The following is a 72089-nucleotide window of genomic DNA, read 5'->3' as shown; positions in this document are numbered from 1 at the left end:
ATACAGAACAGAGAGTCGAAATCAACTCAGACGTAACAAGATAAAATGACTAAGTCCAGAAAGATTCAAAAATCCATTACAACACCAACAAAACCTACAAAGGGGATAACCAATTCAAACCAAGAGAGTACATCATAAGATGGAGATCGATATACCAAACCAATTAAACATCATCCCGACACTACAAAGAAACTCACTCACGAAAACACAACAATCAAAATTCATAATAAGAACATAAACACATTCTACACTAGGCCCTAAAGGTTACCAACAACATCATCCTTCATACAACAAGTACAAGAAGTGTGGTACAGGCCAAATCTTACGGCTAAACACAAACATAGACTCAATCTCTATTACCAATAGTTCATTTTACAAAATAAAATCATGGTAATGCTCAAGCTCAAAATCCATTATTTAACACACAACAATCATCTTTCCACAAGAATGAAGAAGACAATCTTTTTGAAGTCGAAATGCATAAGAAAGAGTTATATTCTCCAACCTGGACAATAGAAGAGTGGTCTATGAAAGTTGCAAAAGAGAAAACGCATGACAAGTTTGAAGAAGCTAACAATCCAAATCAGCCAATCTCCTATGCAATCCACAACTACAATGCAAACCAAGATCCAACACTTCAATCTTCGAGAAATGCAGAAAGACCCATTGAAAACCATAATTCCAATCAAATATCTAGCCAAGCAACCTCCCAAAAATATCAGAATTCCATATTAATAAAAATTAATCCAAAAACCATAGCTCATCTCAACCAATTAGAAATAATCAAAAATATAATAAACCTTAACAACCATATCAAAAATTGAGGTCAAATAGTATTTAAATAATATTAACCTCCAAATCACACTCCCACAACAAATAACAAAATAGGGTAGCTAAACTAAATAATAAAACAAACGGGTAAAAGGGTAAACAATAAATAAATAATCAGTAAACCAATAAATGAAAAAATCAAATACTATGAATAATATAAAGAGCTCAATTAATATAATTCACAAAATAAACATTAATATATATTATAATAACCCTCAATAATTAAATACACATTTATATTTAAATATTAAGAACAACCATTAATTTTAATATAATATTAATAAACTATGTAAATCAATTAATTAATAATTTAATAACCACAACTCCACAAAGCAACCCGACATAGGTTTCACATAAAATGCCACATACGCCTACAAGGCAATTCTAACCAAGGCACAAGACTAACGAGGTACAAACTAAGCCTAGAATATGTGATAGGGTTGTTGGCATTATGTGAACTGGTATGAGGACATAATGACATTGTGTGTTGTCATTGATGTCAATGTGATGAAGAGAAGAGAACCGGTATAACACTGTGAACCGGAATTTGTGCCAAAGTGAAGCGGTGTGTTTGTTCAAGGTGAACCGGCATATGGTTATGGGAACCAGCACATGGAAGTGTTGTATGACTACCAGTTGGTAGTCTCAACTACAGGGTTTTCGGTTGGAGTGCTTCAAGCCTGTGTGCCTCAACCGGTGACTTTGTGTGATGAGTTAGCATCGTAACGAAGAACAGATCATGTTGCCACGTCAGCCTTGTGCGCGTGAAGGATCTTGCATGAAGGAGATTGTTCCTATCTACCTCGGGAATGTGCGAAGTCTGTAAACGGTGATAACGTGTGATGGGTTATCAGCCGCCATGAAATCGGTGGAAAACGAACGATGGAGAATGTCTTGAGATTGGATCAAGACTGTTGCATTTGATGCAGTATGCTCAACGGTCAGGATTGAACCATTTGAATTCCTTAACCTAACAGGTTTAGGGTTTAGGGTTTATGCTACCGACCTATCTGTTTTCCTATAAGGTCGATGTTGTGATTCTTTCTGGGGTTGTTGGCAAAAGTTGTGTGTGTGTATCCAAGAGAAGAGATACGTGATTCTTGCCAAACCAGAGGAGAGAAGTGATACCTGCAGAGTGTAAGTGCAGAAGGTGAAGAGGAGCTTAAGCGGATCTGCATTGGCATTGAGTGTTGTTACCAGATCATTGTAATACCTGTTGATCTCTAACCACTTCAACAGTTGAGAAATCCCTTAACAGGGTAGCTTTAACCGGCTTGTTGTAAATCCTTTAACAGGGTGACTCAAAACCATTGAGTTCTTGAAATCCTCTAACAAGGTAACCTTTAACCAAGTTTAACCCTTAACCGGGTATTCTAGCCATCCCTTAACCGGGTGATCCCTAACAAAACCTATTGTATCAGTCTTTAACCGGACAAGGCTCCTAACAGAGCGGACTTCTAAAGAGTTCAAAAAAAAGCTTGTGGGTATTCATCCCCACTATAGTTTTTCCTAGTTGGGTTTCCACATGAAAAATATGTGCGTCATGTGTGATGTCTTCTTCATGTGATGATTTGTTGTTTTTTGTCAAGTGGTGAATCATGTTGATCTAGTTGCTCATATGTATATCTTTGATGGTAGATTACCTGTTCATGCATTAGGGTGAAATGGAAATGAAGTGTTAGATTGTATGAGAAGATAAGTGTCAACCGGTTTATGCTTGTCTCAGTTATTTTGGGGTTTGCCGGTTGTACTCTGTTTAAGGACCGGTGTTACTATTTGTCTATCAATGCATAGTGTCTACTGACAAACCGGTTTAAGAGTGTGTTTTAGTTTGTATTGATTCACCCCCCCCTCTCAGTACCGATTTGGTGCTATTCGTTCATCATTGAGTTATCAATTGGTATCAGAGCGTCCTCCAAGTCCTTTGTGTTATAAGCTTAACTGCTTGAGGTAAAGATCCTAGTCTAATGATGAAGAGGGAAGGTCCAAAGTTTAACAGAGAAAATTTTAGTATATGGAAAGACAAAATGAAGATATACATCAGAAGCATGGGTTCTCAACACTGGAGCTATGTTGAGAATGCCTATGTTGCCCCTACTTGTACTCTCACCGATGACCAAAAGAGAGAGATGCAAGAGAATGGGCAAGTCATGGAAGCCCTAATTAGTAGTTTATCTGACATTGAGTTTATTGATGTCCAAGATAAGGTAAATCCCAAAGAGGTATGGGATACTCTTGAAAATATCTATGGCAGTGATGAGCATGTAAAACAAGCTAAGGAAGAAAGCCTTAGAGGGAAGTTTGAAGACATGCGGATGGTTGAAGGTGAGACCATTCAACGGTATGGAATAAGAATCAAAACCATTGTTGGAGATATCAAGAGTGCAGGTGGTAAAATAGAAGATTCCACTGTGGTAAGCAAAGTCCTAAGATCCCTATTGTCGGTCTATGCAATAAGGGTTGCTACTATTCAGGAGCTAAGATCAATAGACAAGACTAAGGTATTTCTAAACTCCATCATTGCAAAGTTGATAGCCTATGAGCTAAATAGTTTTGATGGAAGTGTTCAAAAGACTGAATCGGCTTTTAAAGCTTCTGTTGTACCATCCAGAAAAGGAAAAGAAGCTAGCACCAGTGGTGAACCAAGACAGAGCGGAGAAATGGATGATGAGGAGATTCTGATGGCATTTGAAGCTCCCCTTGCCAGGAAACTTCCCAAAGGAACCGGCAAATACAAAGGTAAGATTCCTTTGAAATGCTTTTTGTGTAACCGGATAGGACATATTGTTGTAAACTATCCTAATGGCGACAACAAGGACAAACCGGAAAGGTTCAAGAAATTAAAAGGAGGAAACTGGAGAAACTATTTTGTGGCAGTTGATGAAGGTGTCACAGATGAGGAATCAGAAGATGAAGAAAATGAAGATATTGTGTTTGTTGTTGTCAAGGAAGATGTGTCAGACAAGAAGGCTCTTGTCTCCCGGTTTGATAATTCCAATGAGTGGATTATTGATAGTGGTTGTTCTCACCATATGACTGGTGACCGGAGCAAGTTTCTATCCTTGGAAGAGTATGATGGTGGTGTGGTTCGCTTTGGCAATGACGCACCATGCATGGTCAAAGGCAGAGGGTCCATCTCTCTTAATGGAAAGAGTAGTGCTAACAATGTGTACTGGGTTGATGGTCTCAGACACAACCTTCTGAGTGTTGCCCAGTTGAACGACAGTGGTCTCACGCTGGAATTCAAGAATGGAGTGTGCAGAATCAAAGGAAAGAATGGTGAATTGGTGGCCACCGGCATGCAGACCAAAGGTAACCTATTTTAGCTGAATGCAAATATAAGTACATGTCTTATGGCTAAATTTGATGATAGCTGGATATGGCATAGGAGACTTTGTCATGTAAACTTTGATAACATTGTGAAGGCTAGTAAGATCAAGGCAGTTAGAGGGTTGCCAGTGCTAAGCAAACCGGATAATACCTTGTGCAGAGAGTGTCAATTGGGGAAAATGTCTTCCTCAACCTTTAAAGGTAAACCTTTCACTGCTGACAATTTGCTTGATCCTGTGCATATTGACTTGTGTGGTCCTATGAAAACTATAAGTGTGCAGGGTGATAGATACTTCATGATTCTCACTAATGACTGCTCAAGAATGATGTGGGTCACATTCTTGAAAGATAAGTTTGAAGCCTTTGTAAAGTTCAAAGCTTTCAGAGCATTAGTGGAGAAGGAAAGTGGTAAAAGGATCAAGTGCCTGAGAACTAATCAAGGAGGGGAATTCACTTCCGGTGAATTCAAAAAGTACTGTGAAGAACATGGCATCAAGAGGCAACTATCTGCCCCCCGTACTCCACAGCAGAATGGCCTACCAAAGAGGAATAACCGGACTATGGTTGGAGCAGCTAGAACATGTTGATTCAAGGAAAGGTAGATCACACCTTTTGGAGAGAAGCGGTGAGCACTGCAGTCTACACAATGAACCGGGTACTCATCAAGAAAGGTAAGGATAAAACTCCTTATGAGTATTGGACTGGTAAGACACGTGTGGTTAGCTACTTTAGAGTGTTTGGTAGCAAATGTGACATCAAGAGGAGTGAACACCAGAGCCAATTTGATGTGAAATGTGATGAGGGAATATTCCTAGGGTATTCCACCAAGAGAAAAGCTCTCAAGTGTTTCAATAATAGGACTCAGAGAATCATGGAAAGCATCAATGTAAGAGTTGATGAAACCTCTAAGAAAATGGAGGAAATCGGCAGTGAGCAAGCGGTAAATGAACCGGTTGTAACCTTCTAGGAACCGATTGTCAGTCAACTGAGTACTAGTAGCAGTGTTCCTACACCGGCAGATGTAGATGTTGATACTAATGGAGATGAGGATGAAGAAGAAAAGCAAGAGGAATCTATCAAGACCATTCCTCGGTATGTTAAGCTGAATCATGATCCTAAGCAGATCATAGGAGATAAAGATGCAGGAATCCTTACAAGAAGAAAGGTCAAAGAAAACTCATGTATGATCTCTGAATTTGAGCCCAAATCATTCAAAGAGGCACATAAAGATGAAGACCGGATCAAGGCAATGGAAGAGGAAGTTGACTAGGTAGAGAAAAATGGTACATGGTCTTTGGTACCCAGAACGGAGCATAAAAATGTTATTGGTACCAAATGGGTCTTTAGAAATAAGCTGAATGAGGATGGTACAGTGACTAGGAACAAAGCCTGATTGGTGTGCAAAGGATATGCCCAAGAAGAAGGAGAAGACTATGGAGAAACCTTTGCTCCTGTAGCCAGATTGGAAGGAGTTTGTATGCTTCTTGCATATGTAGCTTTTAAAGGTTTCAAAGTATATCAAATGGATGTAAAATCTGCATTCCTAAATGATGTACTTGAAGAGGAGGTGTATATAGAGCAACCAAATGGTTTTTCCCTATCTGAAGACAGTGACATGGTATGTAGACTACATAAATCCTTATATGGTCTAAAGCAGGCACCTAGAGCTTGGTATGAACGTCTGCATTCCCATCTTGTGAAGATTGGATTTGAGAGAACAAGTGAAGATAGCAATATCTACTTGAAGTCTGAAGGAGATCAGATCCTGATCTGTGAGGTATTTGTTGATGACATAATGTTTGGTGGAGATGACAAGATGAGTCATGAGTTTGCAGATGAGATGAAGAAAGAGTTTGAGATGTCACTCATAGGGGAGATTAAGTTCTTCATTGGACTGCAGATCCAACAGATGAAAGATGGAATCTTTATCACTCAGTCCAAGTATGTCAAAGAGGTGTTGAAGACCTTTGGCATGGAAGATAGCAAACCGGTTGGTACACCGATGGTGACCGGTTGTAAACTATCCAAAGAGGATGACTCAGTATTGGTTGATGAGAAGGAATACAGATCAATGATTGGTAAGTTGCATTATGTAGTGCATAGCAGACCAAATATTGCACATGCAGTTGGCATTACTGCAAGGTTCCAAAAAAGCCCAAGAGAATCCCACTTGGTTGTAGTCAAGCGGATTCTTAGGTATCTGAAGGGAACTGTTGACTATGGATTGTGGTATCCATATAGCAAGGACTTCAACTTGAAAGTATACACAGATGTTGATTGGGCAGGTAATGTAGATGACCGAAATAGCACAACCAGTGGTGCATGCTTTCTCAGTGGTAGACTGGTCTCATGGATGAGTAAGAAGCAGAGTTGTATCTCTCAGTCTACAGCGGAAGCAAAGTATGTTGTAGCTTTCATGAACTGCACTCAGACAATTTGGATGAAGCATGCATTAAATGGCTTCAAAGTTCTTGTATCTAAATCGGTAAGTATATTTTGTGACAATACTAGTGCAATTAATATCTCCAAGAATCTGGTTTTACATTCTAGAACCAAGCACTTTGAGCTTAAGTATCATTTCTTGAGGGAAAAGGTTCAGAACAAAGAGATTGCACTGGAACATGTTTCCAGTAAGGAGCAGTTAGCAGACATATTCACCAAGCCTCTCCCAAAGGCTACATTTATGTACTTAAGAGGTGAATTAGGGGTGTTGCCCCTTCAGGAGGCAAACTAAAGGTATATGCTCCACATCAGTCAGGTATTGCATAGTCAATTTTTTTTCTTCAGGATTGATGTGTTGAAGGATGCTACTCCTCAGGGGGAGCAGCATAATGGATCAGGGAAGCTTGTGCCTCCACTTTGGCATTGTTGTCAAAGGGGGAGAAGATGTGAAGCGGAGAAGATATCTACAGACAATGTGAAAAGATGTGAAGTGGGGAGATATCTTTGTATATTGCCATCAATGCCAAAGGGGGAGATTGTTGGCATTATGTGAACCGGTATGAGGACATAATGACATTGTGTGTTGTCATTGATGTCAATATGATGAAGAGAAGAGAACCAGTATAACACTGTGAACCGGCATTTGTGCCAAAGTGAAGCGGTGTGATTGTTCATGGTGAACCGACATATGGTTATGGGAACCGGCACATGGAAGCGTTGTATGACTACCGGTTGGTAGTCTCAACTAGAGGGTTTCCGATTGGAGTGCTTCAAGCCTGTGTGGCTCAACAGGTGACTTTATGTGATGAGTTAGCATTATAACGAAGAACAGATCATGTTGCCATGTCAGCCTTGTGTGCGTGAAGGATCTTGCATGAAGGAGATTGTTCCTATCTACCTTGGGAATGTGCGAAGTCTGTAAACGGTGATAACATGTGATGGGTTATCAGCCGCCATGAAATCAGTGGAAAATGAACGATGGAGAATGTCTTCAGATTGGATCAAGACTGTTGCAATTACTGTAGTATGCTCAATGGTCAGGATTGAATCATTTGAATTCCTTAACCTAACAGGTTTAGGGTTTAGGGTTTATGCTACCGACCTATCTGTTTTACTATAAGGTCAATGTCGTGATTCTTTCTGGGGTTGTTGGCAAAAGTTGTGTGTGTGTATCCAAGAGAAGAGATGCGTGATTCTTGCCAGACTAGAGGAGAGAAGCGATACCTACAGAGTGTAAGTGCAAAAGGTGAAGAGGAGCTTAAGCGGATCTGCATTGGCATTGAGTGTTGTTACCAGATCATTGTAATACCTGTTGATCTCTAACCACTTCAACAGTTGAGAAATCCCTTAACAGGGTAGATTTAACCGACTTGCTGTAAATCCTTTAACAGGGTGACTCAAAACCATTGAGTTCTTGAAATCCTCTAACAAGGTAACCTTTAACAAGGTTTAACCCTTAACTGAGTATTCTAGCCATCCCTTAACTAGGTGATCCCTAATAGGATCAGTTCCTAACAGAACCTATTGTATCAGTCTTTAACCGGACAAGGCTCCTAACAGAGCGGACTTCTAAAGAGTTCAAAAACAAGCTTGTGGGTATTCATCCCCACTGTGGTTTTTCCCAGTTGGGTTTCCACGTGAAAAATATGTGTGTCATGTGTGATGTCTTCTTCATGTGATGCTTTGTTGTTTTTTGTCAAGTGGTGAATCATGTTAATCTAGTTGCTCATATGTATATCTTTGATGGTAGATTACTTGTTCATGCATTAGGGTGAAATGGAAATGAAGTGTTAGATTGTATGAGAAGATAAGTGTCAACCAGTTTATGCTTGTCTCATTTATTCTGGGGTTTGTCAGTTGTACTCTGTTTAAGGACCGGTGTTACTGTTTGTCTGTCAATGCACAGTGTCTACTGACAAACTGGTTTAAGAGTGTGTTTTTGTCTGTATTGATTCACCCCCCCCTCTTAGTACCGGTTTGGTACTATTCGTTCATCATTGAGTTATCAAGGGTCTCATGCCACCTCTGATCAACTTGCCATTGGGATTAGAGAATTGCTCAGACCTATGAAACTAGGTGGATTCGATGTCTAGTACTTGCATTCCTGCACAGCACCAATGTCTATACAACCATGCATATATTGCATATAATATAAAGAAATCAAACAAGTGAAAGAGAGTTGTGACATTACACCTAGCTCATAATTGAGTGGTATGATATCATCCCTTTCACGATCGTAGTAAAAGAACAATCAAGGCAGCATAACATCATCAATATCCTCATCATAACCAATATAAGAATGGAATAAGGTTGGCACATAGCACCATATCATCAAGAGTGCATATAAACCTTAACATGCATATAGAGAGTGCATATGGATAACCAAACATATGTCCATCATCATAATAGTCCTAATTATATCATCATCCATAATAAACCATAATATGTCCATTGCCAATATGAAATGTCAAGCATTAACTATAAGCATCCAAAATATAAATTAATCCATAAGTATCAATCAAAATCATCAAAAGAGAATCTAATCTAGGACCATAAATTCAATCAATGCATAAAATTAAGATGAATCGGGGAGGGGCACTACATCCTCCCCCCCTTTGCCTAGGCTTACTCTTGGAAGTCTGAGATTAAATAGGGGAAAATCTCTCTTATCAGTGTTGCATCCTCCAAGTTACCAAAGAATCATCATTTGGGTTCCATTGGACCCTTACCTACTCTATCGCAACCCCTAAGGGTTTAGCCCCCGACACTGTAGAATGCTCATGGGCTCCAAAGAAAGTTGCCCATCCTCTACCTGCAAGGCATCACACATCATGGATGCGAGACAAGCTAGGCGGCAAGGCAAGACGATAAGCCACAAGACCGATCATTTCCAAAACCTCAAATGGTCCAACAAAATGAGGTGCCAACTTAGAACCTTTTCCAAAACAAATATGACTCTTTTGTGGGCGAACCCTTAAAAATACCTTATCTCCAACAGAAAATTGTTGATCCACATGATGAGCATCCGCATACTTCTTTTGTTTGTCTTGTGCTGCTACCAAATGCTTATGAATACAGGTCATTTGTTGCTCCATCTCCTGTAGCATCTTTGATCCTAAGAGGACTCTATCCTCCAAACGATCTCAACTCAAGGGCGTATGACAAGGTCAACCATACAAAGCTTGAAAAGGAGACATACCAATCGAACTATGATATCCATTACTATAAGCAAACTCCACCAAATATAGGTAGTCCTCTCATCATGATTGTTGATCCTTGACATAAATCTATAGCATATCCTCAAGAACCGGATTAACTCTCTTAGTTTGTCCATCTATCTTTGGATGATATGTTGAACTGAAGTTCAAATGAGCCCCTAAATCATATTGAAGAGAGGTCTATACCGCTGAAGTGAATAGTGGATCTCGATCTAATATAATCTGATAAGGAATTTCATGCAACCTCACAATATCCTCCATGAAAACTCGAGCAACTATCATTGTTGTGTAGGATGATCGAATCGGAGAAAAGTGAGCCACCTTGTTCAGCCTATCAATGGTGACCATGATAGCATCATGTCGACAAGAAGGCATTGGCAAACCAAGAATGAAATCCATCAAAATGATATCCCATTTCTAACCTAGAACTAGGTTCAACTGCAACAAACCTGACAGATGTTGATGCTTTGCCTTCACCCGCTAACACTCCAAATAGTAAGACACAAAATCTTCTTTATCATGCCTCATGCCAGACCAATGGTGCAACTGTCAAAGATCCATGTGAATCTTCTTGACACCTGGATGTGTTGAGTAAGGTGCGCGATGTGCCTCTGTCAAGATCAAAACCATAACTCCATTTGAAGGTAGAACATAAATGTGTCCCAAATGATGAAGAAGACCATCTGAATCCAAGGAATATCCTACACATCTTCCCTCTAGAGCTCTCCTTGAAGAAATCTCCGCGCTAACATTCTGGTACCAAGCATTTGAAGGAAGCACAATAAGAATCTGACTCCTCAAATCTACGCTGAGAGTCATCGTTGATAACTCATGCCTCCTACGACTCAACACATCTGCCACAACATTCTCCTTCCCCTGTATATACTTAATCTCAAAATCATACTCACAAAGGAACTCTATCCATTGATGTTGCTTGGCATTCAAGTTCGGTTGAGTGAAGATATACTACAAACTACGATGATCACTATGCAACTCAAATCGATGCTCAAGAAGAAAATTCCTCCATCTCACAAAGGCATGAACAACTATTGCTAACTCCAAATCGTGATCCTTGATTTTATGAGACTCATAGGCAATCGCATGACCATCCTACATAAGAACTGCTCCCAAAACTTCCAAAGAAGCATCAGTATATGCAACAAAATCTTCCACTAGATCTAGCACTACTAGAATAGGTGCACTAGTAAGATGCTCCTTCAAGATCTGGAAAGTTGTCTCACATTGCTCTGACCAAACAACAGTCCTTCCCTTTCCTTTGAAGAGAAGTGATAGAGTGGGATATTCTTGAAAACCCCTAAACAAATCGATGATAATATCTTGTAAAACCTATAAAACTGCGAACTTTGCCCACATTAGTAGGCACTGGCCAATCCACAATTGCTTGAATCTTATAGGGATCTGCTGCAATACCCTCTCCTAAAACAACATGGCCTAGATATTTCACCTAGTCTGGAAGAACTCACACTTAGCCAAATTTCCATACAACTGATTCTCATGAAGACACTGCAACACTTGCCTCAAATGCTCCTCATGCTCCTCTACAATCCTCGAATATATCAATATATCATCATGGAATACAAGAACAAATCTATCAGTGTAAGTCCTGAATACTCCATTCATCAAACTCATGAAAATTGAGGGCGCATTAGTAAGCCCAAAAAGAACCACTGTAAACTCATAATATCCATAACAAGTGCGAAAAGTTGTCTGATGAGGTCAATCTGCAACTGATGATACCCTAACTTAAGATCTATCTTGGAGAAGACCTTAGCATCCTTAATAGAATTGAAAATATCATCAATCCTCAGCAAAGGATAACGATTCTTCACCATCACCTTATTCAACTACCATTAATCTATGCACAAACGAAGAGATCCATCCTTCTTCTAAACAAAAAAAAACTAGCGCTCCCCATGGAGAAACACTAGGACAAATGAATCCCTTACCTAACAACTCATCCAACTGCAACTGCAACTCACTCAACTCTTGATTAGTCATTTGATATGGTGCCTTAGAAATCGGCTCTACTTTGGGAATTAAGTCTATCTAAAAATAAATGTCACGCTTAGGTGGCATACCTGGAATCTCACTGAGAAATACATTTGAAATCTGTTGAAGAATAGGATGATGACGAAGAAGATCATCCTGACTCTCTCCCTCGTCCTTATCATTCACCATAATTGAAAACAACTGACATCCTTATCGCTCACTTGCATAGTGGAAATCATGCAGAGAGAAATAGGTCGTTGCACACCCATGATCTCCACTCGCTCACCACAATCACCAAGACACTGCACCCTCTTATGATGATAATCTTTTTTAGCCTGATGTGGCTCAAGCTAGTCCATACCCAACGCGACACCATAGGACCCCAAAGAAAGAACACAAATGTCCACAACAATGGAAAAATTCCTAATTCCAAGTCATGAACAAGAGAGTTAACTACCACCATGGAACCCATTGCTAACTCGACTTGCCACTTATTGGCTTGCTTTTCCATAGAGATCCCACATCACTTTACTAAATATGGAGAAATAAAAGAATCTGAAGAACCCAAATCAAACAATATTGAGCAAGAAATACCACCTATCTCACCTGTGGTCTCCACAACTGCACCCTGATGCTCAGCCTGATGGTTATCAACCACCACACAGACTCAATGACATCTCCCTACATCTTCTACAGTAGGCTCTAAAGTTGTTGGCCTATGTCCTAACATCTGCATGGATCTCTCAGGGCAATGCACTGCAATGTGTCCCAATTGTCCATAAGTGAAACAACCTCCTCTACTGAAACCTCTACTAGTCAAAGGTTCACTGGACTGCTGGTAACTACATCTGTTAGAGTTTTGTTGAGAACTCTACAATGATTGAGAGGCATGAAAATGCTTAATATACTTCCTTTTGCACTCTCTATTTGCCTAGGATCTACTACCATGAGCAAAGTTCTAACTCTGAAAATTCTTATTCTATTGAAACCATCCACCCTTGAATGATGAAGGGTGACTCGTAGAAAACCTTGATACCTGCAATTGTGTACCTCTCACACCTGATCCTGAAAATGGAGCACTGTCACTTTGCACTCATGTCTGCCCACCTAAATCCATAGCCAAATTCTCCTCTACCAATCGCGCCTTCTCCACGACCACCTCCATAGTCTTGGGTTCAAAGACCCGAACTCCCCCACTAATACGAGCTTTAAGGCCCCTAAAAAAATATTGCACAAGCATGGCTTCATCATCCACTATCGCTTCATAATACTTAAGTCCAAAGAACTTATGCTCATACTACTCAACTGACATAGTCAACTACCTCAGGTCATGAAACTCATCTGCCTTCCTCTACCTCCAAAGATCTGATAGAAAATCAACACAAAACCGCTCCAAGAACATCTCCAAAGATACTGACACAATATCCAAATGAGGCTCCAACTTCTCAAGATGCCACCAAGTGGAAGCAAATCCACGAAGATGCATGATCGTGCACCTTGCCTTGGTGTTATTGATATACGAATGCATAGCAAAACACCTACCCAAATCTAAGAGCCAAGTCTCTACCCCTGTCCCACTACTAGATCCATCAAAAGTAGGAGGTCGAGACCTAAGAAGATACCTAATATGACCTATTGAAATCACATCTTGATCCAAAATTGCATCACCTCTCCTCTGAGGTGAACGCTCCCTTTCTCTCTCCTAAAACACAACTCTATCTCGATGATCAAAATGATGAGACTCCTCCTGTTGATTCTCCTCCTGCCTCGGTCCCAAATGCGTAAGAAGCTCCTGAAGAACATTAATCAACTGAGACACTGCATCATTCCCTATTGATTCTCACCCAGGGCTTCCTCTTCCTGACAGTCAAACTGTTGCTCCTCCTGACGAGCCTCCTCAAAATCCTCTGGATGAGGGTTCTTTCGAGTACCCATGTGACCACCTTGCCCAAAGCCTCTACCCCTACGAGGCATCTTGTCTAAACAAGACGCAAGGCAAATATAAGATAAAATCTAGGGCAACTGCTACAAAGAAAGCAAGCTAGCAAGGATAACTCCATTGTTAACCCAAGCTAAACTACTACTATGCACAATGGGAACAACATGAAACCAGAGTACCTAGTGTATGAACATGGGCTCTGATACCAGATGTAATTCCCGCCAAAATACCCTAGATAATCTAAGAAACTAACAACGAAAACAATTTTTTTTTAAAGATCTAATACAACACATGAAAACTCAAGATAAACATATACTTCCATCTAAACATGAGCATAGAAACGTAACTAGGCAAGCGGAATTAAAATCACGTCACATAGATAACATTCCCTAGGATATCTCAATGCCATTACTTAATATAAGATCAAGATATAAACCACATCATATATTACTAATGCATAATTTCCCTTTATTAAATCTACCATCGATTTCAATTAAGAACCTAGGAAGAAACCATTTATCTAATCCATTATACATTCATGAATCATATCTTACTAACAATATCCATTGTCCTCAATGTCATTTACCCATAGAATTAAGCATATAACACATCTAATATGAAAGGTTCATTTTAATGCACCAAATCCAAATGTTCCTACTCATTTACTTCTCCCAACTATAGGATAAATCATATGGAAGTTTTTTTTTCTTCATGCTTACCTTGAGCTAGCAATAGGAATCTATTCTAGATTCAATTTATTCACTTCTATTAAATTCAATTGATAGTAGTAGATCTTTAAAATGTTCAATTTTAAGCCATTTTTATGGAAAAAAAAAACAGGAAATGATAATTTTACTTCAAAAGAATGCAATTGTGCATATTTGAACCCAAAGGGTATGTTCAGTTTTTTGAAATTATTAATTTTAAAAATATTGAAAATTTAAACCTTCATCAATGGTGGATGGATAATTTATGGTTTAATTACGTTAAATTTTACTAATTGAGAATGATTTATGGGGAATTAGTCTAGGGAAACAAGAAGTTCTATTTTAGTTTTTCATTTTGAATCTCTTGGAACCATGTTCAAAATTTTATCTCAATTTTGTTGTATCAATTTTTCGTGTCATGCCAAATATTGATTGGTGTGATGAATCTAAGACTTAAGGGATATTAGGTGAAAAAGGAGTGGGTCTTAACATTTTTGGTATCTAATTGATTTGTAGGGACAAAATGATTACTGGTTTATTAATTAATTAATAATTTAAGAAATGTATTAGGTAATAAAATGAGCTAAGATGTTAATTGTGTGGCACACCTAAAGTTCTTATAAAGGCTCGATGTGATAAATATGGAGATGTTGCACTCTAGGAGTAATTGGGTATCACGTTAGTTGGGTCCCCTCATATTCTGATGAGATACACACTTGATCCTTTCTTAACCATTAATACATGATATTGTTTGTGACCACTCATTGTTTTCCCCTAGGGTTGGACCAATCAGTACCACATGGTTGGGTGGTGTGGAATCATCACCGGAGACTAGTGGATCTATTGAGTGGCTCAAGATTGCACGCAATTTTGACAAAGGCTTCTCTTCTCATTATTTCTTCCACAAAGTTGAAAAACGTGTATTTTAGGATATTTGATTCTTTCCATATAATTTTGATATTATTTTGAAACGTTGGTATAGGATTGAATGTAGACCTCCCACATAAGTGAATATGGTAAGATTATTTTAATATTATTTTGAAACCTCCTCGTGAGATTGAATGTTAACCTCCTATATAAGTGGAGATAGTAAGAATGTTTCTTTTACTGTGTTATGACATTTCAGTCCAATACGTATGCCATTTTATATGATTTTTACCATTGTTTTGATGTTGGCTAAACTAAAGTTAGAGGACTTTTGGATTTGGGTTTAAAATAGATTTTTAGTGATAGAAAACATCCAATTATGGTAACATTCAAATATATGATCATTTCATCTTCCTGGTCTTGACTTTGAGTGTGTGAAATGTTTTGAGGAGATGTCATTTTGGCTCGTTTTTTTGTTGTACAATGGGTTGTATGTAGTTGTATGTGTTGTGAAAATTTTGTTCCATCATTCTTATGTTTGGTCTTTTTTTGAATCCCTTGTAGATATCCTAATTACCGGGAGGTGTGTTGGAGATCCTGCATGGTTGTCTCTCTTGGTTCCCTTGTCATTTTCATCTCTTTTGTATTCTTTTTTTTTTTTAATGTTTTTTTGAGTTTTGGGGATTGTTCATTCATACAAGACATAGAAATAGTCTTTTGTTTAGTCTCTAGCTAGGACTACAATATTAGAAACACGACTACATCACAAAAAGGACTACAACACAATTTATAGTCTAGCACATTTTTAGGAATCTAGTGCATTCATAAACTCTAGCACATTACTAGGACAATTAATTGTGCCAATGTCATTCATGGGTGGTAATGTGCTATCTAGGTATTGTAGTTCCTTGAGCCATTGTAGTCCACTATTTCTATTTTTATCTATTTTTAGGAGAAACTTAGTATACCAAAAAAATCCCCCTTGTCCTTGTGAGTCTTCCCATGTTGTCTTGTTGACAAGTCTTGCTAATTTAGTACTTATTTAATCTTTTCTTTGGGAAGTACCTAATTCCATAAAATCGGTCTATTGTCATCTAGTTTGTTAGAGAGCTTGTATCTCCTACTGTTGATATCTCTTGGGGAAATTTGGCCCATATATTTGGGTGTCCCTTGTTGGAATTTTCCCACTTTTTCTTTCGTAAGTGTGATACATGTTCAAGGAAATGATGGTCATCCTTTATAGTTGAGAAGTGATATATCCTAATGGTTCTAATTATCCTTAGTGTTGTGAATATTGTCAAGTATGTGCTAGGGATGGATTTGAGGTATATGGTTCTCACCACCTGCCCATGTATTGTGTTGAAGTGGGAATATTGTCTTGTACCTATCCAAGGGCTTAGAGTGAATATTGTCTTGTACCTAGTCAAGGTCTTGTTTCTTGTAATTACCTAGTGAAGGGACATATTCACATGTTAAGTTAAGTCCTAGGTGGCATTCTAGAAATTAGTTATAATGGAATCATGTAGCCCTCATTTAATTTTAGTTACCTAGGCATTTAATATTTGCATTAGGAATTTAATGTTTGTATCAAGGAAGTTTCTCATACTACATCTTTGGTTTAATTTTTTTGTCAAGCACTCTTTTTCTCTATGGTGTGGTCATGAGAGCCAAGGGCTAAAGCCCGAGGGGCATAGGCCACCCCACCACCACAAATCACAACCGGCATTGCCAATTGGTGTCTTTTTTCAAACCTTGAACCCAGTAATCATATTGAGGACTAGGTTTTAGCACCTGGGTGTTTATTTTTTAGCCTATATAACTCGAAATAGGTAGTTTTTCTCAATAGGCCATAACTTCATCCCAAGGTATCAATTTTTCCCGAATTAGATATTTTTAGAAAGCTAGTTTCATGTACTTCATAGTGGTGCAAGTGGTTTTTCTAGGTTTTTTGTTGGTGAATTTTATGTCTCGCTAATTTATTTATTTTTGTATTTTGGACCTTTCTGCACATAGCATTTTACCACGATCTCCATCTTTTGTGATTCTTGCAACATTGGAAAGTTATTGAGGATCTCTATCATTGTGGCAATTCCCTTTTCTATTCAAACCTAGGTATATTTTATTCATTTTTTTACCATATGGCATTATGATTGATTACTTGGACATATTGACACTTAGAGACGCTTTGTCTATTTGGAAAGGGTTTATTTGTTATATTAATCATATTTAGGTGTTTCTATATTTTTTTGTGGTTTATATCTTTGTAATTTTAAAGAAATCTCATAGTTTGTAATGGGTTTTTTATTCCTTCCTTCGCTAGTCTTCCTGAGAAGGGTAAACTATAATCAATGGAGAGAAGGCATCATAAAACGTCTTATATGGCTTTATTTGTTGTTGCATTTGAATGATTGTATTCCTTCTCCTAGCACACCTAGTAAGAAAATTGCTTGGATTTGTAAAAAAGAGTGTCTTAGGAGTTGTAGCAATGTACATTGATGATGACATATGGAAGTATATTGTTGACTTTGAGTGTCCTTGTGTTCTTTGGACTAAAATCGAGAGATATATGGACAACTTGATGCTTAGCCATTCCCAGATGATCCTAGTTTAGATTGCAATGTGCCTCTTCACTTTTCCGAAAAGATACCCTATGATTGTGATACTATTTAGGAGTTCGATTCTCTAAAGTACTTTGAAACTTCTAAATATGAGGATGACGTTGCTTTAGAGGTTCCTAATTATTCTTTAGAGATTGTTTATGTCCCTTCACCTTCATTGACTCCTTGTGCAGAGTCATTGATTGAGACTTCCATAATTCTTGTTCATCCAGACATCTTTGTCTTCCCAATTTAGAGGACACATATGAGGGGTTAACTCTCCTCTTTGATTATAGTCATTGCAGTCTTGTTGTCGACCCATATTCATCTTTGGAGTTTCTACAAATTCTTTCTTTGTCACCTTCTTCTTTGATTGGATTGTGACATCATCATCTTTCATGGACAAGAAGACACCTGGGTTGTTTTCAAAGACACAATCATTCTTCTTCATGCTTCCATTATTCAATTCCTATCCTAAATGGAAAGCACTCCTACATTTGTACTTGATTTTGTTTCTTTCTAAGGGCAAACAAATTGTTTATAGACATTGGATCTTGTGTTTTCCTTATACGCTTACCATTTTTGTCGTAGATTATTCATTATGGGGGGCTACATAGTCTCTCTCTTTCCCTCTTATGGGGGGATATCGATTGTATCTTCGTGGAGAATGAAGTTCTTAGGGGTATTAATGAGACCTCCATACATCACTCATCTCATCACTTATATATGATCTCCTTCTGCTTTCTCTCTTTTAGGGAGGAGTTTTCCTAAGTGGTTTTTCTCCATTTCTCCATTTGTGAGAGATTGTTTGTACATGGGTACCTAACATGGCCTAGTAGTTGAAACTCATCTTGCATCATTTTCACAATAATTCCATCTTCCTAAGTTACACTTAAGGGAGGGTGCTAGAGTGAATATTATCTTGTACCTAATCAAGGTCATGTATATTGTAATTACCTAGTAAGGGAACATATTCACATGTTAACTTAGGTCCTAGATGTCATTCTAGAAGTTAGTTATGATGGGGCCATGTTCACCCTCATTTACTTTTAGTTGCCTAGGCATTTAATGTTTGCATTGAACATTCAATGTTTGTATCAAGGTAGTTTTTCATTCTACATCTCACCTTGCCTTTATAAGCAAAGCTCTTGTACATCCTTAGCATATTACATATCTCATATCTCATATCTCAATACTCAAGCAAACTCATTATCTTTCATACTCTCTTGTGGAAGACATCATTGTTTTTGTACGTGATGTTGAAGTCTGCAACTCCTACATAGTATCAGAGCATCCAACAGTAAGTATTTTGCTTGTGCCACCTTTCTTGGAGCAATGATGATGACTTGTATGTGTCTTTTTTTATCACACAACCCTTAGTGTGTACGGTGGTGTGCAATTGGATATGTTAGTGTTGTATGTAATTTATATTATTTTTATTTTAAAAAATAGTTTACTTGGCTAATGTCTTAAGGGTGAGGCTTATAATCTTAAATTTGGTATTAGAGCCCATGTTCAAATACTAAGAGCTCTAGTTTATATGATTTCTCATGTGATTGATGTGTGGTTGTTTAAAATGTCTACCATTATATGAAAATATTATGATGGCATGCCTTGTATGCCTTAGTATGACATTATAGATCGTTTTATGTATATGTTAACCCATATAATTGGTTGTGCATAAAGGATGCCTCATTCAAAATTCTCATCCCTCTTAGAGGGAGAGAGAGAGAGAGAGAGAGAGAGAGAGAGAGAGAGAGAGAGAGAGAGAGAGAGAGAGAGAGAGAGAGAGAGAGAGAGAGAGAGAGAGAGAGAGAGAGAGAGAGAGATGGTGTATGTGCATTTCATCAATTTGATGTTAGTAACAATGAAGATTTGGTGACAAAAGAGAGAGAGAGAGAGTTGGTGTCAAATGTGCATTTCATCAATTTGATGTTAGTAACAATGAAGATTTGGTGATAAAAGAGAGAGAGAGAGCACCTACTTTAGGGTACTTTAGAGGATTGGCTTTTCACCTTATAGTTTCTTTTATAGCATATTTGGCATTGGTGTCAAATGTGCATTTCATCGATTTGATGTTAGTTACAATGAAGATTTGGTGATAAAAGATATTTAATTATGGTAACATTAGAATAAATGCCCCATTTATTTTCCTAGTATTGAATTTTGATGTGTTAATCTTGTCTATTTACTTGCATTCATGTCGAGGCATGCATTGAATACTCAAATCACCTTGGACACCTTCTACTTACATGGAGTGGGTTGTCTCCTTACTCTTCCACGAGATTAATTTCTACTAAGGCATCCATTCAACATGTTGTAGCCTCCACAAATTTAGATAAATAAAAAACAATACTTTATGGATTGAGGAACCTTGTATTTTGTCAAGGTTGGATGCTTCCATATTATGCTTATGGTTTATTTATCATAATTTAATAAGGCAAAGAGCTTCTCAACTTGTTTTATGTTGTGTAATTGCAAATTCAACCACAACAAACTTCATAAGGAAAGAACTATAACTAATACCACCTCATATGTAAACTCTCAAGGTTATACAACAATTTAGTCATCAACTTATAGAATATAGAAAGAAAAAATTATGATAGCAATTATATTGACTAATGTTTACAAAATATCAAATTGCAATAAAGAACAAGAAATTGGATAAAAATACCATAAACAATGAAGACAAGAAATAACATGGTGAAACCCTCCTTTGGGATAAAAGTTCCACCAAAATACAAGTCACGTTGATTTAAATAATCCAAAATGACATCAATACAAATGACCTCAACCCATAGGCTATCTAAGAGCCTTCAAGAACAACTAAAATCTCTCCCAAGTCCAATTTACAACTCTCCAAGGAACTCTTTACCCAAATACAATCATGAGTACGAGAACAAAGCTCACAAATAACTCCCAGTAGAAGAGATACACAACACTACAAACTCCATCTAAGATTAATTTGACCCCAAACATTTCACTTATAGATTGACGAGCATGAAAGAAGCTAAAACAACCAAGGATGAAAAGGAAGCCTAAAATTCAAGAACTTGGACCTTGGAAGTCATAGACAATTTGTACATAAGAGTTCCCCTCTTTTCGCACATTGACTAATGATATATTTATCACTTTCAACAAACCAACAAGCACATGTTCTATGGCTCTATAACAACATCAATGCTACATCAATGCTTCATCAACTTTATTTAACATAATTCTTTGAAAAGCCTTAACATTATATATATATGAAATTACACAACTTTTCAAAAAGATTTCAAATTTTAATCCTATCTAAACATTGATTTTTCTCCAGCACTACATTTATAAATCCATATTCAAACTTAAAACATCACTAATAAAAAATTCCAAAATATCTCATAACATTCCACACCTCCTCTTGAATATGGTATGCAAGCAAATCCAAATGCTTTTAAAATAATTAAATAGAAGTAGAACCAGTACATTCTATTCTTCCTACATACACTAAACAACTAATAAATCTAAAACCTGTCATAAGAAAATGAAATTATTGCACCGAGTATTGGCACCCAATTTTTCAAACAATTTGATGACTTAAAAAGTAACTCCCATAACCAGGGTTTCACTTATCGGAATCTTTCGTTGAGAATAAGAAATGTACCTTGTTTAATTTTTGCGTGATAACCAATTGATTTTTATCACATGATATGTGAAAAAGTACTTACTATAAGGTAGCTCGATATTGATGATGGAAAATAAATGTTTAGTCTACCAAAGGTCAATTATAATAATGGTAATCAATACTCTTTTTACTATTTATTTATTTCATAGTAACTCACATAAGAAATTGTTCTTTTTGTGATCGATCTGTTTGTAGAATGAGTTCTACAAATATGTGATGCCACTCTTATCCCACTCTTTCCCATTTTAATTCTCTATTGTTATTATTAGTGAAAGTTAATTCATAAATTCTTCATCATGAATCTTTTTTTTTTTTTAATTCTCAAATACCCAGAGTTCTAAAACAATTCTCTTTAGAATATGTATATTAATGATCTATCAAATAGTTCATATATTAAGGAAAGTCTTTGCACATTTTAAAATCAAATTTAAATAATTTTAAATATTCTTTTTACAAAATCTAAATAATTTTTAAAAAAACTGTTGAAATTTAAAATAAGATTAAAAAAAATTGTCAACAATAACCTACAATTTAAAACTACAAGATTAAACATAAAATCAAGAAAAAACAGATTCTATTAATAAAAATGTTGAATATCTTTTACATATATTATTAACAGTAATTCACTCATACAAACATGAATATGTTGACATAACGATGTGATGTTGAACAACCCAATTCCAAAACTCTAAAATACACGGTCATGCAATTACTTGAAGTACAAAGCATATAATTATCGTGTATGATGGCGATCTCCAGCTACCCACCACTACATAAATTTGCTCTTCCACTTTAAAAAATGCCTGCATGATGTAAATTTAAATTAACTAATGCAATACAGTACATAAATATATGGAAATATGAATAGCAGTGTGAAACTTCTATAGGATCCATATTAATTAGGACTGTGTAACTTCGTAACTTCAAAAAAAACCAAAATTGTTTTAAGATAAGAATGTGCAAGAGAGTACTAACACTATTATGTCATATCGTCCTCATTAAAAGGCTCTTCATCTATAGCAGCAGATGAAGAAACTGCATTCATATCGCCGGTGGGTAGCTTTCTTGCAAGCCTAATAATCTACAAGCAAATAAAGCAGTGCTTAGCAATACAATACAAAATTGTATTTTTGTGATCAACCCACATCTTGTTAAGAACCGTGTTTCCTGACAAAATGGATAATCATATCCAAAAGAAATAAACAAAACCTGCATTAAACCTTTTGAGAGATATATAAGGTAAAACACTCAAGAAAGCAAGTTTATAACAATGTTTCTACAAGTTCCATATTGGGAGTCGGTGATAGTCAGGGATGGGGAGACAGCCTAAAAAAATGATATTATGGTAAGTTGAGAGCTACTAATGTTTCAAATACCAAAATCAAAACCCTACCCAAAAGTATACTTTTGAAAGCATGGTCACAATTCAAGTGGTATGCGATTGACTAAGTAATGTTTTTCCCTTGTTTGTGATTCCCCTAGATGTATTTACAATGTATGATGTCAAGTGAAAGAACGTAAGGATTAAGATGCCATCTATCTTGTAAATCCTATGTCATATTGCATGGTTCAAACATCCTTGGAAAGTGTCACTCGGCACTTATGGTGTATTGGAAAAATAATTTGTAATATTTTATTCACCATTGTTTGTAATGCATTCATAAGGGATGAAAAGTTTCACTAGCAGTGATAAAAGTGAGTTGTGCACGTAATATTTAATTGATATTTTTCCAAATGTGGACACCTAGAATCGGATGGTAAAAGACAAGTGAAAAGGACAAAAATGTGATTGTTGGGCTTTTCCTAGTGGGCGTTTGGAAAGAGGCAACAGCTGTCTCTTGATAATCCTTCATTTCTAACATTTCATCTGATGTTTCATTTCCAAGTTTGGGCACCTAGGTTGGAGAGAGTTTTTTGGAGCCAAAACCTGTGTCCTTACCCATTCCTAGGAGACAAATAAAAGGATGGAACATTTGGAATGAAGAGTCATCTTTTGGGTGCCAAGTTTGACCTCTTTACAACTCTATAAATTCAGCTCTGTGGATGTGGAAAATATGTGGAACAATAGAATATAGAGTTATACTACAGATACAAGAACCTACGAAGGAACAGGTTGGAGCTCAGAGAGCTTGTTCACAAGTACATAGGTGCTGCCATAGCGGAGGGAAAGAGTAGAATGGAATGGAAGTGTCTGACAAATTGTAATCTTGTTTTAAAGATAATGCATACTTGCCCTCTCTTCTTGGTGAAGTTTTCTTTCACAGAGGTTTGTCCACATAAATTTTGTTTCGTGTGATGCTTTTATATTCCTGATTTGTGTCTCTTTGCTCCTATCTTATGGTGATGTTATCTTTACTTATGATGGTGTTAAGCATGTTGTGCTGGCTGATTTTTACCATCATAAAGTAGATGGATCTAATCATAGTAGTTCCACATAAGTTTGCTTCATTTCAGATTTTCGTATTGTAGTAATCGAAGCCTAGTATCTCACCACATATGTCATAACTTGAGAACAAAGCTTTAAAATTAATTAATTGGATAAAGATTGGAAATTTCCAACATTATGAAGGGCCACTGAAGATTTCAAGACAAGGAGACACTTCACTTCAGCATGTTTATCATGGATAGAATTTCTTAAGTTTCCTCATAATTTCATCCAAATATTAGGAACGAATTACAGATGTGAGGAAAATCAAAGCGAAATAACAGAATCATAGTCACCTTTAGTTGAAATATCACAAAACATGAGAAAACCTCATGGAAACGATTGTTTCAGCAGCCAAAGGGAATTGGATCATCATCAGAATCAAAAGTTTCTTTGAATTTTTATCAATTTGTTCTTAACTTAGTAACTAGTTAGCATTCCCCAGAAAACATGAGAACATTGATTGCAATGATGTTTCAGTAAAAGAGACTGGAAAACGAAACAGCTGGAGACAGCTGAAGATGAACATAAAATAACCTTCCTGAAGAATTAGTCTCAGATATAGTATTGGTTGGGAAACTTGCTCAAAAAGGATAAAATTGGCCTTATAGACTCTAAAGTTAGCATCTGAAACTGCCTGAGTTTTTCATAAAACAACACAAAAACGAGCTGCACGCTTAATATTTTACTGCCTGACATTAGGTTAATTAATTGAACCATGGTGGGATCAAGTTACCAAGTAAGGAAACCTTTTTGTTGAGACAACCAAAAAGAATCTTAAGAGCATCTATTAATTTGAGTTGCATCTCTATCATTTGAAGCTGATTACACTTCCAAATAAATGGTTGTCAGACCTCTGCAATCATATATCCAAGAAACTTAAGTATTTTAAGGGCATCCTTTTGTCAGGGAAAATTCAATATACAATCCTAGTGCTATCAGGAATATTATATGTGCAGTCTTAATGTTGTCAGACAATGTCACATACCACAATCAAGGGTACAAATCCAAAGCAGAAGATCAAACTTCTTGGGAAATCCGCAGTCTCTGGTACATAATCTGTGCATTATTTAGTTTTAGACTTAGTCTGTGTTTCCAAATTTAAAGGACAGGCAAAGAAATACCATGTGATCAAGATTAGAGATGGCGCTGCTTGATTGAGCTATATGCTTGATATCTTCAACATCAGCTTCTCTGTATGCCTGAAGCAATTTCTCAGCACAATAATTTTGATCGCTATTTGAAAAGGCATTGATCCTATGAAACAATAAACAAAATTAATTTTATCCTGATCATTGTTCATATCTAACCCTCCAAAATCAAATTTTATCCATGAGAAGGGATTCAAAATAAATAAAAAATGGAGCACATTACAACATAGTATAGAGCATATCATTCTGGAATTTGGCTCAGCTAGATTTCTGGAGAAAAATACGTATGCTAAACCTATGGAAACTAATTAAGATGGAAGTTCAAAAAAAAATGGTTCTTTGCGTTTAATTGCCATTGCATTGTTTTTCTCTAGACTAAAGACTCCTTGCATATAGCATTATGAAAGTACAGAGTACAAAGCACTCACTGGGAACAATCATTATAGCACTGTTCAGCTTGCTTGAAGTCATGTGCATAAAGATACACAATGATTGCACTCAAATATGCCTGCATGAAACATTCCAACAATATGTAATCCACTACAACATTAAGTCTTTTTGAAATTGTATTTGACATTTATAACTTAGAAAACACGATAAAGCCGGTAAATCTTCATCCATATCAGCAAAATTATATCATAATATAATGAAAGAAAAACTTTTCTGATACCAAAAAGAACTAGACAGCACTTTGTGTGCTTGGCTGCATGTTATGTCAATAAAACTGTGGCTCAAAACAGGGAGTGGTAATGATGATTGTGGAGGCAGTGGAATGGGAAGTGGAGGTATCACAGCAAGCCCCCATGCCGCCATATCCCTATGAAAATACTGAAGATATATGCAAAGGGACATTTCAACCAATAAATAATTATTATTTATAATGTGACAATTTAACCACCGAAACAAACAAACAAAAGTATACCTTCACATCATTGTTCATGTCAAATATGCAATATCATTCTTTGAGGCAGATACAGCAAGGTTAGAGAACACCTCCTCCACATCACAGGAATGAAGTTTGAAATTGTGAAAAATACCCCTCAAGTAAAAGGCTGAATCAGAATGTATCAGACTGTGATTGGAATAGATATTTAAGGCACTTATTTAGTGAACATGTGTCTACCGCCCCTCAATCATTTGTAGATCAATGGAATGCACATAGGAATAAAGTAAAGAAAAGAGGGGGTTTCCAAATTTAAAAGTAAGCTTGGAATGTCTATTACTGAAGCCTATAACAGGAAAATCCCTGAAAAGACATTTGAAGGAATTGGCAAAATTGTTCTTGCTTATCACATCCCATTCCATGTTACTCAATTCTCCTTTTAAAAGTAGATGTTCAGAAAGGAAACACTTGCAAAACTCTTATATGTGAAGAGATGCATGCACGTACTGTGCTTCAAAGACATATTCAAAGTTTAACTTGCAGATTATTATGCCTCGAATAACAGCATGTTATCAACTTCACCATGTAATATCAGGTTATAAGTAGCCAACATAGGGTTCAGATAATCCTCCAGCAATCTTCTCATAGTTTATTAGCTTTTCTCTTTCTTGTTGAGATTGCACAAATTTGGGTCTATGGACTACCCTAACTTAATCACAGCTTTACAAAAGGGAATAGGATTTCATATAATAGAATCCTAACAGTGAAATATTGCAATTGGATTATTTTATGTGGAGTTCACCCCCTCAAAGTGGCTCAGCTATCAAATTTCAGCATGTCAACATTTTTGCTCTCATTTCACATTCCGCAACTCTTATGTAAATGTCTTATGCTCTACTATATCATTGCTATTCTTGCTGCCACAGAACCTCTGCTATTTCTTTAAAATAATTTAGAAAATATCCAAACAATGTGTATCAGAGAACCTATTTGAGCAACAAGTTTGAAATGTTCATGGATCAGGTGATAAGACCTAGCAGCAGCATTTTTCAGAAAACTTAATTGATTCTATTTTCCTGCTGAAATCTATTTTAAGCCTTTAACTGTTTTTGTTCCTACACTTTTATTTCAAAGGGATGAATTTTTTTGTTTTGACATCACCAAGGCACAACCAAAAGACAAAAATAGTCTAGGACATCAGTCTTAAGGTTGCTACAGATACAATTCATAAGATTCATTTATGCAAGAGGATTGTAACCAAAGGTATAGGTCACTGGTGAGAATTGTTGGGTTGTAAGGTTTAACTCAATATGAGCCAAAAATCAGAGCCACACAGAAACAGATACAGTATCTGATACAGATATGGTATCAGATATGGATACAGCAAATTTTCAAGATCCTCCTATATAGATACAGTTTGATACAACAATTATAAAAATATATGTATATTCAATTATTTATAAATCTAAGGTTATAGAGCATATCTTTACAAATATTTAATGATATATATACTTGGTTTTTTATATTTTATTGAATAATATTCATTTTGTTATATTATCTTTGCATCTGTAGTGGTATAAATATATATGTATGTGTATGTATATGTGTGAGTGTGTAATGCTTTTACAACAAATTCTGAATATATTTGCATAAACTGCAAACTGGATAGAGCACCAGATAGTGTGATGCCATACCAGACATATTGGATACAGCTCAAGTATGAGCTCATATATGGATATCTCTAGATATAGTATCCATTCTGTACACAAGAGTATCATATCCGTATCTCATATCTGACACATGGATCTAGATAGAGGAGAAGAAGTATCCATCAACTCTGCTAAAGATCCACAAGCCAAAAAGTAAAAACCATGGACAATGCAATACATATTGCTAAGATCATTGAAATCAGAAATATGGCTAGTCCTAGGTACTTTTAGGGATCTTTATTAAGACTAAGAGAGAGAGACAATCAGCATCACTATTCTTATGCAGCTTACTATCTCACACACAACAGGATGAGTGACAAGATAAGGGTTTCTGCCAACATTGTGATAGCAAATGGTTCAAGGGTCACAAGTGTGCAAAGAAAAGTCTCATAATCATGGAGAAATTGGCATTCAATGAAACCGAGAATAAGTAACAAGAGGAAGGGAACCCTAAAGAGTTTCAAAAAAAATTAATCAAACAAGATACATCCCAACGTCTCCCTCAATGCCTTGAGTGGAACTAACACCCCCAAAACCCTTAAGATTGAATGCTTCACAAGAAGCAGAAGATGATCATATTGTTGATTTACGTAGCACAAAAGTTTATAACTAAGAAGCTGGCAACAAATCTAAATTGCTTAACCTATCAAATGTCCAACTTGGAAGTCACTACTGTTGATAGAAGGTACATTAAATGTGGAGACACTGCCCTAGACTCATAGATTTAAAATATTTGTAATGATCCTATCTTCAGGTTGCACTTACTCAAACAATTAGGAAATTTCTAATGATTCTTAAGAAATATACATTTTTTTTTTACCTTGAAGATAAGAACTATTTACCTGAGATACTCAAGATGTTACTAAACCACCTATTAACTCCCATAAAATGGAAAATTTTCTAAAAAGAAGGGCAGAGTGTGCACAGTGGCACAAATGCAACCTCTAGAATTTAATGGGGAGCCACAATCTGTTCCACATATATTGCAAAATATCCTTCAGCAGCATGAGTAGGGAGCAAGACTGTATTTTAGAGATGGTCTCAGGCAGCCAATGTCCCAATATCAGACCTTATGGATACTCTACAAAGAGCGAGACTAAAAGAGAGTTTCAATATGTGTTGGGTATCAGAATCATCTGCCCTAGCAAGAGTGCATTTCCTGCCTTAATGATTATGGCTGAAAAGAAGAATATATCCATGAAAATAAGCATTAACTACTAATAAAACATGCTCAAGAACATTAGAAAAATTGGCTGGGTGAAGAATTTTAGGACACAAGCTAGAGATGTACAGGTTTCATTTTGCAACCACCACATGTTGTTGGCGACTATCCAACAACATTCATCAAACTTATAGAGATAACAAGCCAAACATTTTTATTTTGCTTGAGAGAATGCTTAAGCTGCCCAAGGTACAATAGTCTGCTGTTATATTCACTGAATAGTTCAAATAGGTAGAGGCCATGCCAAATGGCAAAAGAATTGTTGTGTGAAGTAAAGGGCATTTAATGGAGATTGGTGATCAAAATGCCGAACATATTGTTTCCTTCACAGAACCTAATGCTTAAAACAACAATTATGATAAAAAGGCCTTATAATTTTAGGTAGATTTATTAGCCATATGATAGTATACTTGACAGAGTAAGAGCTCCTATCAATAGAGGGATATGACGTTCAGGTTCAAAACCGAGCAGATTCACCCATGTTTATGGGAGGTATGACAGGATGTTACCAATTGTTCCATAATAGCTTATGCAACTAACCTAAATTGTATGTGAAGAGACCTGGCATGTACCTGCTGTTGATGATTGGGAAGTGAATGAATGATATAAAGCTGCCATTAAAAATATGGTCAACACATATGCAGCTAGGAGAATTCAATATTAAATTCTTTCATTTATAAAGTTAATTGAGTATAGATGTCCAAGTAAGTAAAATGTTCAAGGTACAATCATCGAGAGGCAAGAAACAAGAGAAACACGGTCATATATAGGAGATTCATATTATTACAATGAATTGTGTCGATTATTATGTATTTGGATAATAGGTATTGTAGTTCATTAATTAATCGGTTCATCTCTCATAGTGAGTGGTCTATTGGAGATATCCCCTATCGTGTGACCCTACCTCAAGGATATTCTTCTCTAAAAATATAGAATATTGAGGTATTTTAGAACCCACCATATAACTTATGTTGCACATTTTTCATTTGTTTCAACATAATTATGTACATTGCATGTTTCATTCTTTCTAGGATATCAAATTCATATAAAATGGTGAACATCTTCCAGCAATGCAAGGACATCTTCCTAGATGACTTACCACAAGGAATCGCCCTAAAAAATGTAGACAATCAAATTGAACTTGAATCTAGTAACAAACCAACTTCCAAACTCTTATATTAGCTAATTATGCTGAAAACAAGAGGCTGAAATATCAGCTCCATGAGGTAATTCAGAAAGGATACATAAAAAACCAAATCTCCATCCTGCACAATCATACTAGTAGTCAAAAAGAAAGACAAATCCTTATTTGTTGTCTAATGATTGCCAAATAACATTACGATAAAAGAGACATACTTCAAACCAAATAAACAACCTTTTTGCCAAATAACATTACGATAAAAGAGACATACTTTAAACCAAATAAACAACCTTTTAGACATCTTCAAAGAAGCCATGGCATTAGCCAAGATAGTCTTGAAAGGCAATTATGGCCATGCTATATTAAAGAAATCATTGTTCCATAAAAAAACCTTTAAAACAATTGATGGCTGTTATAATTTTACCATGCCTTTCAACCCTGTAAATGCAACAGCAACATTCATGTGAATAATGACCAACATTTTTTTCAGCCTTCAATGAAATTTGTCATTTTATTTCTCACATACCAATTTTTATCATAAATGATAAAGAATGCATGTCTGCCTATAAATACGATCAAAATTCTTTAGGAAATATGGTCTTCCACTAGGAGGCATTACCACTACTGTCCAGTCACACAAAACAAAAACTTAGAAATGTCAACTTCAAAGAAGATAAGACTTTGAAGTCATTAACTCCATGTCACTATTACACTTCCCTCCCAAATGATTGCTTAGGAAGAAATTAATATTATTAAATTCTTGAGCCAATGAATATTACATTGAAGAATGGTTTGTTTTATAAGCCAAAGAATAGAACAACTAATCCTATTCTTTAGGAACGAACTCCCTACAACCTACATCCTATGTGAAACAACTTACAACAAAGCGCTAATGATAGCACAATCATAACAGATATAAAACTAACATATATCCCATTATGCTAACAGATATTCTAAAATGCTAACATTAATTTATGGCAAAAATTTCTTGAACTAATCAGAGATGAACTCACCTCCACTATCTAATCTCAGTGTCTTGACTAGTTTACTTGTTTGATTTTCAACAAATACTTTCCATGCCACGAAGCTAAAAAACACTCTGACTTGTTCTTCAAAAAATAAATCCACATTTTTCTAGAAACTCGTCAACAAGTAACAAGAAATACTTTGCACCAGACACTGTAGGAGTCTTCATAGGACCAGGCAAATCAACATATACCTAATCTAAAGCCCTTTTCGCTTACCATGCCTAATTGGTATAAAATTGATGTCGACGTTTTTTGCCCGTCTGACACCATATGCATACTTTTTTGACTTTCCTAAATGGATGGAAGCCCATCCACCATATTAGTCTTACTAAGCATAGACAAATACTTGTAACTCAAATGATAATACCTTTCATGCCATAGTTTACTGGTACTCTCAACTGCTGCAAATGTATTTGCTTTGGTTGTTTATGGATCAAACAATTTATTCAATTTCTTTTCACCAATGCCAACAGCAACCACTTTGTTATCTTGAAGAGTAGTTACCACGCATTGGTTTCCTTGAAATTTTACATAAAGAATTGGATGCTTAGTGATCTCACTTATAGATAGCAGGTTTTTTTTCATGTCAGTAACATACCGAACATTCTTAAATGTATAATTTACACAATTATCTAATGTCACACTCAACTTCTGAGAATCAGGCAAAAGCAAAGTTTGCATTCCTACCATGGCAACACACTCCATTAGACTTGGGATTGACGAAAACAATTAAATCAAGAGATCTGTTAGAGATGAAATAAAACCACTTTACAAGGATGTTTTCAACTCCACTAGACACAATGTGGTAACTTTTCAATAAAGAATTCCTCATGGTTAAAAAAAAATTAAATTGGGAGTTTGACCAATGTTGGAGGCAAAACAAATTTACAAGGAGAGTGACCAAGTTTCAAGAAAAATACCCTCCCAGTCAAAATTTACAGAAATAAAACAAAAACAAAACCAAAAAATCTAATTTTCAAAATTTCTCGTGTGGAAGCTTCCATAGACAGCAAGCTGACAGAAAGCAAGCTCAAGTTGCTCTTCTGTAATCCTCCAGCTCGGGTGCAACACAATCCAGGCCATATCCAAAAAGAAAGTTCGAACAGGAAAAAAGAAATCCACTTCCCAGTTCAGTTCTGCTACTCCCTTACCCAATATCGACAAACACCGTGATGCAGCAATGATAGGTCAGCTAGAAAATAATGGATGCATTTCAGCAATCACGGACCAAACAAACTCACACCTCTTCAATTACTAGGCAAATCTCCAAGAAGAAGCATCACTGTTTCCTTTGTTGCAAAGTCAAATAGCAAACTGGCGTCTCACTTTCATACGCCACATACCCTCTTTCCAGTTTCCTCCTTTGTCATGCCTTCTTAGGCTCAGAAAATTGCTATAAGCTTAAGTCTTCTTCTAAAGGAATTTTCTGACACTTTTCTCATTTTCCAACCAGTGCTACACTTGTAAATAGCACTTCACTTTTAGACTAGCGGCCAACATCCCACAATATAATATCAAATCAGAAAAATAAAACAATCTTCCGATAGACTCAGCTATTGACAAGGCTTTGATACCATATTATTATTATTAAATTCTCGAGCTAGTGAATATGACATTGCAGAGTGACTAATTATGTAAGCCAATGAATAAAACAACAAATCCTATTATTTATGAAAAAACTCTCAACGACCTGCAATCTACGTGAAACAAATTACAACCTATGTGATCACACAATAATAACAAATATAAAACTAACATATATCCCATGATGCTAACATATATTCTAAAATACAAAACAAAAACTTAGAGATGTCAACTTGAAAAGATAAGACTTTGGAGTCACTAAATAGAAATCATTATTGCACTTCCCTCCCAAATGAGAGATTGGGAAGAAATAATACGTATAGATATACCTTTGTCTTAAACACATTCAAGCCAAAACTCACCTATTAAATTTAAAAACAGATGTGGTGACCAACGCATTATTTTGAGTATACTCAATATCAGAGCTGAAAGGAAACTTAGAAGAGATATTGCTAGAGAGATGTGGTAGCTAATGCATAATTTTGAGTAGAATTAATCTCGATACTCAAAGGAACTCTCTTGTAGGGTTCAACAAAACCCCCCTATACCCATATGAGTCCACTTGGGGCCAAGACAACTTGGGGTCCGTCCCAAGAACCTATGGTACCCAAGGCAAACCTTGGGTGGACCCAAGCAAACCAATGAACTGACCAAAATAAAAAGCGAAAAAAAACATAAAAAAAAGTGTCGAAATACCTAATTTCACCCTTAAGTGATAAAATTGTGAAAATGACATAGACCATAAAGGTTTTCTCTAGGGACCCCGAGCTACCCCTCAACCCTACTAGGGGTGCTTCCCCTAGACTTTCGAGAGGGGCACTACCCCCCATTGAGGTATCCACTCCTAAACCCCCACTAGTTGCCATCCCCAAATCTGGGCTCTTGGTCCCTTTATCCTCTTGTCTGAAGACTCCATGAAATATAGTGGAGCAAGAGGATTGGAGAAGGCAACCTCTCTTGGGCTTGGTGTAGAAATGGCTCCAAGCGAATTCTTCATGTCTCTTTCCCCAACCTTGATGTATTGTAGAATTAGTATTTGAATAATAATAAAATTTTATCTAACCGTAACAATAAGCTGAATGTATATCTATGTATATGCTCTCATGCTTTGTGTACAAGATCTACATACAAGATTTCATTATGTTAAGCAGGATATGATTTGGTAAGCTTCAAAACCCTAGACCTAATTTGTGTAATTTATGTTTTTAGGTAAAAGCTGGAGCAGTTAGGGAAGGGGTCATTATAGTTTGTGAGTTCTTCAACTAAAAGGAATTGGAGTGCATGATCCTTTATCCACTCAGTTAAGTGCAATCAAATGGGTGCAAAAGAAACTAATGATTTCGTCTTTGTCCTCTTCAACTTGCATCTCTTGTCACATAAGAAACCTGATTTCAATGTTGGGGTGATGAAGAATTAGAATCTAACACCTAAGTGTGCCAACTTAGACATTATTGTTACATAGATTGCCGAAATCTCTATAGATGTGAAAACTTCTACATAGCACATGGCTAGTGGAAGTGGCATTGTAGCTGATCATGGTTCAAATGAATTGAAAATTTGAAACATATGTTAACTTTGATGCTCTCAATCAAGAGAAATATGAAGATTATCCACCATTGTTTGTAATTTTTGTTGTGTATTGACATTTGATAAAATTATATAACACTAAATTATGATTTTATGAGTATTTTCTTTTTTTGCAAACTAGGGGATGTTTAGATATTTTGTTTATTGGCAACTATGAGTATCATTGTTTATAACTTTATATATATTGCAGGGGAAAAATTTCTATAAGAAAAACACTATTATCACCAAATCAAAAAAAATCTTAAATACAAAAATACTACAAACTGCTTCAGAATATCTTTGCAATAACATCTAAGTGGAAATAAAACCATCAATAAGTGGCATGTAAGTATACTAACTAATATAATTTGATTTCTAGTTATGACCACCTGAAATAAATAACACCCTAAGTTTGTCGACTTAAAACCTTCACAGATCTAAATAATTTTAAATTAAAAAAGCAAACACATACACCAGTCAGCACATCTAGACCTTGATCAAAAATACGCCATGTTGGTAAACAGATTCCACAAAGGTAGGCAAGAAGCCCACAAGACAAACTACTAACTACCTGTTTATTCATTCAATTATTGTCTTGCTCTGCTTTTCTAGCAAATGCAAACACGTGACATCAACCATAGAGACCTTTACCACATCATATCTTGTTTGTACAGGACATTTTCAGGACCATGCATGTGTCTGCATACATCAGCATGTGTAGTCCCTCACCCAAACCATTTGCATTCAACGGACACAAATTACTTATTAGCAAGTTCTAGACTATTTTGACCAGATTTTTATACTTATACATGAATATGTTAATCTGTAGAGAAGATGACCTTACTTGAATCTAACGATTTATAGCATGCTTGTATCTAACAATTTCTAGTATATTTTAAAGAATCTACTCCATCTTGTCAACTCGGACTTAAAATAATAAGTTCCTCTTATTGCAACAGCTCTGCGTGTGTTTCTTGCATAATAATTTCTACATCAAACTGCCTCACTCCTCTCCCCAGCTTCCTAACTTGTGTCCATGATCACTTTACAATTTAATAAGGAAGTAGCATAATATGAAGAAAGTAACAAAAGTTTTATCCAAAATAATGTAGTAGAGACCAACCAAACTACAAACTCGATTACAAGATTATCATAAAGAATTCCACCTAAAGATTTCATGAAGCATCCAATAAAAATGGAGATGACATTTACTGCAAGTATTAGATGGAAGTACCTTGCACTGACTATAGATAGCTTTAGTTTTATCTGCTGCCAAGCCCCATCTCAAAAGAATTGTTGCTGCATCACTAAATCTGTAATCATCCACACAACAAAGACTACTTTTCAATTGAACCAATAGATAAAATGTAAAGTTGTTCAAAGCAGATTTATTGCAACTGATTGACAAGGTTTAGAGTTCATGTTCTTGACTTAAAGATTACCTTGGCAGGACAACACTGACAGGCCACTAACCATTACATATACAGTTAAATCTGAATTTGTTGCTATATGCTAAAATTTGTCACTTCTCCTCACGGCTGGTACAGACAAGGAGATACGGTGATTTTCACTCTGCACAAATTTTGATTGCTACTCAAGACTTCTATGTGCCTGCTGAGTCTCTTTACTGAATTCTCATGCAGACTAATATTGTGAAGTACCATTACCGAATTCTGGGAAAATCAAGTCTGGGCAAGAAACTTGTGAGTTCCAGAATTGGACTTAGTGAGTTTCAAGGAAAACATGGCTGTAGAAAAAAAATTACCAGATGCAATTCTTTTTTTCCCTCATTTTCATCTTCAGCAGGTGCAAATGCATAAGGCAAAGTGATTATTGACTGATTGGAGGTGTGGTGTAGAGATTTAATCCTAGCTCTGTTTTTTCACTCTTCATGTGAGTGCACTTGGGGCATATTTGAGAGCATTAATACTACAAAGAGAAACAGATTAACCCAGGCACAACTCAAAGACCTTGGCTTCACCAAATACAATCTTCAGTTTCAAACCAAACACATTTGAGGGTCATGATGCCATCAATTTGGATGACATTAATCCAGACTCCATATACAGATTGGATTGTTGAAGATGCAAATGTAATTTTCACTGAGGAAAATCTCCATGAATTGGAGAAAGAAGCAACAGCAACAGAGACATTGGAGGAAGACATGACTGAGCAATCATTCACTACTCATGATGATTCTGATTTACCTCCTAATTTAAAGCTAGATAGTTTTAGCATGTCATGTCCCCGATTAAAATGAATAAATTCAGTTCACTGCTATTAAATAAATAACCAATTCTCCTTAGCCGATTTCAAGCAATTTGTCATTAATTAAAAAAAAACACTAAATAAAATGAGACTGTGTTGGTATCTCAGCAAATTGAGGCAAATTAGATTAATTATAAAGTAATATATAGTGGCAGACCAAATCTGACGCATGTCAGATCTGTCTCCCTTTACAGCCACTAAATAGTAACAAATGTTTTTAGGCAAAGGCAGTATTAATACTTGCTATCTTAACTAAGTCACTAAGTCCTGAAAAATGGATTAAGACAGCGATTGCCAAATCAGAAAATGAGGAATAAACCAATGAAAGGAAAGATGCGATCATAATCATTGGAGATAATAAAGACAAAATATCAGCGACCAAATCAGAAAATGAGGAATAAACCAATGAAAGGAAAGATGCGATCATATTCATTGGAGATAATAAAGACTAAATATCAGCGATTATATTTGCTAATCGATCTATGAAGGGCAGCAAATCAGTAGATGACGATAACACTTAGTCAAACAAATAATAAACATTTAGTTGCATTACTCCTAAGCCAAAGGGTGCGATTAATAGGAAGAAGTTATGACTTAATGGAAAGGTTGTGACTATTTGAGAAGAGTTATCTCTAAAGGGATATAGACATATAAGAGGAAGATATATTATAGGCAGAAAGGGGATTAATGAGAGTGAGAAAAGGCAGATCGATCAAGAGCAATGATAAAATATATTTGATACTGATCACAAGAAAGAGATCAGGAAGAAATAAAATATATATTATTGTGGGTATGCATGATATAACAGCAAATACGTATCCTGTGACTTATTTATGGATCCACACTAATTTACAGAATATCATATATGAATGCTGCTAGGAATAAGGGGATCAATATACGGTCTAGTGTGTATGCCATAGTATAAATAACAGTTTATAATGGTGTAATCAGAATATATATATTCCTAATTATTCATAATCCACTGAAGTTAATATATTCATAGCCTATTCCTTAATCACTCACTATAACCCCTTATGAGGAGAGGTTGGTGTTGTGTAGGGAGAGGCAGAGTGAATCCTCACAAGGTAGGTAAGTTCCAAGATGGGTAAGGACACGTATTTCCAATGCCTTTAGGTAGAGTCCCGAGATGGGTATGAACAGGCATTCCCAATGCCTTGAGGGAGCCTGCTTGTAGATGGTTTCCAAGCACCCTATGACAAGTAATTCCCCATCCTCCTTCGGATTGATGTTAGGAGAGAAGTAAGGAATCAGGGCTTAAGTAGGTTAACAATCAAATATATTATGGAACATTCATTATTTCTTAATTTAATCTGATTTAAATAGTGATGTATGTTCATCATTGGAAATTGACAGCCTCCCAAAAAGGGGACATTACATAGCACTAGGAGGGAAGGAAGGAAGCAGTAGATTGATCATTGCAGTTGGATGTTATACTTTTAAAAATTTGGGCATGTTCAAAAGTCACGTATCCTGACACATTATAATCTTTAAATTATGACAAATTGACAATCAAAATAGACTCATGTGTTCTCTAAATTCATTTTTTGTGCATCTCATGGATTAATTTAAGTTTTGTGCATGATTATATGGTTTTCTCAAATTTTTGTAGTCCCAGGTCCAAGCCAAAATTTTGGCCTGCTGAGTTTTGGCCAAGTCCTAGTCTCGAGCTACAGTTCTACCATAGAATTTAATCTAATTATCAGGCAACTGGATTATATTGAAAAACATGCATTATCTGTTCTTATTTGCTTCTGTATCAACAAAATAGATGGATGTAAGAACAATATCATGCATATCAGCTCACTGTCAGATCCCATTCAGAAGTTCCACTCTTACCTGTTGTTGCAGGGGAGAGAAAATAAGGATACGGCCTTTTAAACTAAATGAAGGTTGCAGGCTCACTAATGATAAGTCACTAGAGTTAACACCCATTTTGGATCACCCTCAAAAATGATGTCTAAATAAAGCAAACAAGATGATGCAAACTTTCATACAAGAACCAAGCTTAAAATGTTAAAAGCAACTATCAATATTGTTAGATGTAAAATACTAAGTCATGATATTGTGCATTTAGCGATTGCTTAAGTCACTTTTAGTAGTCCAATTTTGAGTAGTACAAGTCATGCTGGAAAAGTAAGTTCACAGGCATTTTGAAAGCTAGTCTAGTGTATTTAACAAGTGGACTCTTACTTATGGCAATTAAATTATGATCCCACCATCAATACCAAAACCTACTTCAAATCTGGACTCCATGCATCTAATTGGCAGACCTACCTTTGTTTTAGGTCACTTAGGTTGAGTTCAAAAATTAATAGTTTATCAACATGTAAAAGTAAAGTGGTCAGGTCTGAGTCCAAGCAATAAACTGAGACTGAATTTGTGATCGAGTAGTGAAGATAAAATGCTAGCTGGTTAGGTAGTTCATGTTGAATGAAGGCTAGGTAGTAGTTTTATTAACAGCAAACAAAATTTCCATGTATAAATATGCATTTAGAATTAATGAAAAAGCAGAGCTTGAAGAGCAGGCCACTCCTATTTACAAACATGTATTCCTTGGATCATTAACAGTTCTTATTTTGGGTGCAATGATATTCTTGCAGTTCAATGAATTATTAATATGATAAGCTTGGAGCTATAACCACAACTATAGCACATTTTTTTAATATAATAATTTATTGCAATGTAATGTCCCCTTTCAGGATTACCCTAGAATCACAAATTCAAATAAACATGGAACATAATATAATTAGAGATATAACTTTACCCGAAAAGATGTAAAACTATATAACTCCTTTTTGAGATCCTGCAATCATGTTAGACAAATATTGAAGATGCAGTTCATAAGATCAACCACTACTAGGGTTTTAGAGTATATCCATAATCATTATAATCGTATAACATATCTAATTTGTTATTAGGGTTCAACCATAACGGAGTTTGGATAAGGAGACATGATAGGGTGTCCAAGAGATACTCAACCCTAGGCCTAAGAGCGGATATACCATCCCTCTTGGCCTCATGTGGCCTTCCACCATCTCATATGGGGTAGTGTACCTAGTGAGGAATCCTATAACTGTTCCCCTTCATCATGCCATCCTTATTCTCCTCTCTATGATTGGGCTCCTTAATCCAATGGTCAACCATGGTAGAGGTTTTGAGGTGAAACTACAATAGGGTGTCTGGAACACCCTTCCCTTCTAAGCCCAAAAGCGGGGCACTCCTTGCACCCCCTTGGCCTCATGGGACTATTAGTCACAACCATGAGGTGGCGTGCCTAGGAGACGACCTAATAACTGTTTCGCCTCCTTGTATTCCCTCATTACACTATCGTGGTTGCTTGCAACATTTAAACAAATATCCCTTGAATCCATTCCTATAATCAACCCTTGTTGAGGTTGGTGGGGAAGCCACAATAGGGTGTCTGGAGCGTCCTTCCCCTCCAAGCCCAAGGGTGGAATACACCTTGCCCCCCTTCACTTCATGGGACCATCCGTCATCCACCATTAGGCGGTGTGCTTAGAGGAGGATCTCATAACAATTTCTCCCTCATTGTGCTCCTTTAGATTGGAAATCTAGATGTTTCACATTATTGCCTATATCATTATACATAATCATACATATAACAGCCTATATTAATATGTGAAGATCCTGCATAAAAACATTATCAGGTTTCATATATTAAGTATTAACCACATATCCATGCATACCACAATGAACCTGAGTGTCACTGCCTGCTGATTAATAACGGTCCAGATCTGATCTGATCACTATTAGGAGAGTACTGATCTTCTTCCATGTTCTGCCTTGGTCAAATAAATGACTACCTTCCAATCTGATTGATGCCTTTCTTAGGTCAAAGGCCCTCCTTAAATATCCTTCTCTTGTCACTGAAGGGTTGAGTCCCTTCCTGCAATCACCCTTCCTTCAAGAGTGGCGTCTCTTCTAATTGCTTATTTTTCCTTGAACAAATCTAACTGCTGTTGTTAACATATTGATCTTTCTGCCTTGATCATTATTGGGAAATCACTGCTTTATTAGAAATGAGATAGCTGTTTGATAAATAATGAGAGTTCGTTGCAATAGTCTGCTGCCCTAGTCTTGTGCAATTGCTGATTGGTATTGCTGCTCTGCAATACTTAAATATGCCCTTTTTGTATATTGCTTGTTATAGATAGTAATGGTGATCGCTGTCTTTATTACCTTCCCCAGGTTACTGTCTTATTACTTTTTCTGCTCTTCCTAATGATTTTCCTTATTTTTTCTCCATTTAATATGTTAATGTCTTTTATGAGGGGAGACATCTCTTGGAGTGTTGCTTCTTAGGCAAAGGACATGCCTCTTCAATTGCTCTCCTTTTTTTGACTTAATCACTTCCTTAAGTTACCCTTTGTTTATCGACTCAATTGCATGCCTCTTAGGCAAAGGACATGCCTCTTCAACTGCTGGGTTCAAATTATCAGATCGCTGCTCTTATCTTAATTACTCTTGTTAACCAATAATTGATACATCCTTCATGCTGTTGTTAACATATAATTGATGCATCCTTCTTGCTTTTTCCACATCCCTATTTGCCTTAGTTTGATTTAGGAAGTTGAAAATTTGAAGTCTTACAGAGTAAGACAATTTTCCTAATTTACTTAATTAGGATAGTGACAATGAATGTGTGCCGGGGTCATGACATGCAACTACCTGTGGTTTGTGACTATATTGCTATAAGTACAAGGGTGGCTAATGTGACAAATAAACGCCAATGCATATGTGGTGACACTGCACATGGTCAAAGATGGAGAATTTGAGTTTCATAAGTGCTTTTCCATGTAATCCCTGATTGGACCCAAAAACTTGTTCTACAATTTCTTTTGTACAACCTCTTCAAGTTGCAAAGAATAACTTCAAAATTATGGTGATTGGTTCCAAGAAGTCTATGAATTCTTTGGTAAGAAATATAGCGATCCATCTTCATTACAAACCACATAGGTTGGATGGATAGCCTCTAGATGTGCCACACTTTGTGGTGTCTAGCAATATGTTTCACATGATCTTTACATAGATAAACACCTATGGACTCTAGATAAGCAAGTGTTAGATATCGAATAGTCCTTGTTGTTGCAAAAATGTTAGAAGATTAGTTCAGTTGACTAAGTTATTTGTTCATAGTTTGCTTAAGCTATATGTATTGAGTACCAAAATCTCATGTTTCAAACAAAGCTATATACAATGAACTTAGGCTCTTTTGAGAAAAAAATTAGAACAGTGGAAAAAAAAGAAGAAAATGGATGTATATTTGTGGTGTTGTGTAATGTCCCCACATTCAGGTCCTCTTGCAAAGTGGCCAGTACTGTCTTTTAGGATCTCTGTCATCTGGTTCAGAGGGGGTATTTGATGTCGCCAATGAGCTCAAAGGATGTATTGAAGGACACTTTCTGGAATGATTTTGGACAACTCGTCCGAGACTTAATATTTTTAGTAAGTTACTATTTTAGAAATTGTCAGTTTCAACACTGTTTGGTTAATTGGGAATCTGGGATGACTTACTATTTTTATCAATTATATTTAATTGGGAATCTGGTATGACTTACTATTTTCAACAATTATATTTATAGTAACTGCTATTTCTGGCAGTTAGTCATAGTTCAATCTCCCATCAGCTTCAACATGCAATATCTTCAATTTTGGGATTTGTATAGCCGGTGATTGTTTAAATTGAAGATATATTCGCAACTAGTGATGCTTAGAGTTATTCTTTAAATAATGTTAAATGTTAGGTTAAATTTAATATTTAACTAACATTATTTAATATAATATAAAGTTTAATATTGGGGTCGTGGGAGTTATAACGTATTTATTTAAAATATTAATGAACTAATCATCTTTTCAGCGCCAAAGGGAGTCGTAAGGTGAATTTATTATTAATTTAAAATGTGCAACCCTAATTAGGGCGTTGGGATGAAAGCATTATAAAAAGGCACTTGAGAGCTCATTTGACATATACTTGGCTAATTTATTCTCTCTGAGAGGCTTGAGAGCTTTGGCTTTTATTTATAGGAAAAATGAGGACAAAAACCCTTGGAAATCAGTGGATTAGACAAAAACCCAACTCCACATTGAGAGGTGAATCCACCCACGGTTCATCATTGAGCATATTTGTAGGTTTTACATCATTTTGGAGCTTCAATCAGTTAGCGTTTGAAGTTTATTTGCAGGTGGAAGAAATATTGCTTCAGATTTGGAGGTTTAATTGCCATATTTTCATAATACCTTGGACGGCTAAGGGTTTCGACATTAAACAAAGGAGATTTGTGTCCAAATTTCATTTTATTTGTAGACAATTGGAGAATACATCATTGCAGGTTGACTAGGGTTTGTTCACCATCATTTTGTGAAGGAAAAGAAAGATCAAGGTGGCTGATCAGATTTATGACTTGCTGGGTTTGTGTGAAAAGTCTATCTTTAATTCTATTGGAGTCATTTTGATATTTGTCTTGCATTAGACAGTGCCCTAATTGGAGCTCCTACTTGAGAGGAAGCCATTTGGCATTTTTGGCCTAGGGTTTCCTTTAACCATAATTTGTAACAGCCCTTGGAGCAGATCTGAGTGCCACATTTGGAGCAGCATTCTTGGTGGTTTGTGTTCAACTTGCATTAGGGTTTCATGCCCTAAACTTGGTGCCACTCCTAGGAGCACGATTTCAACATTTGTTGTTCATTTTGCCATGATTTGGTATGTATAAATCTTAGGTATTAATCTGATTTGGGACTGCAGCATTTCTGGGCATGATTGTCATGTTTTTGCCCAAGTTTGGATGTACTTTCAGACTTCTATATTCAGACTTATGACAGCAGAATTATCATCAAAGTTTCCGACTTGTGGTGTGCATTTATTGTTCATATATTGTGTATCTCATGTTGTATTTCATCTCTGATATTGGGCGAACCATTTGGCATAATAATTTGATGTGTCTTGATATTATTTATTGGCTACTATAAGTGTCTGATCAGTCCGAAAATAAAAAGGAAATCAGAAATTAGGGCAGAAAATCAGAAAGTTTGAAGATCAGAATTTTACATAATATCCTATTGGGGATATTACAGTGTTATAGTGTTTGACAAAGTAAATGAATTGGTTGCAATTTGGGGTGCGATACTTCAAGTTGTGCATATTGTTGCATGATCATAGTCAGTTGGGCTATCCTTGTCTACAATAGCAGCAAGAGTCATGTTGACGTGTTTTTTATGACCGTGTCTAACACAGAAAAAGTCACCAACAGTCACCTTATCCTCTCTTGATCAAGATTAGTCCGTATACTAGGGTCACTTAAAGTTCAAACAGCTAATTTCCAAGGTTCCTTCAGTGCAGGGACGTGACTCAGTTGTTTGATGGGTTTGCTGATAACCCAAGGGGACCTTACATATGTTGAAGAAAACTTATGCAAGCTCAATAATTTTTGTACAGATGATTTGCAATGAAAGCTCTAGTTTTGGATCTTTTGGATTTTGAATTATGCGGAAAGTAAATAGGAATATGGCAGAGGAAAACTAGACTAAAAGTAATCTAATCCTATGAACAAGGAGACGGGATAACTTGCACAAAATCCAACCACGCTTCGTTGTGCCAGCAACGCACAACTACACGAAGGCGGTGCAATCTTCAGAGGGTGTGTTAAATATTTTCAAATCATCAAGAGAAATCATCAAGAGAAATCATCAAATCGAACAATCTCTTCTGATAATCGAAGTTAAACATACACATATAACAGAGGCTCAGGCTAACTTTGCACGGTATGCAACAATCAGCTGCACACCAAAAGTATGAGCACGAATTTTGCACCAAGCGATCCTATCAAATCTAGATCGTCTAACAACATGAAAGCAAATCTAATCTATGAAGAGAATGAGACCATGCGAGCTCCAAAACAACACAAGAACACACCACAATGGAACAATGTATTAAGTGTTTGCTTCAAAAACTCTTAGCAACAATCTCTGACGATAGTCTCTCCTACTTTGCAAATGAGGGGGTCACCCCCTTATATAGGCCTCAAGCCATGATTACATGCAAAACCCTAATTAGGGTTTGCCCTAAAGATTCCCCACTCAAGGTGCAACAAGGTGGGAATCTCCAATTAATAACCCATCATGCCCATATACAATTAATTCAAAAGTACCCAAAATAGCATCCATTGCGCATTAAATGCACCATCTCCTTCAAATTCGCCCAACATGCGTTGAATATTCATCCATGCAAAAATCACCCCATTATGTCATAAATGATCCATCATTTCCACATGCGGCGGCTGCATGCAAAAGGAATCTGCCATAAATTCAACATGCAATGACCAGGTCACCATTTGGTCAAATATTCCGATAATGAATGCGCCACTCTACTGCCACGTGTTCAATAGATCCTCGCCATGCAAGTGGACCCCGTCGTCGTATATCCGCTCCTGCACATCTGGAATTGTTGGAAATGGAAAATTCGATTCAGGAAGAATTTTCTTGAAGTCTCTTCAACTTTCCTTGCTCAGAGAAGGTTTTTCATCAATTCTGCACATTTCCTATTTTTTAGGAAAATTTCCAAATTAGGGTTCCACGGTCTAGGAGAGAAAATTCTCATACGAATCCAAATCTGTAAAAAGTTTTGAAATGTGGATGTGATTTGATGCCCGGGAATGGATTTTTAAAAACTTTTCCTGGGGGAAATTTCTTGTTTAGTTCATCCCTGATTCCTTCCTTGCCTTAGAAATTTTATCTTCAATTCATCCTTGGATGTGATTTCTTGTTGTGGAGGAATTCTCCTTTGGAAAGAAATTTGTTCCTTACCCTGAGGAAGGAAATTCTTCATACCTTAGCAGCCAATTTTCATAATTTCCAAGAACTATGTCTTGAAGGAAGAAATTTCAAACACTTAGTCAATTTTTTACCTTTCCTAGAATTTCTTCTTCTTGGGTGCAATTCTTCCCCGATGAAGGAATTCATCTCTTTGTGCACTGTCCATAAGAAGATCATTTTAGCACACTCCTGTGTTTCTAGGCGGCATTTTACACTCGGTGGGGAATTCTTTCAATTCCATGGATTCCTTGCATTCCTCTATTTGGCGCTCCTTCTCTCACTTGGGCACTAAAATGCCTTGGTCAAGGACTCTTGCAATTTGCCTGTTTCTCCATGCACTCTTCATTCTAGCGCCCTCCACAAGGCTAGGGCGGAAATTCCTCCTGAGGAAGGAATTAATTGTTTTGTGAATTGTCCATGTCTTCTTTTCAACATCCCTATTTTCTAGGGGACCTCCTAAAGTTTAGGAGTCAGGTTCATTGGATGGAGAATTTCATCCCAATTCCGAATCTATAAAATTTTCCATACTCCGTTGAGATTTGGTGTCCAAAAATAGCAAATTCAAAAATTTGCTCGAGGGGAATTTTGCTTTTTATTCCTCCTTGACTCCTTGGATTCCATGCCTTAGGCAAAATTTCAACTTTTAGCTTGGGCGGAATTTTCACTATGCCAAGGATTCATGGAATTTTCCATCTGTCCTTGCCTAACCCATTTTGGCACCCAACTGCATACTTGGGCGCAATTTTCCTTTGGCCAAGGATTCCTGGATTTTTTCTTGTGTCCTTGCCTTCTCCATTTTGGCGCATGACTACATAGTTGGGTGGAATTTTGCTAATGCCAAGGATTCATGGATTTTTCCATCTGTCCTTGGCTTCTCCATTTTGGCGCCTGACTGCATACTTGGGTGGAATTTTGCTTTGGCCAAGGATTCATGGATTTTTCCATCTGTCCTTACCTTCTCCATTTTGGCGCCTGACTGCATAGTTGGGCGGAATTTTGCTAATGCCAAGGATTCATGGATTTTTCATTCTGTCCTTGGCTTCTCCATTTTGGCGCCTGACTGCATACTTGGGCGGAATTTTGCTCTGGCCAAGGATTCGTGGATTTTTCCATCTATCCTTGCCTTCTCCATTTTGGTGCCTGACTGCATAGTTGGGCGGAATTTTGCTAATGCCAAAGATTCATGGATTTTTCCATCTATCCTTGGCTTCTCCATTTTGGCGCCTGACTGCATACTTGGGCCGAATTTCACTCTTGCCAAGGATTCATGGATTTTTCCATCTGTCCTTGCCTTCTCCATTTTGGCGCCTGACTGCATACTTGGGCGGAATTTTGCTAATGCCAAGGATTCATGGATTTTTCCATCTGTCCTTGGCTTCTCCATTTTGGCACTTGTCTGCATACTTGGGCGGAATTTTGCTCTGGCCAAGGATTCATGGATTTTTCCATCTGTCCTTGCCTTCTCCAGTTTGGCGCCTGACTACATAGTTGGGCAGAATTTTGCTAATGCCAAGGATTCATGGATTTTTCCATCATTTAATCTCCCAGACTTGGAATATTTTGACCTCCTATGATTTTGAAGTGTTTTCCCGAGCTTTCCATTTTAGGCATGGATTTCTAGCACTTGACCCATTTCTGGCTGTCTTTGTCTGTTGTCTGACTTTCCGGAATTAGAAATGTCTGCGAACGTCTAATCCTTGTCGCCTTATCTGACTGACCCTGCCAATACCGACTTTCCAAAAATAGAAACCTTCCAAGTGTCAGCGTTAGATCCCTAGACAGGGTGCAGGAATGACTTACTATAAATAGAAACTTACTAAAAATAGAAATTGCTAAAAATAGTAAGTTTGATTTTTGGCAAAATGACGACATTCCGAGACTCGGAAAAATCCCTAAAAAATAGGGACTTTCTAAAAATAGAAAGTTGCTCCGTTTGGGCTCAAATTTTACTGGGAGGCCCCTTGGTGGGTCCTGATTCCAATCGTATGTTCAGTTTTCCAAAAACCCTAACAGGAACCCCTAAAATCTAGGACAAAAGGCAGAAACCCTAAAAAGGGACAAAACAAGCCCTAGACTTCATAGAATTCGCTCGACAGAGAAACAGATTAACTCTAACTGACCCCCGAACATCCGCAAACTGGAGAGATTGAAGAGATTGCCACCGAAACATACAAAAAAACAAGACCAAACGACCAAAAGGGTCTAGGGGGCCCCTATCTGGGATGGGGTGATGTGTGATTAGATCACAACAAGTCCCAACAGCATATAATTTATTTTTCGCAAACAAGTTTTTGATTGCTTAACTAATGCTATTAATATTAATAGACAAAAAATTTATATCTTTAGTAATTATCTAATATAATTAGGCTAGTCATAGCATTAAATTTGTTTAAATTAAAATGTTGAACATGACAAAAAAATTATTCCAAAGGTATGTTGAGGGATGCAATGGCAGTTGGGCCCTCTTATATTCCCCCTATAGAACACATTGTGTACCTCCCTCCTTGACAAACAATATTCAAAGGTGAACATATTCATGGAGATGATAAGACATGGACAAGGACTGGTTGTTCCATTGTCATCAGTGGGTGGAGTGATATTCAACATCAGCCATTCATTAATATTATTGTTAGATGTCCTACTAGTTCATAGTTTTTTAGAGCTGCTAATTGCTCTGGGAAATGTAATTTTTAGAGCTGATAATTGCTCTGGGAAATGTAAGGATGTTGAATACCAGTTTGCCCTTTTGATTGAGGCCATAGAGGAGGTTGGAACTTCCAATATTGTGTGAGTTGCAACAGTTTTAGCTTGTTCTTGTAAGTTAGCTGGTTTGATGGTTGAGAGAACTTATAAACATATTTTGGACTCAATGTTGTGCACATGCTTTGAACATTACTAACATAGATTGGGTGGACGTAGTTGTAGCCAAAGCTATAGACATACAAATGTTTGTATGTAACCATCACATTTCTTGCATTTTTCCAAACTTATTCAAAGAAAAAATTCCTCAAACCAGTCTGTTAGGTTGAAGGAAAGGCATGATGTTAGAGAAAAGTCTGAAACCCCAACTAGGAAAAAGTAAAGAGAGATGTTTCACAGAAAGGTATGTCAAGATGGCAAAGTCCAAAACTCTGACAAAAAGCTCAAGCTTGGACACAAAATCCATTGTACTCAAAGGAACTAAGACCAAGATAGCTAGGATTGATTTAGATTAGCTTATCAAAAAGAAATAGGCAAAGGAATTTCAGTTCCAATCAGAAATTTATTGAAAAGGGGGCATTACATGTCATCAATTTTGCCCCAACCCTCGATTCCTCACTGTTGATATTTTCAATGAAGCAAACTTCAGAAGAATTTTTCTCAGCCATGTAGAGGCCTTTTTCAAATCAATTTTTGTTTATTTGAGCAATTTTTCCATGCTCTCCAAGTACAAGATTTTTTGGTTGATGCACAGTTTTTCAAAAAATTACAAATTCTCATGAGTGTTGCTACATAGTTTCTGTTTCAGATCCTTCAAAGGCCTCATTTCAATTCGTATGGGATTCTTTCTTGCTGCAACTTTTTCTTTTTGAAATTGCATTATGTTTTTAGCTCTACACAATGGTGTTGTTGATTCATTATGATTTTGCTCCTAATCTATATTTTCCATTTTGAACCTCTTTTGATATTTGTAAAAGCATTGCGATCAAGTCCACTTGTTGATATTTGCTAGTGGCAATTATACATGCACTAGATATAAAGTACTTTAATCATACTGTGCTGGGGGGTCGTTACTGAGTTAATTCGGGGTATCTTCTTGTGGTTGTATTTGCATTCCTCTTGATTTGTGTTCTATCCTTCCTCCTCCATCATGGAGAGTGCTTCTATTCCACTTCTAACACCCTACAACTATTCTACATGGAAATCTAGATTAACAAATTGCTAAGAGGTTGTATAGGATAGTTCATGGGCTTGATGGAGAACCAAAAAATGAGCATGCAAAGACTAAGTGGTTGAATAGCTGTGCAGAAGTAATTGGATATTTCTGCTTGTATGTCTCTCCTGAGTTGTTTCACATTGAGCACCTTGCTACACAAATGACTATGTCAACTACAAAGCCAAAAATGCTTGGGCAAAAAAATGATATCCAAGGGCATTTGTTGGAAAATGAGCTAATAAATCTCGATACATGCAATTCTGGCAGCATGTAGGACTTCATTACCAAAATCAAGTTGCTAAGAGTACAATTGAAGGATTGTAAAATTGAAAAATCAGATACACAATTAATACTAAGTGTTCTTGTCTACCTTCTATGCTACAATGTGTGCTTTATGGAGTAAGTTTAAAATGCCTATCTTTGAGGATTTCACTATGTCTTTCACTAGGGAGAAAGATAAACTTATTCAAATGGGCACCTTGAAATCTTTGAAACCACAAGCTTTGCTTACAAGAGACAAGAAGGCTTATCTAGTGGCAATGAGGGAAAAAAACAAGCTTAAGAACACACAACAATCCACATTCATATTGTCATGACCCTGCAAATAAATACAACTGATCACAGCTTTATAAGATCTAATTGCAGCATCCAGCAAATAAAATCACAACCTCTTAATATTAAACCTGGGCAATAGGAATTAATAGGAGGCCGACCACAATTAAATAAATTAATTTCTCGCAAAAGGGCTGACTCAGAATATTGGCACATAATAAGGCTGACCAAAGATGTTAGCAATACCTCGTGAAAAGGGCTGACCCAGTAGTCAATTACCAGCGATTTCCTACAATGAATTATATTTAATTAAAATATAACTAAGGTTAAAGTCAGCAGTTAAGAGGGAGGTCCGTGACTCTTTAAAAGGGCAGCAATTGCAAATAGGTGTGTCCTTTCAAGACAAAAAGGTATGACCCTTTCCATTATGGAGGAGATAAAAGGAAGATCGAACAGATCACAGATCATTATCTAATCTGCACTCGTTGAGTAAAAGCAGAAGGCAGCATTCATCAACGATATCACATCAAATCAGATATACTTAACCTGCAACAGCAGACTAGAATTGAATACTCTGCAGATAAACTTGTATTCTACAAGTACTGGGTATGCATCATAATGGTCATATATTTAATATATTGGATATAGGAATAATAAGAGATGCTATTCAGTGTAAATTCCTAACTTATTTATTCAATTACTTATTCCCCCAACAAGTAACCATGTGGAGGTGAAAAGGAAATAGAAGGAAGGAGAGCAGATACGAGATCCCCTTCTAAGTAGGCCACCCCATGATGGATGACTGACGTGTTGTGACCTTTTCACACATCGCCCCATTACAAACGGGGACTCCCTCTTTTCCTACTTTCTGCGTTGGTTAGTTTAGGGTTTTGGCAGCATAGTGGGCAATTTTGAGTTCTCATGCCCGAGTCTCGGATTTTTGATCATGCCTAATTGTCGTTTAGGGTTTTTTTTTAAGTTATAGGATCAAGTGCGTAAAAGTTGAGATTTTAAATGGTCCTAGTTTTGTCTAAGTGTAAACCTTTTGAGCGTTAATGTGTTTTTGAACGTCCTTGTCGGTAAATTTTAAGTGTTTAGGTATTTTCAAGACCTTTAGGAGTTGTTTTCTCGATCCTAGGAACTTATTCAAGTTGATTTTGCACTTTATCCCGATAGGTTTCCTTTTGTTTCACTCAAATTTTGGTAAATTTGCCTAAGTCCCGATGCGTTATTGAAAATTCTAAGTGTCCAGATGATTTTGCGTGGTTAAACTGTTAAATTCCAGATGAAAATCCATGTTCTAAGGGTCAAAATGTCAAAACTCCAGATTGGAGGAGCTTTTCCCCCACATTCCTGATGACCCATGATTTTCCCCCCACTCAAAATCCTGACTGCTGGTGGGTTTCCACTAGAATCCAGATGGACCTAATTTTTCGCCCCACTCATTATCTAGACATGGGACGATTTTCCACCAAGATGCTTAAAAATTGACCAAGTGTGAGAATTTTTTCTGACAACCCACGATTTTCCACCAGGACTGCGGATGATTTTAATGAGGACTAAAATGATGATTCCTGATTCCTATCGATTTTCCACCAAAACTTTTATGAAGAGATTTCATAGATTTTAATGCGAATAGTGATTCCAGATCCTAGGCGAATTTCCACTAGGGATGATTTTGAGGATTTTGTGTTCGGATAGCCATCCAAACAGGGGTCGATTTTCCCCCTAGAGTGATTTTTTGTGCTACGTGGCAAATTTGAGCTGGAATGTTCACTCCAGACATAGATTGATTTTCCCTGGAGACAATTTTGTGCAAAGTTGATGAAATTTTGATGGGATTTTCATCCCAACATGGGGTGATTTTCCCCCAAATGGGCATTTAATAATTTTTCAAGATTTTTTATTGGGACTTTTATCCCAAATAAAATCGATTTTCCCCCAGAGGTCATTTTTTATCTAATTTTTAAAATCTTTCAAATAAATTGACCCACATTTAATTGTTTTTATAATTGTTTGCAATGAGCACTTAATGAATTTCACCTTCTAGAAGCAAATCGATTTTCCCCAGGCAAGTATAAGTAACAAATGTTTTATCCCACATTGCTTGTGTGGTGAGAGCTCAAGGTGAAAACAAGTTTAAAAGGAAGGTGGCCAGCAATATAATATTATTATATTTGCCAAGTGTGCTTCAAACTTGGGCGATTTTTCCTCCAACTGGCGAATTTGTTCAAGTGTCAAGTTGACATCATTGTGCTGAAGATTATTCTCATTGTGCATTTTTATTCATTCCCAGCCCTAGGCGATTTTCCTTGGCTGCCATTGGAGAGTATTGAAGCTACATTTCCAGACTTTGGCGATTTTTGGCTAGGTGGCGCCATTTTTGGAGAGAGACGATTTTTGTTTGGGGGTCATTTCCCTCCCCATTTTGGGGTGATTTTCTCCATCATTTGTGATGCCTTAGCCGGGAGATTGCTGATAGACATTTTCAGACCTGATATTTTCCTTCAATACTGAGATTTCTTACCTCCATCGCTGGCTGGAACTTCATTTTCAAACATATTTTCATTTCCAGCTAAATTCCACCCAAGGCAATTTTGTCTAGGGGCTGATTGGAGGCGTTCTCAGTCAATTTTCAGAGCTTCTAAGTGCTGTTGCAGGTCTGAGATGCGATTGTTGCAGGCTGTCCTCAGAAAAATACCATTTCCAGCCACTTACCTACCTTGGCGATTTTGCTTGGAGCTCATTCCTTTGATTTTTCGTGATCATTTTCAGGGTTTTTTGTTACTTTGCAAGGTGCTGGTAAGTCTGAAACCACCATTTTCAGACTTGTCCTCAGAAAATTTTATTTTACCAGCCACACATGTATGCCCAGAATTGATTGTTTTCACCATGGGAAAAGTTGTTTTTCATCAAATTTTGCATAACACGCAATTGCAACATGATTTTAAGAACTGATTTATAGAGTTGCAGGTTGTCTTCAGACTTATTGGCAGTCATTGTTGGACTTTGGGAAGGTGTCCTCAAACAACTTTTGTGTGAAAACACTAATTTTCACACCTTTCCTAGTTCATTTCCTGATCCGGTATACTCCTTTGCACTCTAATTTGGATAAATGTCTAAGTATAAGGAGGTGTCTCCAGACTTTGCTAAGTCTGAAAATTTATGATTTTAATGATTTCATGAGGGTTTCATACCCTAATATTGTCATTTCATTGAGAATGTGGATAAAGTTCCTGATTTCCATCCCTAAATTTGTCTAAATCATTAGGAAATCAGAACTAGTTATCAAGATATATTTTCCGAAGCGTCTAACCTCCAGCTTCATACACGTGCAATGTCGAAGTCCGGAATTCAGAGTAGCCGGAAACTCCTTTGTCCCTCCCTGGGCACGCGTGTCCTCATATTCGTTCCCGTATCCGAAACAAATATGTATCCGATATAGCCCGAATACACATTGAATACTGTACCCACATGTGCCCAAAAAACCTTGATTTCCAACCATGCTAGATACTATGTGATTTGATTTTTTAAAAATTTGACCAAAATCTTCTTAAATTTAATTTTAAAAAACTTCATTTATGCATTTTTTTTTTAAATTGCTATAAACAAAACCTACACCCAATGAGAATTGAGTGACCCATTTTTCGGTTATCTTCCAATGCAACTATGCTATTTTTGCATATTGTAAAATGTTAAATCAACTTATCATTATATGTGTAGCAATAATGTGTCTATATTGCTTTTGAAGTAATGAAAATCTCCTCGAATAATTTTAAAAAATTGTGTCAAACATATGTGTGTGTTTTTTTATGAATGATGTATCCAATAGTATCCATATTTGGGGTCTTAAAAAATGGTCGTATCCGTATTTGTATCCGTATCCATGTCCATGCAACTTTGTCGGAATTAGCATGCAGAGGGAACAACAAAGGATAGTTGAGATGGGATTCTATCCAAAATCCAAGATGTCGTCCAAATGGAAGGAGATTACAGACACGAACATGCATTTCCTGAACATGGGCCAGATGTGACAGCGGATGTTCGGAATTGGAAGCCAGATTCCTTCCCCAGCTTAAGTGAATATTATGAAGAGTGGTATTTATCAAGCCGCTGGATTTCCGCAGTCCATACAGTGCAACGAGCTAATCCTGGAGTGTGCACAATGTTATGATCCTCGCTCTCGAATGATCAAGACTCCTAAGTGTGCCATCATTGCCTACCTTGCTGAGGATGCGATTGCTGAGGTGTTTGGAATTCCATGTGGGATAGACATGAAAGATAGAACCAAGGATGAATATGAAGAAAGATATAAGAAGGTGGATGCGTGCAAGACTGTAGTGAACAAGGAATGGATAATCGAACCTAAGACTCATCATTCCAAGGCTCACAAGACACTCATGTGCACAAATTTCAAAGATGAGTATGGTGATTTAGTATTCCTGCTTAACCAAGTGATGGGGATGCCGCAGGGTGCAATATACGATGGATGGATGTTCTATTTTATCCAGGATTGTCTGAAAGGAACATTGATTAATTGGTCAAAAATCATAAGTGACAATCTAGATTTTCAGTTGAGGAATGTGGAGAGATCTAGGTCATTCGCCATGACTTCCTATTTAGTGTACCTGTTTGCACAATTTGTTACCTATAAAGGATTGATATGCAAAGGGAGAGTCGGGAATGGACAAGGACGATTCAGGAGTTATGAGTGCTATCCATAGCTAAACATGTATCAAATTGAAGATTATAAGGGAGTGAATGATGCATTCACTATGTACATAACGCGGATGTTGCAAGGCGGGATCCACAGGAGGTTGTCCAAGGAGGCAACAGAGCTGATAGAGAAATATGGATCGTGGTACATACAGTTTCCCACTTTCACATACCTAAGGATTCATGGATTTCAATCCAAACCTTACAGGCTTCCTAGGTATCCTACAGACAGAATGATATTACTTGAGGTGGTGAGACAACTTCTGGAATTTGATCTTATCCAGAAGAATAAACGTAGAACAGACATGTCATTTCCTATTTTCATAGGGAAGACATTGGAGGTTTGCCAATCCATCCCAGCAGCTAGCACAGCAGTTGAGGAACTTGCATTCTATCGATTTGCAACATATAAGAAAAGAGAGAAGTATGAAGAAGAGAATATCAGACTTAGAGAGTATATTGCAGGGATAAGGCGTGAGAATCCCACCCTTATTTCCTCTATTGCAATTGATCGTGGACTACATTCACATTATGAGGCAACGAGAGATACACTCTCAAACATGGAGAAATGGATTAATATACAAAGAGACAGGCGGATGATTTCCTTACTCATTTTGTCTAGGCTTATGACAGGACAACAGGGCTCATATTCAAATTAAGGTATTTAGAGGGAGTTTGGGAGGAATTTCGACCTATTCGGGAGAAGACTATTCCATGCCTCAAAGCTTTTAAGAAAGTTCCTATGTCCACATTGATCAGAGAGAATATTGTGCATAATGGAGATAGACACGATTTCCATGGTTGGTATTGTTCATTGGCCATGAAGAAATCAACTTATGAAAGCGCACATAAGAGTTGTGCAGATATGGAAGGATCAATGCATGATATTCAGTCGAAGATCTTTGCTTCAATTGAGGAACTATTGGGAGTTGATGTCAGTGAAGCCAGTGGTTTACACTTAGCAGAATTGAGAGACAAAATGAAGTTCATGTACTTCAATCAGTTAGACTCTTTGAAGAAGAGTCAAATAGATGATTTGGTCTCTTTGTTGATTCATATTCACAATTCGTAGAAGCTCATGTCAAATTGGGAGAAGACCTTGGATGCTTGCTCGGATGCGTTGGACGTGATTGATTTACAGCAGGATACCTTACGCAGCATTTCCATGGAGGAGTTAGATTTTGTATTAGCTAGATTCTTGGATTATGTTGTGAAAGAAAGAGATGCATGATGGAATCTTCTAGAAAATTCCCTATTTGATGACTAGGTGTCTTTCTATTGGGCCATATGTTGGTGGCTCCATTTTTTATGTAAACCCTAATTAGGGCAACTCTAGAGTTTTGTTGGCATGATCTTGGGCCTTGATTTTGATTGAATCTTGGCCATCCATTTTGTATGAGATTCTATATATACCTCATTGCCTCTCATTTGTAAGAGAGATTTTTTAGAATTGTTGGTAGATGCTGCAAATTTGAATATAAATCATTGTTCAACTTGATGGTGATTTTGTTTAAGTGTTGTTTTGCATTCAAGGTTCTCAATTCCTCCAAGTTAAATTAGAATTTTAGATTAGAATTTGCTTTCATGTTTGTTAGATTGAATGAAAGAATTTGTTGAATGTATTTGTGTGGAATCCTTTATCCATACCACTAGCCTCTTACTGATTGTAAGTGTGCCTTGCGTGGTCAACTGAAAATTTATGCAAACTTAACTTCGATTATTATATGTCCATTGTTATGCATCAACTTGGGTGGTATCAATGCTTGATGGTAGTAATTTGAAAATCTATGAAATATACCTTAGATGATTGCACTAAGCTTGTGTCAAAATCTGTTCGATTTGATGGTGAGACCTTGCCTAATTTGATTCCACTGAATTTGTTCCTCATTTCTTGCATTCTATGTTTAGAATAGAATTCCTATCCCTATTCCTTTTGTCCTTGTTTAGAAAGTCTTGTTAGAATTAAGTCCAGAACTACATCGCCATATCCTAAGTTATCGGCACACCCATTCCACATTCATGATAATTAAAGTTGATTCGAACAATTGTGTAAGTCCCCAAGTGAAAACAGCAATTCACATCGACCATTGAGTTACCCACTCGTCAAGACCTGACTGTAGAAACCTTGGAATCATTTTAGTTGATCTTACCCTTAGCATCTGAGGTGATTTTGTTCAAGAGAGGGTAAAGTACTTTGGTATTTTATTCTGATGTTTGCATATGCATAAACTCACATCAACATGACGTATCTACCATATGTGGGCCAAGGGGTAATTGCATTCTGCCCTTGGGCTTAGATAGGAGGATTTTAGGGTGCCCTATTGCAGTTTCCTCTCCAAACTCTATGATGGTTGATTGTTGGAGAAGTCAAAATCATAAGCAAGTGAATAAGGTGATATGAATAGGGAGGGCAGAGACTAGCTCCTCCATTAGGTAGGTAGGCCACACCATGATGGATGACTAATGTGTATGCCACAAGTGGGCCAAGGGGGTGTTGTATCCACCATGGGCTTAATTGAAGGATGCTTTGGACACCCTATCATGTTCCCCTCATTCAACCCCTATTATGGTTGAACTCTTAAATGAGCTATAGATATTACATGTTTTGTCTAAATGGTAAAGATGATATGATACATACATATATATATATATATACACATACACACATACACACATACATACATACATACATATATATATACACACGCGCATATATATATGATATATATATGTTTGATCCCTAATCCTTGTAGAAATAATTGGTATATATATATATACACACACACACACACACATTATATATATATATATACACACACACACACACACATTATATATATATATATACACACACATGATATATATATATATATGTTTGATCCCTAATCCTTGTAGAAATAATTGGTCTTATGAATTATATTTCCAATCATGTCTAACATGATTGCAGGACCTAAACCAATATTTATCTTGCTTAAAACATTTTAATTGGTAAAGTTATAACTCTAACTATATTACATTTCTTATTTTAATGGAACTTGTGATTTTAGGGCAAGATTTAGGGCAATCCCAAAAGAGGCGATTAGACATATCCACAAACGAACATAACAATTCCTCTTTCAAAGGGGAATCATCTACGAAGGAGACACCCAAATTTGCATATTGCAAGAAACTTGGACATAATGAACACCAAATGTTATTCAAAATTGAAGAATCTTTCAATGCAGAACCAAATCAAATTACCTTCAACTATGTCAAGAGGTTCATCGTTTTCCTCTTCTACATTATTAAAGAAACAGAAGGGCAATTCACTTGTTGCAATTGCAAATTCCTTGATTTTGGAGCTTCATATCATATGGCTTCATCACACATGTGTTTTGTTCATTTGAAACTTATTCTACACCACATATCTTGATGGGTAACAACACATATAGTGTTTGTGGGAGAGGGTCTATTGGCATGTGTGAAGGAACATTCAATATTTTTTCTTGCATACCTTCATTGTCAATTAATCTACTTCTACCTATCAAATCAGACATACTGGTACAAGGAAAAGTGTTGAGTTTACACCAAATTATGTGGTCATTCAAGATTTGCTAAGTAGGGATATTGTTACAAATGGGGAGGCAAATGATCAATTGAGAATGTACACCTTCTTACATTTTGCTCTTTTTATTCCTTCAACTGATGTTCAAACTTACATTTTGCACTTGCTATTCCTTCAATTGATGTTCAAACTTAGGCATACAGTGTGGACACTTCTTAGGATATACAATACAATCATTTGAACCTTGGAATACTTTCATTGACTAAGGTTCTAGAGATATGTGTTGACATTCCATCTGGGTCATCTCCTTCTTCAGAGTTTAGTGTAGCTTCCAATGGGACTTCCAAAGGTTGGACTTTTCCTCCTTGACCATGTTTTTGCGCCCTACCTCAATCTTGGAGCGCATTTGCTAGGAAGTGGAGGAATTTCCTTGGAAAGGAAAATTCTTCCTTGACATGAAATTTGCGCTCTACCTCTTCCTTGGGTGCATTTTAGGTGCGGAGGAGGAATTTGAAGGAATTGAAGAATTCCTCCTTGACATCATTTTAGCACCCACACCTAGCTTGGAGTGCATTTTACCCATGGTGCAGGGATTTTGAGGAGTTTTGAACTTTCCTCCTTACCTTGTTTTTTTTGCACTCATCATCTGGACTCGTGCCATTTTTGGATTGAGGAGGATTTGAGATTTCTCAATGAAGGAAAACTTTCTTGACTTTGAGTAGATTTTTCATGCTTTTGCCATTTCAAGAAAGAATTCCAGACACAACCAAATTTCCGATCAACTGCCTGCTTTTTCAACTTTTCGGATTTAGATATTGGATTTTCAGGAATGTTCTGCCATCAATGTCTTGCCAACTGCCAAAGATAGACCTGCCAAAAATAGACTTACTAAAAATAGTAAGTCAAATTAGGCAAACTGAGGGACGGGGATACTTAATAAAAATAGTAAATTTGTTTAAATGCAAAATTGGGCCAATCTAGGATGCAATGAAACTTACTAAAAATAGTAAGTGCTTAGAATTCACTCAAATTTCACGGGTAGCTTCCTTGAAGGGTTCTTATTTCATTGCTTCGTTCAGATTTATCAAAACCCTAAGCTACTGACCTCAATTCTAAGTCTGAAGGGTAAAACACTAAAATAGACAAAACAAGCTCTAGACTTAGCCAAATTTACTCAAAACACTTGTAGACTTGACCAAAATTCGCCAAAACATTTGGGGACCTGGGGAGATCGAAGAGACTACTGCTAAACAAACCAAAAGACCAAGTGGACCAAAAATGTAGGGGGTCCCCATTTGGAATGGGGTGATGTGTGATTAGGTCACAACACTACCCACCTCATATCCTCTTGCAAATAATCTCATTTGTATATTTGCATCATTCAATAGAATAGAATTATTCTCTCATTTTGAGTCTCCCCGTGCTTTCATTGAAGCTCCTAAATCTTGGTTGGTTACCTCCATAGCCAAATCTTACAAATATATGATGCATTTCTTTTAAAAAAGAAAAACAAATGTTTGTGCTTTCCTTGTAGCAATTTTTTGCTTCCTAAAGCAAACCCATGACAAATGGCTATCTAATATAATTATATAACACGTGATTTTTGTTGGTGTATAGTGTCATTTATATATGTAATAAGTAGATTGAGCTTTCCTCTAAGTCAAGTCCGTGTATAAAATTCATGCAGAAATGCAAACAATGAAATCTAAAACTTACTTTAGTCACACAGTACATGAAATCATACAAAGCCTAAGGAAAAGAGGTGATCAAGATCCTTGAACTGAAAAAAGCATATGGAATTTGAAAAATACAACTGCTACAAAAGTGAGGAGTAAGGAGGCACTTGAAACACACACTTTAACATCTCTAAGAACCCTCTAAAAGCAATCAAATATGAATCCTAAATCAGGTAAAAATATTCTTCAAGAATGCGAACACTTGAGTTACAAATGCAAATAGGCATAGGACTCCAAGATCAGGAAACAGACCCCTATAATAGCTGATCAGGATTACTTCTGCCCAGTTTTTAAATACAGTTTCCTTTACCATGAGATCCCACAATCAATTTGCATATACATGTAAATAATCATATATTAATGTTAACAAAAATGACTTGTACCTTTCCAACTTCAGATAAAGGTTAGCTGCATCACGATAGATGTCAAAGGCCATTTGTTCCTTGCCTTCATCTTCAAGTATACCACAAGCGTCAATATACATTCGCACTGCCTCATCTGGTACAGCATCCTCCAGGGCACTGAAGCATAAATTTCGTTTCTCAAATGAGCCCTAAAACCCAACCCTAAAAGGGCAAGCTTATTACATACATTTTACAATAAAACAGTACTATGTTGTTTTGAAAGTTCTCTTACCGTGCCCCCCTTGCAAGAGCATCTGAAGCAGGTTGTGGTTTCCCACACTCTGTATACAACTCACAAGCTCTCCTATAATAATCTGCAACTTCGTTCCAGTTTTCAAGTTCCTTGGCTAAGGCTCCAGCTGACTCCAAATGCTTGGCAGCCTGCCATGGTCTGTAACAGTTCTGTCAAGGATGACACCTTCAAACCAAATAATATTATTACATAGTGGCAAATCAAATAAAATGCAGAACAAGACTGGCAATGCCTTTTTTGTTCAATTCTTCCAGTTGTGACCATTGAAAAACACATAAGGATACGATGAGAGCCTCTCTTGACCTGTTGCAGCCTTTTCAAATGCTTCTTTTGCTTTTGCATTTTCTTTGGCAAATCTGAACGCAATAGCTTCACACAAAGAACCAAACACAGTCAACTAAGAACAGAAAACCAATACAGCATGGTCAAAACAATTATATATTATTAACAAATAGACATGGTCGGAATACTTCTTAATAGGATATGCCTACCTGCTTGCTCATACAAAAGAGTAGCGCTATTCCAGTCAACACTCCACCTTGTAAAACTTAACTTTGTTCTGCATGTGTCACAGTTTAGTAGCTTAAGATGAATATGCATGAACAATAGCAAATAAATGTTCAAGACTGCAGTCAGCATTCCTTCTATTTATATTTTAATATCAATACTTTAAATATATCTACTTAATATTATGTCACCTGGAAAGAGGAAACAGGTAATGAGATGGTGACTTACTTTTAATAAATTTACCAAAGTAAATGAATAAGGGCACAAATATATTCTATATGAATATAGTCATTGGAAGATGTGTGTAGGGAGGGGAAGAGAGTGGAAGGGAGGCAAAGGGAGGGAGATTGGAGCTCTTGTTCTTCAACTCAAGTTTCCAGATGACTATTTTGACACGGACAAGAGCTTCCAACAAATACAACAATTAGAAATCCAGACTATAAAAAAGTTCTTATCAAATGACAACCAAATCCAAATCAATTAAGAATCAAAACCACTCCAGATGCAAAACAGAATTTTGATGGGACTTTCAGGAATAATCCAAGTACCATAGGTTACGGTAGGATTATAAGACATACTAAGGGGCAGGTAAAAATTGGTTTGAATCAAATATGGGCTTTATTAGGTACCAAATTTGCCTGGAAAATGGACTAACTCAGCCTTATTTTGAAGGTGATTCTAAAAAAATCATTATTGATTTATTGAGCAAATAATAGTAAGGTAAAACTAGAAACCTAGTTGTTAAAGGCAAGAGCCAAGGAAGCTTGCCAGTTAGCTTAACTTTTATATTCAACTATGTTTGGACATATGAGGGAGCATCAAACCATCTATCAGTGGGTTGCTGCTTCCAGGTTTAAATGAAATCGACTATGAATTGAAAGGGGAAAACAGAAAACCTGATTTAGAATAATTGTGGTTACTGCCAAACGTAGCAACAGATAAATAGGCAGCCAGCAACTACCAGCCATATTGCCCCAACTTATCAAATTTTAAAAAGATTCTCAAACTAAAGTCTCCAACAGTTTTCTATTCCAATAGTTTGGAGGGTGGGGATGAAAACTGTGTGAACTGATTGAGTTTTTCTGTTTTCATTCTTTTAGAGTAGCAAGGTACCGCAGTCATGGTTGAGAAAAGGTAGAGACAACCAAAGGAAGAGTTGAGAGGAAATGTGATCGTCAAAGACACAAATGCAGGAAAGTCACTTATAACTCTATGGCCCAAATTTTAAGACGACTAAAAAATGGAGCTGCTTGTCCAAGATATATATACAGAAGAGACATGCCAAAGGGTTGGTTGCTCAAAGGAAAAAGGAAGCTGAGGATGGAGACAAAAACAGCCAAGAAAACATGCAAACCTTTGAGATCCTGGTAAAATGAAAGGGCAGAAGAACAGTTTTACCTTATAAGTAAAACAGTATTTAGGTATGTAAGATCCTTTGAAGGGTTTACATTGTAATTCTCAAAAAACATGCAAGAATCTAGAGAGATTATGACTGCAACAGGAGAGAGAGAGACAACTAAAAACTTTTGCCAATCTCTGGTGGCTCGGATCAATCTATGCAAGCCGATAACAAGGTCCTGATGCTGAAGAAAAGAGTGTATTTCTTGAGAATCAATTGAAAGGGACTCACAAAGCTACCAACTGGGAATTTCAAGAGATAAAATTCAAGTTCGCTGTGAAATAGAAGAAAGAAACCAAAATTAATGTTGAGGCCATTGTTAGAAAGATCGGGAACATTCCTGTTAATGTGTATCCAGAGGTGACAACAATCAAAATTATCCAGTCTATAAATGATCAAGAACCCTCTTGAATGACAATCACAGTGTTATAGTTATATGTCTGGTCACCAGATTAGATTCTCCACATATACTCTATACTTCATAGATAGACAGAGAGTGTTAAGTTCAAAGGCTATAATATAGCTGGCCATTTTTCAATTTGGTTCCCTCGAGCGATTATGTTTTAGTCATTAATAGGATCTGATACTGAGTCTATGCATCTCACAGCAATGTATCTTGTTATATATACTCCTTGTGTTTATGGCCTTGCCTGCCATGATGTGTCTTTGTTTATATCTAATATAAGTCACTCTTCTTCCTACCAAACCAATGGGACAAATAATTACTATGGTAGTATTTTGACCACTTATATCATTCTAGGAATATTTATTGTGCCGTGATTTTCTGTCTTAGTCTTTTATCCGTCCTTAAACAAAGACCCATGTCAAATATTAACTAGTTTTAGTAACAATGAAACGAAATCATATTGGATCAATAATTAAGTTCTCATTGCTTTTACATATCAAACGCACCATAAAGCATTGCATACACAAACTAAAGATTTAACTCAGTATTACACTATAAAATACAAATCGTGAAGAGAATAATTTCAAGCTCTAAATGAGAAACACCCTAACCATAATTGATTAATAATTTAATAATACTAGTTAGATAATTGTACTCACTAATAGCTATAGTTGGAGATTTTATATCCAGTTAATTCATAAGCAATCTGTGTATTGAGAAAGAGCATAAATCATTATGCTTCTAATATCTTGATCTTCTTTGTTTGCTGGACAAGGAGAAATAACACAGAAGGCTGTGTACAAGAAAACGGAATGGATGCCTGAAATGTCCTGCAGTTTAATCGTGTTCCCTTCTTTCAAAACAAAATATATCCCCTGGGCATAAAGAAACTTCAGCATCAGCAATTCCTCTGGTACTCCCCCCTCCTCCCTACATTTCATAAGACCTAACTCCAGAGGCATTCCTGTGCTTCTAATATCTTGACCTTCTTTGTTTACTGGACAAGGAGAAATAAAACAGAAGGCTGTGTACAAGAAAACGAAATGGATGCCTGATATATCCTGCATTTCAGACATGTTCCCTTCCTTCAAAACGAAATATATCCCCTAGGCATAAAGAAACATCAGCAGCAACAATTCCTCTGGTACTCCTCCCACCCTCCCCACATTTCATAAGACCTACCTCCAGAGGCACCATCTATACAAATTTTGAATGTCTACATTTTCTGGGCTTGATTTCCCATCTGAGCTCATCGAGTGTGTGCATGGTATATTGTTTAGAAAATGTTTCTACCTATCATAACCACCAGGAAAAGGGATATGAGTATGGGGAAGTCAATTTAAAATTGGGTAGTATATGATTACGGAAACAACTTTATTTATTATTAATATGGTCACCAGGAGATGGGAGTACAGGAATAGGGATGGGTCTCCGTCCCTGAAATTGATTTTATAGGCAATTTTGCAGCATTGGTCAAAAACTGCTTTAAATCGAAGTCAAAAGCTTTCAATGGAAGCTCAAGTGTTAATTCATAAATCAAAGACATTAAATGGACAACAACAAAGTCATTACTGAGTTTAATAACTAAATAGGCCAAGGACGAACAGAATTCCAAATACAAAAATAAGCTCCGCAGACAAACAAGTTAAAAATGTTCGACACTCTAGTACCACAGCAGAAAGCTAAGTGTATGTCTACAACAACTGTCAATTGACAAGATGCTTTTCCAGTTTCAGATGATTAGCTTGGAACGAGTGGAAGTCTACAGTGAAAAACATAAAAAATAGTCAAGTGGTCCTTGGTCTGTTCACAAAGATCCCATCAGGGATCAATTCTAGCTGACTGCAAGAACTGACACATGAGGGATAAGGTCAGGCTCATGCCCCCAGACAACTTTGGCATGATAGAAACCCCTCAATCCTTAGCTACTAACTAATTATCCATGCACCCAATGCCCACAGGCTGCTAAAATTTATAAAATGTTTATCCTCTAAATAAAAAAACATAAAAAATTCAATACATAGGGAAAACCAAGAATAATATCTGAATGGGATTCCAAAACAAAGGCAAACTTCAAATACATACTAAACTTTAGGCGATGCAATACAATTGTAGGTAGATCTGCAAGCTCCGGTTTATGCCCAAACTTGTTTTGAAGGCTGAAACGTAGAGGTAAGAAATATGCGCAACATACAAGATAAAAGGAAGACACGCCAAACTGGCATCTGGCTTTGTTCTGACCTCAAAAAACAAACCCTTATAGGTTTTCACGAGAGAGGTCTCATCCGCCAAATTGGCATTGGCCTAGCAGTGACCTCAAAATATAACCTTGAGCTCTACAATTTTTAAAAAGGAACTGCATAGAAGCAAAATTCTTTCAACCAGGCAATTCAAATTGAGGATTTCATGGCGATGGCAACAACTTTAGTTCCAATAGAACAGTAACGAATTAGCCATATATTTACATTCTTCAAATGACCGGATAACAACGGCCCAAACTATACTACAACAATCCTCAGTAAAAGATTTCACTGAATTGGGGAATTATTAGCGAAGACCGTCATAAAATGAAATTGTCATAAACAACTAAGACTATGTAGCTGCCAATCGCAATGCGGCTAAGGAGTGTGACTGGAGAACAGATACAATCAAATAATTTTACCCTTCCAAATCATGATTTCTATGTTAAATAATTGATAATTTGAAGCATAGTCTGAAAAATATGGCGATCATTTAACATGGTGAAATTAGAGACATACAATTTATCTGCTTTCTTCATCATCTTCTCGGCTTCTTCAATGCTGGGCTTTATCTGAGCCATGGCTATCCAACGCTGATGAATTCAGTGAGCTTATGAAATTATGTCCACCACCAGCAGCACTTGATTTCAAAAGCCGAGCATCTCAGGAAATTTGGGATCTAAGTAACTTCACTTTTTCAATAAATGTAGCCAGTCTTGTAATTTATATCGCTGAGAGTAAAGGTATTTACTATTAAAAAATAGTTAAAATACAGTTAAAAAAAATTGAAGCATATAATTTAGCCGATAAAAAATTATAGTACAATCTTAAAAAAAATATTCCAGCTAAAAAACTATGAGTGGTTATTCTATGAATATTATTTGTGTCTTTTTTCCGTGTCTTGCAAAATTAGTTTATTTATTAAATAAAATAAAAATTAAAAAAAATTATTTTGTGTATTTTTTACTTGTCTTACAAAATTAATTTATTTATTAAAAAAATAATATATTAATTTTAAAAATATTTAGATTGATTAAATAATGTAATTAGTTAGATACATAATTAATTTAGATATATGAATTGGGATTATAATAATCAATGTTAAATTAAATGTAAGAATTAAATGAATTTAAATATGATGTTTAGTTAAAATCCCATCTCACATTGTTTAGATGGGAGGAGGAGACAGTCGAGCGGGAGTTTCCTTTTCAAAAAATAATCAATGGAGGGCAGAGGTAGATCGACAGTCAAGAGCAGGTTTTATCAGACACTTTTATCTTCAGTCGTTCAACAGACCAAAGCAGAAGAGAGGGTATTCCAATCAAGATAGGAATGGTTGGGTCAGAAACCAGAATATTAAATACTACGGTCAATCAAAGGTTCACCATGAGAATCAAGGTTTCTTTTCATCCCCCCCCCGGCCCCAACGTCAGACCAAGGGCAAACAACCTATCTTTGACATTTGCCTAGACAACATGTAATGTCCCCATTTTAGCAGACATGGTTTTTTTGGGTGATTAGCCTATCATTCTGACCCTCGTAGGCTAATGAGTGTGGATAGAGGGTCTTCTGAGGCTTGTATCGTCTCCAGAGTTCAGTGTGTTTCGATCTGGCTTTCATTTGGTATCATTTGGACTTCATTTGCTATACTTACTATTTATAGAAAGTTGAGATGTTAGAGATGGACCCCTTCTATTTTTAGTAAAGGGGTATGATCATATGCAGCTTCATCATGTCAGCTTCCCAGTTTAGACGGCATTCAAAAATGTTGAGTATTAATGGAATTATTAATGTTTATTTAGTTTAAATAAACATTAATGTTTTGAGCTTATATTCTTAAGTTATAATATAATTTTATATTATAACTTAAGTAAGGGTCCAAGTATCATTAAAGGGGACCATTTAATTAATTAAGTGTGGCTCTTTTACGAAGGTGAAATATTAAATGACAAAGTGAAAATATTATATCATTAAATGTCATTTAATATCATTGATTGATTTAATGCCTTATCGGAGAAAATCGAACCTTCATGGGAAATATATATATATATAAGGCTTTTGAAAAGAAGAGAAGGGGGATTGATCATTGTTATTTTTTATGAGAAAACTTGTCTCTTGGCTTTGGAGAAGAAGCTAGGGTTTCTGCAGCTTGTCCAGAGTATCGGCATTGGAGAATGTGAAGACTTCATTGCATCAATAATCTAAGGGTGTGAGATATTCATCTGAAGTTGCTCCTAGGGTTGGCTTCATCCAAAAGTTGACATTGTGTTGATTGGGAATTTATTTTCAGATTTATTGGCATAGCTGAGGGCATATGTATATGGCAGATTGAGAACATCATACAGAGGGTTTATTTGCTGCTACAGTGTCGTGAACAGTGCGCGTGAACAATGCGCATGAACAGTGCGCTACAATACCCGTGAATAGTAAATCGCTACAGTACCGCACTACAGTAAACGCTACAGTACCTTGCCAATTTTGTGGTCTTTGTGGAGACCAAATTGGAGATGTTTGTTCAGATTTATGATGAAGATTGAATAAGGAGTCTTTGGCTGCTTCTTCTACATTCTACAAACCCCTATAGCCGCCTTCATCACCTACAGATTGGGGTCGATTGATATTCCAGGTGACATTCAACATTGATCAGCCACTTAGCTTTCATGCCAACTATTTGCTTAAATGCCTAATGGTTGTAAGTGTACTTTGGGATGCATGACAAGTGTTTGTCTTAATGTCTACTAGCTGTACTAGTTAATTTCAGTCATTCCATGTGTGTGTAAGGTCTAAAACAGCTAGCATATCATTTCTATAACAACTTTGCATTGTTAGAAGCTTTCCATAACTTCATTTGCAGCCTACAAACCTAAAGAAGACAAATAAAGAATTCACTACATCGGCTTCAAACATTGTATGCCAAGTGTTTGACAATATTCCTTGGGGTTCAATAAGCGAAACAGGGTCAGATTAGCCAAGGGATACTACACAACAAGTCTGATAGTTATCGCCCCCTACATCTCGAAACTTCCAGATCAGACAGCAAGAGTATCATTCAGGTTATTTCGGGAAGTTTTATTTAGATTAGAAGCTCCCCAAGGAGCATTGCTTAACTTTTTCAAACAATATCTCTATTGGCAAGCGTAAGGACTCAAAGGACATCCCAACTTATGGATCCTCTTCCTTAGAACCAGTTATCTCGTCCCCCAATGACATCCCCAATGACATCCCCTTGGGACCTCGCTATATACCTTAAATCTTTGATCATAAGCAGACAAAGAGCAAGTTTTCTCACATCAGGCGTCGACAGCATCTCAGGGGTAATCAGGGTAAATATCTTCATTGCCCTTTAAAGAGACAATGGCAGCTTAAAAAGCCTTAAAGGGAACTGGAAGTAGATAAAACCAAGTTTTTTCATTCGGAAGAGTAAGAGAAGGAAGAGTGCATTAAGATATCTCTCCTAGATTCCATGTTAGAGCTCCAGATCTGGACATTGAGGAATTATGCACTGATTGGTAAGTTCTGGTCCTTTTCCCCCAACTCTGAACATTTAAACTTATGGGCCCTGAAACATTGGTCGGGTATAGATCAAATATTTTATTGTAACCAGGTTTTAGGTTTTTTTATTGCTACATTTCATTCAAAATTTGACAGAGACTTAGCTCATAAAAATAAAGGTTTGCTTTTTAAGAGGTATGGTCTATTCACTATGTTATGGTATCTGAATTTTGATCCAAAAAATGTCGACATCAAGTATGCCCCTTTTCTGGATTTCTCTCTTGGACCTTCCTCTTGAATACAAGGACTTAGACCTGATAGAGATCTTGGCTAACAGATTGGGAACCTTTATTAGACATGATCTTATCCCTTTTGAGAAACCTCAGCTCCCTATAACGGTTTGTCTTCTCTTCAAGTTGTCAAAACCATTGGCCAAATAAATTCTTATCTCTTCCTCCTTTGGAAGATGTTCGCAGCAAATCCACTTTGATGATCCAGATACAATTAATGTTCACTCGGAGTGCTTAGGGCATTTGACATCTGAATGTAAGGGGGAGGATTGTCAAATCAATGTGGTCTGTGAGGACCAATCCTCTGAGGCCTGTCAATGCAAAGCTCATCCATCTATTGTACCCCCTCAACAGAGTAAACCCCAATCCATATCGCACCAATCAAAGAATTTTCACTCAGAGGATGGGCTTGGGATCCCAAACAGAGCTCTGGACAACGAGGGGGAGTGTATTCAGGAAGTGTTATTACAAGCAAGAGAGAATTCAGTGGTAACATGTAGACCAAAAGATCATAAGGAGACATTCTTTTCAACTCAACAAGTTGTTTTCAATTGTACTAAAATGAGACATCAGTGGGATAGATTCCATAGAAGTATAGGGAACAAAAAGTTTAACTTCAAATTTCAGACAATAGCCTTACCCTCTGAACTGAGCATGGTCTCAGTATTAAAGAGTTTGATGGCAAGGGCTCATAACAATAACTGGCACAAAAGGGAAAATGATGGATTATTTTCCTTATCAATAGACAAGAAAATTATGTTGAATAGAGCAAAAGTTCAAAACTGTTATTCTGATAACACATTATTGGGGAAAAGGTCTCAGGAGGATGATCAAATACAAGACTAGGTAGTCATTCAGTACTCAGCTAAAGGAGGGCCCATCAAGGTTACAAATTGGTTTGGTAGGCAGAAAATCCAGTCAATTACAATTGTGTCAGATTCTCCAAGATGCCTTCCCATGACCCCTAGTGATATCAGGTTGTCTCCACTGGACAATAATATAGATTTTCTATTGCACCTTAAAGCACCATTGTTGTGGGGATCCCAAAGTAAAATCATTGAAGAACAAATTTTCAGAACTTGTTCACTGGTCTTGGATGAACAATTGGCCCAAGTAGCATATACTCTATATATTGAGGACCTTTTCCAAATTTATGACCAAAACACAAAAAAGGACAAGCTTAAGTTAGAATTTAAAAGCTCCTCTCCAGTAATGCAAGATAATGGATCTACGGAGAAAAATCATGATCAATCTTCATTAGAACACATCTTTGACCTCCTTCCAGAGCAACAAGACACTCCAGCCATAGTGTCCTCTATATACCAAACAAGATCAAAAATCCCAAAACAAGTACTGAAACCAAAAGGAAAGGTGAGAAGGCCGCCAAAAAAGAAGAGACTTGCAAAAAAGACGTCTGAGGAAATTAAAGTAGGTTTGCAATCCACCCTAGAGGACAAGCTAGGACTGAGGAGAGTGATTCACTCTCTGAGTCCCCAATGAGGATAATTACCTGGAATGTCAAGGGTATTAATGCTCCCGACAAAAGACGCCACATTCAATCTCAAATTGAGAATTGTGGGAAAAATATTGTTCTTATCCAAGAAACAAAATTGTCAGACAGTAAAGAAGAACATCTATTCAAAAAGTGGTAACATTGGAATTATACAGCTTCTCAAGCCATTGGTGCTTCCGGAGGGTTGGCCATTTTATGGAAACCGAATGTAGGCAGTATATTAGTCATAAAAACAAAGGCAAATTTCATACATATTTCAGTCCAGTCAACCAAATGGTTTTTTCATCTCATGGCAGTTTATGGCCCAACTTCAACAATAGGTAAGAAGGCAGTTTGGGACAACATTGCCCAAATTCTGTTTAGCTTTCCCCTAGACCCCTTTGCTATAGGTGGGGACTTTAATGCAATATTGTCTTCTCAAGATAAGTCTGGGGGTATCATCCCTCCTCCAAAAAGTATGCAAGATTTCAATAATTTTGTCTCTAACTTTGCATTAAAGGATTGCATCCCCATCAATGGCTCTTTTACTTGGACAAATAGAAGGTAGAGATTTACACGTATAGCAAAGCGTCTTGACAGATTTTTTGTTAACCCCAACTAGATGTCAACATTTGGAACTCCAAATTCCATTATTTTACCACTTTCAGGGTCAGATCACTTTGCTCTTCAGATTGAAGTTCCATTAATTCCCATTTTGAGGAAAGGCAGACCATCTTTTAGATTTCAAAAGATGTGGTTTAGAGATTTTTCCTTTTTACTGCTCCTGTCGAAATGGTGGATAAAAGCGCCTTTTGTTCAAGAAAGTAGGATGTTTCAGTTTTGTAAAAAGCTTTAATGGATAAAAATAAAAAAAGAGTGGAATATACCCTCTTTCCAAAACATCTTCCAAGCCATAGAAAACAAGATCAAAGATTTAAATGTACTCATTATTCAAGATGGAATAGATGAGAATACCTACAAGATGCAAAATGACCTAAATGCCCAGCTTCAAGAAATCTTGGCAAGAGAGGAGCTTTATTGTGGTTACAAGAAGGAAACAAAAACACAAAATATTTCCATGCTTCGGTAAAAATGAGGAGAGCTAGCAATCAAATATGCCAAATAAAGAATGAGGATGGTGATATCGTAGTGGTTGTAGAAAAGATTCTGCAAGAAGCAGTTTCCTTCTTTTCCACTCTATTCACAAATGGGGTTCCATATGGGGAAGATATCAGGCAAAAATCAAAGGTTATCCTCCAGCATATCCCCTAGTTAATCAATGATCAAGACAACTTGCTCCTCTTGAAATTATTTTCTTTAGAAGAAATCAGACATACAGTTTTCTCTATGCATCCGGACAAATCTCTAGGGCCTGATGGTTTTCCTGCTCTCTTCTTCCAAAAATATTGGATTTTTTGGGGATCAGACATTTGGAGAATAGTTGAGGAATCAAGAAAACATGGCAAAATGTTAGCACAATTCAATACTACTCTTATAGTTCTCATCCCTAAGATTCCCAATCCTTCAACCTTTGCAGATTTCAGACCGATATCACTATGTAATACGATTTATAAAATTATCTCAAAAGACATTTCTTTGAGGTTGGCACAATTCATTCCTAGGATCATCTCGAAGCAACAAGGGGGTTTTGTCTAGGGTAGGGAAACTACAGAAGGGGCATTGGTGGTTCATGAAACAGTTCACACAATC

General features: G+C 36.6%; 1 protein-coding gene across 1 annotated transcript; it reads right to left on the bottom strand.

Moving 5' to 3' along the window:
• Positions 1 to 22162: 22162 nt before the first annotated feature.
• LOC131066498 (gamma-soluble NSF attachment protein) lies at positions 22163 to 65891 on the bottom strand. The gene is made up of 10 exons (XM_058001268.2): positions 65625 to 65891; positions 61045 to 61112; positions 60838 to 60922; positions 60533 to 60691; positions 60280 to 60417; positions 35549 to 35627; positions 25610 to 25689; positions 25155 to 25287; positions 22581 to 22686; positions 22163 to 22408 (listed from the first exon to the last, which is right to left on the bottom strand). The coding sequence occupies exons 1-9, from the start codon at positions 65684 to 65686 to the stop codon at positions 22585 to 22587; spliced, it is 906 nt and encodes a 301-aa protein (XP_057857251.2). The 5' UTR covers positions 65687 to 65891; the 3' UTR covers positions 22163 to 22408; positions 22581 to 22584.
• Between the last annotated feature and the right edge of the window lie 6198 nt (positions 65892 to 72089).

This window comes from Cryptomeria japonica, chromosome 8 (genome assembly GCF_030272615.1).
Source record: "Cryptomeria japonica chromosome 8, Sugi_1.0, whole genome shotgun sequence".
NCBI lineage: Eukaryota > Viridiplantae > Streptophyta > Pinopsida > Cupressales > Cupressaceae > Cryptomeria > Cryptomeria japonica.
Note: the sequence above shows the minus strand (reverse complement) of the source record. Positions and strands in the feature narration are given on the sequence as shown.

Coding starts and splice junctions, on each gene's coding strand:
- LOC131066498 (XM_058001268.2), bottom strand. CDS start 65,686: ATGGCTCAGATAAAGCCCAGCATTGAAGAAGCCGAGAAGATGATGAAG. Junction 61,113..65,624: donor ATGAAGAAAGCAGATAAATT/GTATGTCTCTAA, acceptor TGACACATGCAG/AACAAAGTTAAGTTTTACAA. Junction 25,690..35,548: donor CTATCTATAGTCAGTGCAAG/GTACTTCCATCT, acceptor TGTTTCATGCAG/GCATATTTGAGTGCAATCAT.